This window comes from Lissotriton helveticus, chromosome 2_2, assembly GCF_964261635.1.
Source record: "Lissotriton helveticus chromosome 2_2, aLisHel1.1, whole genome shotgun sequence".
Lineage (NCBI taxonomy): Eukaryota > Metazoa > Chordata > Amphibia > Caudata > Salamandridae > Lissotriton > Lissotriton helveticus.
Window position 1 is genome coordinate 461,448,162 of NC_136060.1, and position 72,089 is coordinate 461,520,250.

Below are 72,089 nucleotides of genomic sequence, written 5' to 3' on the forward strand. Positions count from 1 at the left end.
GGTGCGGAAAAAAATGACACATGCGCGGTTTGGCCATCTGCCGGCCATCCTCTGCACACGCCCACCGTGACGTGGGACGGCCGGTGCCCGTCCGACGCATGGAAAAGGTTAACTGATCTTGTTTCTTTGGATTTTTGTAGTAGATATATTTTGTATAATAGAAATGTCTTATGTTGTGATGTCAATAAACATTCATTATGTTATTGTTGCATGTAGAGACACAGCTTCCTTCACCCCAAACTAGGAGCTTGGAGTTTTTCTCTTAATATAAGGCTAATAAATAGCATTTTGGGATTATGTACCAAACCAGTGACCAATTAATAAGCTTTTTGGTTTAGTTGCTTAACAATTTGTTCCCACAGGTCAAATACACCACTTCTTTTGTTATCTAAGACAGGCAACAGGCACATTAGGCTGAGGGCAGGAAAATGCCAATTTTCTGAAAGTGCCATTTTCAAAATTGTAATGAAGAATCCGACTTTACCATCAACAATGGTTTATCATACAATTTCATAGATACCAAACGTGATATAGGTATCTGCTCCCAATTAGGAATTATAGCGTATTAAATGTAATAAGGAATACTCAATGTAATCCTATGGCAGGGGAGGCCTCACAGTCGTGAAAAATGAATTGAGGGTTTTTCACTACCAGGACATGTAAATCTTAAAAGTAAATATTCATCATTGTAATTACACAGCACCCTGCACTATTGTCTACCTAGGGCCTTACTTAGGGGTGACTTAGATGTAATAAAAGTGATGTTTAAGGCTTGGCAAAGGGGCTTTCTTTCCAAGTCGACATGGCAGTCTAATCAGCCTAGGTCATGTTCTAAGGTGCTACTTGAATGAGTGTTGCAATACGTGCTGCAGGCCCACTGGTAGCATTGGATTTACAGGCCCTGGGTATATGGTATTGGGTATTAGCAAATTCTACCATGTTTAAAGCAGATAGCAACAGAACTTTAGAAGTGGTGAAGGGCACAGAGTCCTATGGCCAACAAAACGAGTTCAGCAAAAAGTGAGGGTAAAAGGCAAAATGTTTGGGAGTGACCCTGCAGCGAGCCTCAGGTCCACGCGGCTGCCATGTCTTAGTATCCTATTAAAGGTAAAGGTTGGATTGTGCACCGTTCTTCTGTTGGTTGTGGCGCTAGAGATTCTCTGAGCATGGGCAATGCTGTCAATCGTGGACCTATAGCCAAGCGGGCAAGGATCTATGGCCCTGCAGGGTGCGCCTTATGGAGCATTGGCCATCATGGTAGACTATTCCATTTCAACGTCTTCTCTTAGCATGGTCCACAGTATCCTACAGGGAATCCGCGCCTCTGAAGTTGTACGCCTGCAGTGAGGTCAGGATTCTGCACAGCCCAGACATCAATCATAGGAACTTTATTCTGTCAAAGAAATGTCTATTCACCCACAGTTCACACTACTGAAGGGAGGCAGGCAAGTGCGGCTTCACCACATCCTCCCAATACCAACATTTTGGATCTAGGTCCATCACACGTCAACCCCTGGTTTCAGGTATGACACATGCCTAGAGCCGGGTCTGGTGGCTCAGTGGACTAATGCGCGCACTTTAGGGGTCTGTGCACGACCTTAAGGTCACAGTTTAAAATCCTGGTGGGTTCACTCAGCCTTTCATCCTCCTGAGGTCAATAAAACGAGTACCATTGAGTTGGGCAACAATAAGCATCTGTTATTCAGCGCCAAGATGCCCAGGGTGAACATGTGCTTACAAACGCACCTTATGTGATGTCATTTCACAGGGCGCGTCCTCTGCCCCCCGACTCCAGAGCAGCCTGATGGTGAGGCATACTTGTGATGGTGATCTCAGGCTCTGAGCTGGTGGGGGCCTGGGTTCCCTAGGGGGCCATGGAGTTCCCCGGGGCTCAACACTTTTGACTTCCCGAGGCCGAGCTCGGGGAAAGGTACGTTGCTCTGTCTGTGCATCGGCACCCGCAGTGACGTGTCATCTATGTCACCAGGGGTGTGGCGGTTGTGTCTGCCTGATCGTTTGCATGCACTGTGCAAAGCACACACCCATTGACTTTGTCACAGTTTGTGTAGAGGTGGAGTTAAGACCCTCGCCTGTTTCTATTTCTCTTTTCGGCCCTTTAGTTCCAGGAGCATGGAGTGTTATTTTTTATTATAATAAATATATATATAATATATAATAAAAAAATAAATATAATAAAAATATTATTATCATGTGTGCTGCATTGTACATAGAAGTTGCAAAACAGCATTTAAAAAATATGATTGTTTATGAAGGGGACCTTCCTGCACATAAAAAATCTCTAATGTACATTCCTCATACTATTTGTATGTGCATTGCCAGTATAGGAAACTATTTACCCAATCCGAGGGCTTCCTGGGTGTTTGCTGCGGGCTGTGGGACGACGGCCTGCCCCATAGATTACACGTACAGATCTGGGTAATCAAGGACCCTACAGTACTCAGCCATTGCACCTTAGATACATTTTGCGCTTAAAATGTTCACAACCTTCATTCTGTGAATACGGACGTGTTATTTCAATAAGATTTTTTCACACACCTAGTGACACAGGAACATGTATGCACGGGGCCCCAAAATGTTCCTGTGTGGATTTTCAGGGAATGGTAATGTGTGACTGTCTGCTGACGCAGGCGTCCTGGGGCACTTCCATTTGTCTAGCAGGGGGGATGAAGACAGTCCTATATGAAGAATAAATAATTCAAAAGGATTTGTTATCGTAAAAGCGGTGGCACGTTTATGAAGACCCGGAGGACACCGGCTGACCCTGAGCATGCCTCTGTGGGGCCCCTGTGCACCTCTGTGGCCCCTTCCTGGGCTCTGGCGGTGATTCTGCACACCTCTGCTGTTCACCTGTCCCAGGGGAGGGGCAGTAATTGCCTTCACTAATGCATCACTTCTCCAGTAATTACCCAGCACTTCTGTGCTCGTTTGATGGAAATGCTGGAAACAATCTCTTTAAGTACAAACAAGGGACCCGGCCTGTGAACAGCACACTAATTCTGTTTTAAACAGATTTATCACTTTAATGTCGCTTCCTCTGGTGTCAAGGAGGGTGTCTTTGCTTCGTCAGCAGATGGGCGGTCCTTCACCCAATGCAGTTTATTTACTCTCTTTTGCTGGGTTTGCAGACTTATTACTGTGGCACATTATAAATGACTCTCGAAAGGACGAGGCTGTCACGCTTCATTTAGTTATCGGCCCAAACCGTGCATACAAAAAGAAACATGCACACATTTAACGCCAGGCGCTATATTTTAACGCCAGCTATATTTTGGGCAGAACTCAGGGGCATATGTACAAGCCCCTATCGTCTCGGGAATGTCACTTTTTACAATGTTTCTCTGGCGATAGAGGCCTCGCCTTACAAGGCAGCCTTTAGCTTCTTAACATGGCTTAACACTGCCTTGTAAATAAGGCCCCTCTCACGCTATGGTTAGTGTGAAGGTGGGGGGGGGGGCAGTGGGTGTTGCTGTGGGAGCTCCACTGAAACAAACATTGATTCTGACGCTGCCCCCTATTTACAAGGGAGGCGTAAATAGGAGGCAGCTCCAGGATTAAGATCAGGGAAAACCTGGTCTTACCCTGGCACAACAAGGAGAAATGCATTATTTCTCCATGTTTTTGCTCTTATTATGTGTGCTGCATTGTACATAGAAGTTGCAAAACAGCATTTAAAAAATATGATTGTTTATGAATGAATGAGCAATTTGTATAGCACAAACTAAGCCCAAGGGCGTCAAGAATCGCCACAAGCCAACTTCGGAGGTAGAACTCAACCTTTACAATTAGGAAACAGCCAGGTCTTCAGGGACTTGCGAAAAGCAGAATATTCTTGTTGCCCTGAAAGGGAAACAGGGAGAGAATTCCACGCCTTGTCAGCAGCAAGTGAGAAAGCTCTCCCCCCCCCCCCTACTTCAATCTTTTAAACCTCGGAACCACGAGGAGATTGCGGTTCGCTGACCTGAGGTTCCTTGAGGGCGTGTACTTTTTGACCTTGGCTTTAAGGCCAGTAGGGCCCCGGCCGTAATATGTGTTATGGGTGAGGCAGAGGGTCTTAAACAGGACTCTACGCTCCACCGGAAGCCAATGCAGTAGACTGAGGGAGGATGAAACGCCGAGACGCCTCCGGGCATTTGTTCGCGCTATACTAAATGTTAAAAAATAAATAAATAAATAAATAAATGATGCCTAGAGATATTCAGAACCAGCCTGGCAGTGGCATTTTGAACCAGCTGCAGGCGGTGAATCTGACCCTTGTTAATGCCCTGATAAAGGGCGTTACAATAGTCTAGCCTGGCCAGGATTAAGGCCACAACCACCTTTTTCCGGGCTTCAAAGGACAGAAACCGGGATAATTTTCTAATTATACGGATAAGCCCGAAGCAGGAGGACACCGTCCTAGAGACCTGCCCAGTCATAGAGAGAGAATTATCAGCAATGACTCCAAGGTTTTTCCCATAGGGAACAGGAGTGGGGCAGGTACCCAAGGAATCAGGCCACCACTCACCCGACCAGATGTCCGGGCCTTCCCCAAAAATCAGGACTTCCGTCTTTTCACCGTTCAACTTCAGATAGTTGTGAACCATCCACGATGACCGCAAAAGGAAAAGATAAACAGACACGCAGTTGGGGGAAAATTAACATGCTAGAACTTAATAAACAATTATTGAGGACACTCCCAAATTCTGACCTACCCATCACTGCACTAAATTGTGCAGTTGATCAGTGGTTAAATAATGCTGTTAATTTCACGCTTCCTCTGACATCTAAGAAATCCATGCCTCATCACCCCCCTGCACCATGGTTTTCCGATAAGCTTAAGTGCCTCCGCACTCAATGTAAGGCTCTAGAAAGAAAGTGGAGGCTCAACTATTCTCCTACTCGTAAAGCAGCTTATAGAGAAGCTCTGAAGGGCTATCACAAAAGCTGTAAAACAGCTAGAGCGGACTTTACTAAAAAAGTAGTTTCAGACGCACAAAATTGCCCCAAGATGCTTTTCTCAGTTGTAAAAAAACTAACTGGTGCAGACTCTACGCCTAGGCCTCCCGCGCTTGACGCGGTCCATTGTCAATCTTTAGCTGTTTTTTTTATCAAGAAAATTGACATGATTTACGACCTCTTTACCTCGCCATCGGTGGCGACTTCCTCTGCATCTGGCCTTAATCAGTTATCTGCTAATGTTGATGCTGTCACCACACTCTCTGTATGGCAACCACTAGACAATGCTTCTTTTTCTTCTTGTCTAAACAGTGTGCGCTCTGGCTCTCTGTGTGATGCACTTCCGGTTAAAATACTGAAACAACTAGATTCCTCTACCCATCAGATCTTTGTCAAATTGCTAAATGCCTCACTTGCTGAGGCACATATCCCCCAGCCATGGAAACACGCGATGGTAGTGCCCTTGTTAAAAAAGACTGGTGCTGATATCTTAAACCCCGCAAATTTTCGCCCTATATCTCTGCTGCCCACTTTTTCTAAAGTGTTAGAGAGACACATTAACACCCAACTTACTGAATTGGTGGAAAGTTCTGGTTTTCTACATCCATCCCAGTCAGGTTTTCGGACTCACTACTCGACCGAGACAGCCCTCCTTGGGGTGACAGAGAGTCTTCGACACGGTGTCGATCAGGGCGAAACTATGGCGCTCATCCTGTTGGATTTGAGCGCAGCTTTCGACACCGTGTCACATTCCATCCTTCTTGACTCTCTGCGGTCTCTTGGTGTGACTGGTATGGCCTTAGCCTGGGTGGCCTCCTTTCTTGGGGAGCGAACCTTTCAAGTATTTTCCTCTAAGGCGGCATCAGCGGTCTGTCCATCAGCGCGGGGTGTCCCCCAGGGGTCAATACTCAGCCCCCTATTGTTCAATATATATGTAAAACCCTTGGCTAACATCGTTGAGCAGGCGGGGCTGACTCTGTTTTCTTACGCAGATGACACCCAGATTGTCGTCTCCCTATCAGGGAGAGACGAGAATAATCCCTCTGCACTAAAATCTGGCCTCATTCTTGTAGCGGACTGGATGCAGAGAAACTGTCTCAAACTGAATGGGGAGAAGACAGAGGTGGTCATTCTGGGGAAAAACAAGAACCTCTGGGGCCCTCAACATTGGCCAAATGAGATGGGCTCACTTCCTGTGCCCACACATGCTGTACGTAATTTGGGTGTCCAAATTGACGACAAGCTAACAATGAAGCAGCAGGCTACTAAGGTCGCGGCAACCTGTTTTTCTACCCTCAGATGGCTACAAAAGATCCTATGGATGCTTCCCATTCCCTCCCGTAGAACGGTTGTCCAGGCATTGATAACATCTCGCCTGGACTATGGGAACATACTATATTTGGGGGCTGATGTAGCCACTGTTAAAACATTACAGGTGGTACAAAATGCTGCTGCGCGACTTTTGAAGAATGTTCCTAGAAGAACATCGGCAGCACCTGCCTTGCATGATCTCCATTGGCTTAAGGTCGCTAGTCGTATAAAGTTCAAGACACTGTGCTACATGTTCAGAATAAAGGAAGGCACTGCACCTACATACCTACAAAAGGTGGTGCAACCTTACAGGCCCAAACGTACTTTGCGATCCTCGGAAATTGGAAATTTCATTGTACCAAGATTTAAGCTGGTAAGGATGGGGGGACGCTCCTTTTCCTATCTTGGTCCTAAATATTGGAATGCCCTTCCTACAGCCATTAAATTAGAGACCAGTCTTCTTCGTTTTCGCAGAACACTGAAAACGCTGTTGTTCACATAAGTAGCTGGTTCCTGTATGATGGCTTATCTGACATCTTCTTCTTCAGTCTATCCCTAGCGCCGGGAAACCCACTGTGGGTAGCTGTGCGCGGTAAAAAGTTCAAATAAATAAATAAATAAATAAAATGAGACATCTAACATACAGTCTTTAAAGTTTTGCGCGGAGTTCCTGACATTGAGCGTAATAGACACCATTATCTGGGTATCGTCTGCGTAAGATAAAACTACAAGCCCCAAGGATTTCATTACCATTGCCAGCGGCGCAACATAGATATTACACAAGGTGGGGTTCAATGAGGAGCCCTGGGGGACTCCGCAGGCAACGGGAGAGGGCTCTGAAGAAAAACTCCCCATTCTAACTAGTTGAGATCGCTCACGCTCACTAAGAAAAGAAGCAAGGAGGTCTAAAGCCAGCAAGGCTTATGAAGGGGACCTTCCTGCACATAAAAAATCTCTAAATACCGTTTTGTAACGCCTATGTGTGCACAGACAGAAGTTGCAAAACGGCTTTTTAAAAAAATGATTGTTTATGAAAGGGACACCTTCCTACACATAAACAATCTTCCCCTGCACGCAGACACCCTTGCACTGTGGTGCAAGGATGCCTGCTTTGTGTCGCTAGGCTGCTAAGTATAGCGCCAGCGCAGGGGTAAACGCAGGGCTGCATCATGTTCTTGTGAATATGGTGCAGCCCTGCGTTTCTGAAGTGATGGAGTGAGGTGTTAAGCCAGGACCGGGCCTGGACAGGGCTGGGACTGGCTACCGGGCGTTTTGGCATTCTGTCGAGCTGGGGGCGGATTTCACTGCAGTGGGGGCTGATTTTGTTGATGGGGACCTGCGTGTGCTTCAAAATAAACAAAGCAAAACAAATGTTTTTTAGCACACGCAGGTCCCAATCGACGAAATCAGCCCCCAGCTCGGCAGCATGCCAAAACGCCCAGTAGCCAGTCCGGCCCTGCTCTGTCACTTCCCTTGTAAATATGCCCCTCAGTTTCTGCCTGTAAATTCTCCATTAGTCGGTCATGGTCGGGACTTTTTGATGTTTCCTTTATAGTATGTCACCTAAATGTTCATGTTTCTAATGTGATTGTTACATTCAGTGGGGTAACGCAAAACCGTGTGGCCCCCATGCAGAATGTGTTGTTGGGACCCGGAGTTTCCCAAACCACACAGAGAATTTTTTGTGTTCGGCTCAACCCCCAACCCCACATGGGTTCAGGTCCCCTGTGAAGGCTTGGAGGGCCCCCTGCGCTGCGTGGAAGAGGGGGGGGGGCTGTCTTATGCCCCTGCCATGCACTTTCGCTGGCCTCTGTCTGCCAGCAATATTTACTTACCAGATTTGTAATTCTGTTTGTTTCTGCTTGGGAAAGCATAGTGGCTTTCCTGAGCTAGTAACTGTTTCATATTCCATGCCATTGCAGGCGTAGTGCTGGCATGCAGTGATAAGGCTTAAGGGCTGAGACAAGGAACCTGAGGGGCCCCCTGCAGCAAGGGGGCTGTGGGGATGGTTTAGGGGGGCCCTCTGGTTACATATCGATATAGTTCCTCTGTTGTTTGCCTGCCACTATTTAGCTTGAACACCAAGGCCTCTGTATAACGAATGCGTCTAAGGAACAGGTCATTTACAGAACGCATTCTTAAACAAGCATTGGCAAATTCTAAAGGTCAGGCATTGGCCGCCAGCTTTTTGGATTTGTCGATACTAGTTCTGTTTTGTTATGGTTTTTGCAAAAATGTATTGCTGGCAAAACTGTCCAGCCCTCACCAATCTTTTTTTGGATGTCTGAAAAGATAGTAGCCCCTGAGACTGAAGGGAACTGCCTTGTGTGTGAATGTGCTCCTTGTGAAAGAGATGAAAAGACTCATTGCCATAGTAGCCCCTGAGACTGAAGGGAACTGCCTTGTGTGTGAATGTGCTCCTTGTGAAAGAGATGAAAAGACTCATTGCCATAGTAGCCCCTGAGACTGAAGGGAACTGCCTTGTGTGTGAATGTGCTCCTTGTGAAAGAGAAAAATGCAGCCGCTCACAGTGAAGTTAGCCAATGACTGCAATGTGCTGGCCCATTGGCCCATGCTGTACACTGTTGTGGGTGGGAGGAAAATGTGAATGACAAAGTAACAGATCAATTGATAAAGAGGGCTTGCTGACAGGCCCTATAAGTCTTACACATATAATTGTAGTAAAATCAAAATGTCTTGGCTAACGCCAGATCAAAAAGATAATGCCATAGCTGCTCTTAATGAGATAATAATAACTAATTCCTATTTGTAAAGTGTGAACATCTCACCCCCTTAAGGGTTTCAAGGCGCTGGGAGCCATTGGCGAGATTAAGTGAGCTATTACCCAGAGTCACATGATGATGATCTGACCTGCGGCCAGCGCTGGGGATCAAATCGTGACTCCCGCACTTTGGAGTCAGTCGCTCTGGCCGCTATGCCACACCTCTCCCCATGAGCACAAGGGCTGAGCACCTACTGTGAAAAACAGAAGTCATTTATACATCTCAGATGGGTTGACAAGCCCCGCATGTGTCTGAAGTTGATATAACCCAGTCTCCAAGTAGACAAGTAAAATTGTGGTCTCCAAACAAAATCGTGAGCAACGTGTCTGTATTTTAATGTTTAACTTTTTATCAAGGATTTCCAGCCTGGCGCTGCAGAAGAGTTCAAACCTGTGAATCTGGGAAAATCCAGTGATGGAGAAGCAATGATTATTTACATCTCAAGCATAAAACCAAAATAGTAGCACTGCCAGGTTTTGAAGGATTGATAATACATGGTAAATACATTCTAAACATATTCTAGAAACTAAAGAGCTCTCAATTATCAATGCCTGAACTATAGTTTGGGGTGTTCTGACCCTGTCTTGCTGTGCTGAGGTTCAGCACCCAGATGGTATGAATGCTAGCCAGTTTCACACAGCCCGAAGACAGGCTCCACGGTCCTAATGTGTATTCTTGTCCCTGTAGGCTCACAATCGGATTACTCATGTGGGTAGGAAGTCATCTTCTCCCTTTCACTACTTCGATCTGTCCTCCATTGAGCCATTGTCCTAGTTACAGGATATCTGCTGTTGAAAATGGTCACCTTTTTGGTGGTATTCCTCCAAATCTTTGCCTTTCTTAACCCCATCGCTGCGGGGCAAATTCTGCCGCGGTGCGAGGGTGGGCAGGGTTGGGCGAGGCGCTCCCGTACTGAGGACCACTCCCAGCCGTCATAAGTCACGGTGGGCGTGTGCTCATGATGGCCGGGAGCCGTCCGAACTCCGCCCACTGATTAATTCCTTGCACAGGCAGGGAATTAATACCGCGTGGGTGGAGCGGCAACGTTCGGACGGCTACCGGCCGTCATGAGCACTCACCTACTGTAACTCATGACGGCCGGGAGCCGTCATGAGCATCCAAGGTGTTAAAGGAACCCATTTACGTTGACCATAGGACTTTGTGCACTCTACTCCTGCTAACCAGTGGTAAAGTGCCTGTGCTATCCCTTCTAACCACTGCAAAAAGAACAGTTGATGGACAGAATGTCGAACAATGTTAAACATTCATCCCAGAGCAGCGAACTGGGCCTAAATCCATCATTTATTTGCACTCCATGCCTTTCCAGGTTAAACCCAGCCATCAGTCTTGACCAGTGCTTAATTTGTCAAATAATAAGTGCCAGGGCTCTAGTCAGGAGGTGCAGCTTGCACCACTCATTGCTCCCAATAGCACTGCCAATAACAGTACCAGCACAGCTACCATCCACCACACACCTAGCAGTGTGACACAACTATTCTAGACCCCCATAGCTATAAGAGTGGCTTGTGCCACAGGTATTAGTCATTTTAATGTATATTGGATCAACAAACAAATGTTGTTGTGCTGTTCTCAAAATTAGGGCAGTATGCCACATGGTGGCGCTGTCTTTCTAAGTGCCGGTGTTGACAATTAAGTGGAGGTGCTCAGCAATGGAAAGCACTGGCTCAAATTAAGCACTGGGAACAGCCCAGCCCAAACTGCCAGACTCAGATCTCTGAATAGTGGGTGAATGCTTGACAGTGTTCCGCATTCCATCCATCATTTGTTCCTTTTGCTTTTGTCGCCTTAAGTGGAAAGGGTATACTCAAATGTGGGCCCTGTGCTCACTACGCCATTGAATTGAAGCTAGCCTGGCTGATGAGGGGTGATGCCCCAAAACCGATTCCAGGATGCTTGTTTCTGGTCCATAGAAGACCTGGCTTGGCAGTTCAGGCTGGACTGTTCTCTTGAGGAGCAAGTTCAAGGCTGATTTGCCTAAGGCTGTATCCAAACTGGTGTGGTGTGGTGAGCAAAAGAACGATGGATTAAATCCCGATCTTTGGGACTTGGGGTGAATGTTTGTATTGTTCAGCATTCCGTCCATCATTTGTTCCTTTTACTTCTGTCGGCCTAAGTGGGAAGGGTATGCCCATACTTGGGCTTCGAGCTCACTGTGCCACTGGATTCAGGCTAGCCTGGCTGATGAGGGGTGATGCCCCGAAACCGGACCCAAGACGCTTGTTTCGGGTCCAGGGAGGAGCTGGCTTGGCAGTCAGGGCTGGATTGTTCCCATGAGGAGCAGCATCAAGACTGATTGCATATGGCTGGGTCCCAACTGAGGTAGCATGGCCCCCAACTTCGGGTGTATGTATGGTACAAAGTTCATTTTGGTGTTGATATTTATATAAAAATAAGCTCTATTTTTATAAATTGGTGTTGGATTTCTTTCGAGTTGTCTCAATTGCTTATGCAAAGCTGAAGATTTCCTAGTCGGGGGTTCTTTTATTTACCAAAGGTAAGGATTCATCCTTTTATAAAAAACCCTCACTCACCAACCTAGTGGTGACATGCTTCATCATCGGGGTCCACCCTGGTGGCCTAGCATCACCAGGGTGTGCTTCAACACCTGTAGTACAGTGGAGCAGGTTGTGAATGTAGGTGCAAAAAAGAATGTTAAAAATTGTCCTGGTTTGAACTTTGTGAAAATATAAGTTTTATTTTAAAGCAACTGGACAATGTTAAAAGAGAGAGGCGAGATACTGGGAGGGAGGTTATGCCCCAAGTGTCTCTATATGTGTAGTGGTGAGTCGGTCAACATGTTTCTACCAAATGGGTTAGTACCCGGTATTCATCAGGACCATATACAAGGAGATGGACGGTGTGCGCCCCGTAAAAGGCGCACCCTATCCTAAATCCTCGTGTACCTCTTGGCAAAAAATGCCAGTGGTGAAATGCTCAATCAAAATTGGATGAGCACGTGTATTAAAAAGAGAAGCAGAAACCTGTGGAGAAGAAAGAGAGTAAACAGTTGTCAGGCATGATCATTCTTACTAGCCTGTTACGTCGTGCTGTGTCTCTGTGCTTTTATACTTCATGCCACGGTGGTCGGAAAACTTCTTGTGATCAATATTGTGATAATCAGGTGTCCGTGGAGGGCTTATTGTAGTGCCAGGACAGGTATACGTATCAATAAGTGCAAATATACATATCATTAAGTGCGTGCTCTATCGCATGCATGCATTATGTTTATTTATGTCGCAGATCCACACTGTCTTGTAAACACAAAAAAGGGCGCAATATCAGTTTTTGTATATCAGACTATGGTGGTCAGGAGAATCACAGTGCAAAATTGCCCGTAATGTGAAAATGACGCACAAGGACTCACAAACATGTAACATAAAGAGGCACACAGATACTGTATGGCGGGGGAGAGGCTTACTTTTTTAAGTGCTATCAAATGCTTCAACGGGCAGGGGGTAGGTTCATCACGCGGTGGAACATATTCTGTAATAATATGGAATATGTGCCAGTAGTGAAAGGCGTGTCCGCTGAAAGTCAAGGAGCGAGCTCGCCTCGGTTAAGTAATCCGCGGTAAAATGCCAGACTAAATTTAATACGATTCTGTGGAGAAAGAAGTCTACTTACAGTTTACCGGTGGAAAGATCGGCCATTAACCTACTTCTACCTTCCGCTGCTCGGCTAGTAGTGCCGTGCAAGTTGGAATCAGTATTGAAGCTTCCGGGCTGGGCGCAGTCACCCTTTGGATAACATTGGGCCTCAACACTCTGTACCCGGCCACCCTAGTCCTGCTGAGGGTGTAACACGAGTTCATCACTGACCCTGGAGGACCCCTGAGTCTAACCCCAGAACCTTAACTCCCACAGTCAATAATTTACCTGTGAACCGATAACCTGTTTTTCCTCCATAGGATGACATTGACAATTTTCTTCCCAAAAGTTTCTAAGTGTGGAGTTTTGAAATCTAAAAATAATCATTAAAAATCGCACAAATAACCAAAGTGTATTTACTTACCTGTTTGCACGAAATGTCCCAGTGCTGAAACTAGGTATCCAGCACTGAGTTAGAAAAGTAACATAAATAGTAACTTACCTGTAATTTACTGAAAAGCCCATTCATTTCAATGTACTGTATTTGCTAAGTATTGCAATCTGCTGCATCCCCTATTGTTCTACAATCAGCAACTTATTACTGTAAAGTATTTAATGCTTACCTGTGCCAGGCTTGCTTGGTTCTAAAATAAAACAACAGTATATCTTTTATACAAAACAATTGGCCTAGAGTTCAGTTCTTGAGTGTGTGAATTCATTTGCTGACTGAGTGTGTACATCAAATTCTTAACACTGTCCTCTGACACTGCCTTACTGCTCGACCACTCTACCACAAATAGGGAGTACGGTTCTATCTAACTTTAAACTCTGCCTACCTCTGGGGTCACTTGGGCTCTATACACACCATACCTCATATTGGTGTAGGATATATAGAGCCAGTTCCCTACAACTGTTGAAAAATGTCTCCTGTTTCGCTTTCAGAAATGTAGATGCAACCCCTGATGAAGGGCCACGTTTGACCCGAAATGCATTGGGATTTATAACAGTGTGTGATTGAATCACTATATCATATGGATATTGTTGGAAGCTGGAGTGCCAGTCCCGCACCACTGTCACCAAATGCGAGACCCGGGACTCCTCACTCAACGTTAGGCTAAGTAAGGACACCATTTGTGATAGCCCTGTTCACCCCCTTAGTAGCTTGGCACGAGCAGCCAGGCCTATCTCAAAGGCACGAGTGTACAATATGTGCAACCACACCCACAGCAACCCACTGGTGACACCACAAATGGACCCCACATGAGTTTGATACAACAAGCATAAACTTTATATAAAAAGATAAACGATCAGACCACAGGATACAAAAGCCAACATATAATAAAGGGTAATATTCGTTCCGGCTGGCTGGTAGGTTCAAATCCTAATCACCGCTTTCAAAATGCTATGCTTGTCGCAATGCTAGAATCACACATGTTGCAATTGACAAACAATAATGCACTGCGTAACGATACAATCCTGTGCTGGGCAAAGGAGAAATAATACAATGCGTAACAATACACCCCGTTACCTTGAAATGGGAGAAATAATGCAATGCGTACTGCTACAATCATGTACTGCGAAATGAAGGAATAATACAATGCGTCACACCCCAATCACATACTTTTCAATGAAGAAATAATGCAATGCGCACCGCTACAATCATGTACTTTGCAATTAAGGAATAATGCAATGCGTAACTACAATCATGTACTTTGTAAAGAAGGAATAATACAATGCGGTCTGCTACAACCGTGTACCTCGGTATGACGAAATAATGTCAGGCATCATAAGAGACTCCGGCAGTCCGTTAGCAGCAATATTGGCAATTTGTATAACGACAATCAGCCTCTTCGATAACAGTTGCCCCCACACGTATCAACTATGACATAAAATACAGCTACTTACTCTGGCCCCCGTACTGCCACTCCTTTGGTCAGTACGGGCCCCCTATCTGAGCTGAAGCAAAGGCTCACGTCGCCAGAAGGACTGAGAGGCCGAGAGAGTGTCCCTCTGAGCCCGCACCCCAACCAGGTAGTGATCCACGTTACCTGGGGGTGCGAACCCACTCTCCTCTCCTCTCCTCCTTCAATGAACTGGGCCTTCCATGCAGAACTTTCTCAATGGGCCTCAGCGGCTCAGCATGGCAACTCAGCTCCTCCGGGGCTGCCGGTCCAGGCCGCGACTGTTAGGAAGATGGCAGACGTTCCCCACGCCTCTAAGATTACTTTACTCCCGGACTTCACGTCAACTCTGAGTGCACGTTCACCAGGCACTCCTTCCTGCGGTCTCAGTTGGCACCAAGACAAGCACACCACGCTGCAGAGACTCACTTTCTTCCGGTGCACACGATGATCAGCCGATCACCTCAACAGTCCCAGGTTGCACCAAAGCACGCACACTGCTTCAGTGAGACTTACTCCAACTCCGGTGCCGCGATATCCAGGCGCTCTTCACCAACGCTTTCCACCACACCATGACACGCTCACCGTGTCCAAGCATCACTTCTCCTCTGGTGCACTTGATGACCAGGCGCTCTTCACCAGCGCCTCCGGTGCACCCTGACACGCACCCTGCACGTCCAAGACTCACTCCACTTCCGATGCACACTTTGACCAGGCGCTCCTCACCAAAGCCTCCTGTGCACTAAGACACACACCCTGCGCGTCCGAGACTCCCTTTACCTCTGATGCACATGCTGACCAGGCGCTCTTCACCAGCGCCTGCGGTGCAACAAGACATGCACTCTGTACGTCTGAGCCTCACTTCATCTCCGATGCACACGTTGACCAGGCCCTCTTCACCAATGCCTCCTGTGCACCACGACACGCACCCTGCGCGTCCGAGACTCCCTTCACCTCTGATGCACACGCCGACCAGGCGCTCTTCACCAGCACCTGCAGTGCATCATGACACGCACCCAGCGCGTCCGAGACTCACTTCACCTTCGATGCACACGTTGACCAGGCGCTCTTCACCAACTCCTCCTGTGCACCACGACACGCACCTAGCACTTCCGAATCTCACTACTCCTCTGTGTGTCCAAGATCACAGGACAGGGCACACCTTCCGAGGGTCTAAAGCTGCCACTACACACGCCCACCGCGTTGCTTGAAACTTCTCCAGAAACGTTTATGTTCCTGTGTTTCCAAACTGGGTGTGTGAGGGCATTACAGTCCAAGGAAATGGCTTCCCATCTCTTTGACTCTGTAGCCTACTGTCCTTTATATATTGCTCAATTCTAGATCATTCAGGAACAGCACATTTTAATTTTCATTTTCCAAACAGGGATCCAGCTCACCTCGGGCCCTTGGGGTAACAAGACACACACAAAGCACAGTCTTCCTCAAGCATGGGGACCCAGCGCACAAAGCACAGTCCCAACAGCCTCTTCCTTGGTTAAAACAGCAAACTGCAGACCAGTCCCAGATCACGAAGCAAGGGTTGGTCCTTCCCAGCAGTCTCTTCAGTTGTTCCTTCCTTAGCAGAGGTTCCTCTTGATCACGAAATGGGTCCAAGCCTTTTCAGTCTCAATCCATTTCTATTTCATTTCCAACCTTCAGGGGTCTCAGCTCTCATAGTTATACCCCTAAATGTCTTTGAAGTTTGTTGTGCTCCCCTAAATCAGTTCTGGGTGTCTCCCTCCCAGTGTCACCGTTCTCCCTTTGATGCTGGGGGATCTGGATCCTTAATCACTCAGCAGGAGACGGCTCAATTGTTTATTAGCAGCAGCCCAGGCCTCTTCACCTCACAGGGCTTCTCCTCGCCTACTCTCCAGGTGCAGGTCAGCCTGGTGCCATCTCAACCCCTCCCTGGGTCAAGACCTCCCCCAGCTCCTCTCACCTCTCTGATCCAGACAGTAAATCCACATTCAGCAGAGACACACAGAAATGCTTAAAGCACAAAACTCAGCCACTTTCTAAAAGAGTGGTTTCAGAACACACAGTGACAAAACCACTTTCATAGAAAGATGTGTTATGACACTTTAGTTCATACATACTAAACTTCACCTCTCCATTTTAAACTTATAGGAAACTAGGCTAACAAAACACAATACCCAGCCTCTCCCATTTTGTCCTATGGGCAGGATGGCCTTTCACCAGTGAAAAATGAAATGGAGTGTTTTCACTGTCAGGACATAGCACACACCTCAGTATATGTCCTGCCTTTTATTTACACTACAGCCTGCCCAGGGGTTACCAGGGACCTACTACAGGGGTGCCCAATGTGTATGCAGAAGGGAAAGTAAGGCCTGACAAGTGGTTGCACTTGTCAGGACAAAATGCTAACTTAGCAAATTGCACCCAGGCCCTACACTGCAGGCCTGAGATCCTTTTCCACGCACCTTTGCATTACTAGACCTGGCACACACAGTGCACATCACTAGGGGCTTTACTAGCAAGGCAAACATACCAACCATGGCCAACCAATTACCATTACAGTTTAAATAGAGAACACTTGTACCTTGACACTAATCAGCAGTGGCAAAGTACCCAAAGCATCTAAATTGGCAACTCAATGTCAGGAAAACGGTCTGGGGAAAAGGAAAAAGTTTAGAGAACTTTAGCCAAAAAGGCCAAGTCCTACGGACACCAAGATAATATTGGTAGATGGATGTCAATTGTTTGAATAAATCAGCAAAGCAATCTGCAACTAAGTATCAAGTGTTTCAATTTTATAAACTTGCTCAAATTCTTCGAGAAACATCACTGTTTCCAGCTAAGTGCTCCCGCCAGCTTGGAGGGAGTCGCCCTCCCAGCATACTTGGTTCACAGCCCCACCCCACCGCACATTGAATAAGGCCACTGTCTGCAATAGGAAAAATAAAATGATAATAACGATACCTTATTTTAATTTTCTTTTTTCTTTCGAGCAGTGGGGCAATGCTCCTCCGCCTCAACGGAGGAGATGCCAAAGCTTTAATTGCTGTTTTTATCTTGTCACGTTTGTCATGCGTTCAACGACAGAGGTCAAATATCAGGCTAGGTCTTTTGACATATTGCTGCTAATTTGTTTAGCTTGGCGATTGGGGTTTTACTTTTTTTTCTCTGACTGCAAAGGGAGAGGGTTTTGTAAAGTAAATTTTCTGACAATCTTGATATGGTAAAGGGAGTGTGAAAGAAAAGGCAGCAAAATGTCAATTTTATTATAATAAAACAGATCATTTATTTACTTTTAAAGAAATGTGTACAAATATTTCAAAATATATCAGCCTGCCATTAGAAGAGCACACACATGGAACATTAATTTGTAATTCTGAATTGTGATGGAAACAAAGCTTTTAGTAGAATCAAAACAAATGAAGACATTTCTCTTGTTGATGGGCATATGATAAATATTGACTGAAATCCTATTTTCACATATGATTATTTGTGCACAATATAGGTTTTTCAGTAAAGCTGACTGCTGTCTGTGCCAATTTAGTGGAAAATGTGCTGTCCGTAAACGGCAGTGGATTATCACACCATGCTTTCAGAGGCGTAGTTTCAGCGGGGGGGACTTGGGATGTGACACCCCCTCAAATGCATTTGTGGCTTCAGAGTTGGGTCTGGGGGCCCTGAGTTGGACCTTCTATGCCTTTGTTGGTTTTTCTCTTCCTCTACCTTCGATTAAAAGGTTTTAACTTTTTTTTTTCAGAAAGAGGGCCACCCAATGCGAATAAGTATTGAAGCTGCTCTTCAAGGGAACAGTGTATCCCAAACCTTGGTCATCCCTCCACACTTCAGTATACTTTTGTTTGGTTGGGAAATTTGCAATTCACATTCCCCTGAATCTCACTGACTAAGATACACCCCTGCATGCTTTAATAATATATTTGTGACATTCTGCTCCAAATTGCACTACAACTTACATACTACACCCTTACTACTCTCCTGCTTTATGGATGTGGATATTGTTTACACTTGTGCCTTATGTCACATGTGGCTTTTTGAAATCTCTGTGACTTCAGTGATGTAACATTGATGGCAGCATCTCCACTTCCCTGAATTTAAAAGGGACGATAAATGAACCCCTTAAGCCAGTTACTCTATAATCTGAATGTTAGCTCTAGTTTAATTCCAGTGTGATGCCCTCCTCTTTAGACAAACCCCGTCAGTCAACCGAAGCTGCAGAACGAGAGCCGTATTCCCTTTGCAAAGACTTGGAGGTTTTGTATCTGAACTTTCTTGCATGAATTGATACACTGAACTACACGGAGGTGAGAAAGTGAAAAGAGACAGTATAGAATCTAAGAAGTCCAAACATGGAGGAATCTGTTTGCATGAAAAGTGATCTTGCTAAAATGAAACAAAATGGTACCAGAATGTCCCACTGTTGACTGCCCCTGATATTCTGCTTTTAATCCACACATGAATGGCTGATCTTGGTTTTGTTGTTCTGTTGATCAGATTGGAAGTCTTACCGCTGGCACCATGGCATGTCAAAGGAAGCTGCTGCTCCTGGTCTTTGTGCTGGCAGCTGTCAGTGCCCACCTATCACATGCTCAGCACTGGTCTCATGGGTGGTATCCGGGAGGCAAGAGGGAGCTGGACTTCTCCCAGTCCCCAGAGGTAAGTCCTTTTTCTCCCATAGCTCATCAGCCTGAATTAGTACATTATGCCTAAAGCATGGCCGTTGTTCATAAATGTCTACCAGAAGGTAGTCTGATGTTAGATTTTGGAGCAAAATGGTAAAACTCAGGCTACTATAACGTCTCTGAGTCTCTGTGTCCCAGTAACGTCTAAACCCGGTTGGGCTGCATTTACTGCAGCTCCACCAGTTGCGTTGTTGTCGTTATTCGACATTTTGTTGAAAGTCTTGCAGAGCAAGTTTCAAAGAAACAAAGATAAGGTGCACAATATTTTGGAACACTGTATCCTTAACATTGAACAAAACCAAAAACTAATACATAGGATTTTTCGTCCTACTCAGTTATAGCGGATTTTATCCTTTAACCCACTCCAGACGTCTATTGGAGTATTTTACAGGAAAAAAGGGTCTCTGTGAAAAGCACGACTGAGTTACTCTAGTATCTAGCGTTAAATTAGTGCCTTACCAAACGTTGGGTGCCATGTAGTGTAGTTCCTATATTTCCCAATAGGCTCTGCGCATTGGAATAATATATCCTATAGATGTGACGTAGGACTTCTGTCTACCAGGTCTCTATCGAATATATTAAACTTAATTGTGAGTGCCAGCTAGCTCAGAGGTCACTAGAATGAACAAGAAGGAATTTAGTTTCTGACAACCGCATAAACATGACAACTTTGTTTCCCCAAGATAAAACGTATCTTCAGAATCGTGGAAACAATAGACAGATATTTTACTCAGTCATTCATGCATGCTTTGTTTCACCAGACGTGCAGAGAAACAGAGAGACAGGCGTTTTCAATAGAAGTATTTATTGAACTGTCTTCTTTCTCATGCAGAAGAAATGAACTGCTACAATCGTAATACTGGCTGTAAAGTATAATGCGTACCGCAGGAAGAGTATTATAAAATAATACTGTAAAAGCATGGTATGGTATCTAAGCCATAAAATACATACATAAATAAATAAAGACTAAAAGTACTCAACTGGTGCTTCTAAAATACGCCTACCCCGATGTACCTAACCTAAGTCTAATACGAGCGAAGAAGTAAGTGTGGTGTAGCATAAGTTTAGTATTCTTTTTGCCAAAAATCTATCCAAGATTTCTCTTAGGGTCTAATCAGCTTTGTACCTTAGTTTAGAATGAAGGAGGTCTGTCTCAGGACTCGATCTCCCAATACCCCGCAAGGGGAGCTAGGAAACACTGGAGCTGGATTTCTCGGAAAGAGAAAAGACAGCGTCTCTCTCAGTGCGTCTGCTGGAGGGTCGGCTTCCTTCGGCACTTGCTGTAGCGAGATGCGTCGGGCAAGTAGATAGTCGAACTGCTCCAAACCACCGTGTGTTTGCTTGGGCAAGTGTGGGCATATTTATACCTTGAAGGTGCCGCGTTTGACGTAAAGGTGGACATAATAACGTCATCAAAGAGTCTCACTTCTTTGAAAACTCCACGAGTTCTTGGACAAATCAATATTCAAGCAAGGGGAAATCCCTAAATGCTGAAGCAGAGTTTTCCAAGAAATCGTTGTGGATTTTCGGAACTAGTGGAAGTAGCTATGCCGTATTTGGACTGCATGGGCTATGTCTAAATATGGTTATGATTTCTATGCCTATATAAGGACAAGGTTCTCTATACCTATATAAGGGCATGAATCGGGAAAATTACACTAGGGTCCTAAAATGCTATAAAACAAGAGCACCACATTTTTAAAGGTATGGCTCTCTCCTCCCCTTATCTTGCACCGGTGCTGATTGCAGCTGCCGTGCGCCACGCACCACCATAGCGCCATAGTGCTAGGGTGTGTGTATGAGTCTAGCATAGGTTTTATACAAGAAGGGTACCCTTTCTGTTCAAAATAACATGTCTTGACTCAAGGGAAAGCTTTTACCACTTTGTATGCATGCAGCATAAACAAGTTTAGCGTTGGAAAGTAAATTAGGAAAAAAAGATTTTGCCCCGTTTTGCGTCACTTTTGTGGCTCAAACACGACGCAAAATCCTAGTAAATCTCCCCCTAAGTATGTGCATTTTTATAAAGGAATATGATTTTTTTGGGGGCTGCTAAAATTCTAAGCTTTTTCTTATAAATATTGGCAGAATCTTAGACACTGCGACTTCTAAATAATTATGATCAACAAATGCAGACATATAATCCTGTTTGGTAACAACAGCTAATACCAACACATATTTAATGACATGACAAGTCAAAAGAAAGTGGAGCATTACATTATCAGCCTTCCCTATGTTGAAAAATGTTTTTATAACACCTACAAACATTGGATACTGTTGAAAGCAAATCAAACACCCATTTCGCATTTGACTCGTTAGTTGTACATACCATTTTTGCCTAAAAAGCCAATGTACTATGATTATAAACAAGTTCTGGATAGAAGGTTAAGATGTTTATTTACCTTGCATACAATTCAATAGTTTCTCTTTAATCTTTGTTGGGAAAGGAGTTGCTTTCTATTTTTTACATGCTGTAATATTTTTTCTACTACCCCACTCCTGAAAGTCTTAACTGTGTTTTAGGTTTCCGAAGAAATCAAACTATGTGATGGGGATGAGTGTGCCTACTTCAGAAATCCAAGGAAAACAATTGTGAAAAATATTTTGGTAAGAGACAAAACATTCTGTTTAGTCATTGAACCCTAATGTTAAGTTTTGTAATTCGGCTCACTGCGCTCTACCAAATTTACAAATAATTAAATCAATCAATAAATAAGCAAATAAAGTGGACCAATAGCCAACAGGACCTATTGTTGCTAAAGAAAAACAAAAACACATGGACATTGATCAACAGGCCCACAAATAGTGTAGAGACAAGTATTGTGATTATGGACCTGGCCACACTTAACAACTTGTTGGAAGGCATGATGGTCACTCCTGTTTTTAATGGAGATGGGGAGGGTATTACAAGATTTTGCTGCCAGTCCTGAGGAGATCTGCCCCCTCAAGCCCACTGTTCTCAATAGTGGATCCACCAATACATGTAGCTAAGCAATACAAAGTACACTTCTTCTTGGGAAGAGGGAATGCATGTAGCTTTGGGAAATCTGGACCTTGAATTCACAATTTCTAAAGTCTTTTGTGCATGAAAGTATCAGATTGTTTTACACGTACAATTCCAGGTTGTCCATGTATAACATTAATCCACAGTTGTGTGATATTCCACATTTGTATATTGTATTCCAAGAAAGGGAGTTCCAGGGTATTGATGCTTTTGAAAACTAAGAACACCAAATAATTTACCAGTTTGTTGGTGTTCAGAAACCTTTTTTCCAACCAATTCTCACTTCTGTCAAATTGATATATTCCCAGGTTTCAAGGAATACTTTGTGAATTCTTAAAATCCAGAAATATGCATTTATGTGAGGTTGCAAACCTCTGTATACACATTTCAGAATGTCTTTGTGAATTGTCCCTGGAAATGTATGTCTAGATGCACAATACAAAATCACCTTGAAAGTACTGTACATTTTGGAAAGGCGGCCATCAAGACCTGGGGTATTCATGCTGGTACTTCAGACCTGGTGGAGTCTTACAAGCTGCATCTGACATCCACTGTAGCCATTGCCTAATGTCGTGTGAAGGCCAAAGTAGACACTATAAGAGTAACCTACCTTAGCATCAGAGCAGCAACTGCCTCTATGATGTAAAAAATATGGAGACTGCATTACCTTTTTAAGAGTTTCTAAGTGAAAGAAACAGATGTTCACCACACTTCCATCTTGGAAGCAATAGATATGTCTGATAGAGACTAGCCGCAGATTCCTTACCTTTGAACACTCTCCAGCTTGAAACTAGATCTGGAAAATCTTCAGCAGTTCTTCTGCAAGCTGGCAGGTGGCGCTGATCATCTCTGCCTCTGCATTGTAGGTGTCGTCTGTAGTGTACCAGATGAGATATGCGCGGTGCCTATGTAGGCACCACCCCAGCATGCTGACACTAGTTCCTTTCTTTCCACACCATCAGCGCCGATCCGGAAAAGCTGCCACAGTCATTATTTGACTACCTTTTTTACTTTTTGTCTAAATTACTTTGAGGTTTCAGCTCCCTGTGTGCCTCAGGGATGTCCCCTTAGAAGCCGGTGGTTTTTAAACCCTGTGAAACCTGTCACAGGCAAATGTTGGTGACAGCCGACTACGTGGTTTGTTTGTGGTACTGGAACAGGAATCTTGCAACCGCACCCGAGCTCATTAACTTCACCGGAATGTATCCCCTGAAGAAGGGCGGTATGCCCAAAATGCATTGGGATGTGTAGAACTCTGAATAATGCAATCCACGCTTGAATTTCAAGTTTCTGGTACAATGCATCATGGAGATTGTAGTCTTCTGGATTAAGACCTCGATTTGATTTTGACAAATGAAGGCATCATTGTGAAGAAAACAATATATCCAGTAGTTAAAAAATGTCAGATTACTGTGGTTATTTCTGAGTTTGTTGAACACTCTTGAAACCCTATCCAGGGTAGGATTGGTGCCTAGGGGGACACACCCCAATCCAAGGGGGTGCAAATCGTGCCTGGAGATGTACCATGACTCCATAGCCTGGCTAGATTGTCGTACTAGAACCCCAAGGTGATCTGGGAGCGTGCCATGAAGCTCCTGGCAGCTTGTCACTGGGCGACTCCGCACTGCTCCAGTTTCTGCTCGTATGGAAGGTCCTGGTCCTGCTGTTGGACTTGGCCCCTTCTGTAGGATCATCCCCAGACTTTTTGCCTTCACCCTCCTCTTTTCCTTACCCATTTATGTTGACTTTTAGGACCCTTCACACTTTACCACTGCTAACCAGTGCTTGCTAATAAAAAATAAAGTCAGAATTGGTTTATACCCAATTGCCATATTTAATTTACTTGTAAGTCCCTCCCTACTAAAATGGCACTGCAGGTGCCCAGGGCCTGTAAAACAAATGCTACTAGTGGGCCTGTGTCACTCATTGTACCACCCACTTAAGCTGCCCTGTGAACATGAATCCGGTCTGCCATTGCAACCTGTGTGTGCTGTTTTAAACTGCCATTTTGACCTGGCCAAAGAAACCTTTTGCCAGGCTAAAACCTCCCTTTTTAATACATATAAGGCACCCCAAGGTAGACCCAGGGCAGGATGCAGTATATTTAAAAGGTTTGACATGCACTGTTAAGTTTTAAATGTCCTGGTAGAGAAAAACTCTTAAACTCAGTTTTCACTACTGAAAGGACCGCCACTCAATCAATCAATCAATCAAAATACTTGTAAATCGCTCTACTTACCCGTGAGGGTCTCAAGGCGCCGAGGGGAGGGTGTGCCGCTACTGCTCGAAGAGCCTGGTCTTGAGGAGTCTTCTGAAGGTGAGCATGTCTTGGGTAAGCCGCAGGTGGGTGAGTAGGGAGTTCCAGGTCTTGGTGTCGAGGAAGGCAAAGGATCTGCCGCCGGAGGTCGTTCGTTGGATGTGGGGGATAGCGGCGAGGGCAAGGCCGGTGGAGCGGAGCTGGTGGGTGGGGGTGTACAAGCTGAGTCTGCTGTTCAGGTAGGCTGGTCCGGTGTTGTGGAGTGGTTTGTGTGCCTGAGGAGCTTGAAGGTGATCCTCTTGTTGACGGGGAGCCAGTGTAGATCTCTCAGGTGGGGGGTGATATGGTTGCGGCGGGGGACGTTGAGGATCAGTCAGGCGGAGGCGTTTTGGATGCGTTGGAGTCGTCACAGACATTTGGCCGGGATTCCTGCATAGAGTGCGTTGCCGTAATCCAGCCTGCTGCTGACGAGGGCCTGTATCCCTGTTTTTCTTGTTTCGGTCGGGATCCACTTGTAGATCCTGCGAAGTCGGGCTGAAGGATGATCCTTGAGGTACGCCGCAGATGATGTCGGTGGCTTCGGATCGGAAGGGCGGGAGGCGGACGCTCTGGGTTCTGCCGGAGAGGAAGGACGTTGTCCAGTCGAGGGCCTTCTCTTGGATTCCGGCTTCTTGGAGGCATGTCATAAGTGTGCGGTGGCAGACCGTGTCGAAAGCGGCTGACAGATCCAGGAGGATGAGGGCTGATGTTTCGCCGTTGTCTAGCTGGCACCTGATTTCGTCTGTGGCGGCGAGGAGGGCTGTCTCAGTGCTGTGGTTTCGTCTGACTCCGGACTGGGACGGATCTAAGATGTTGTCCTCGAGGTGGCGGGCCAGTTGAGTGTTGACGATTTTCTCGATGACCTTCGCCGGAATGTGAGCAGGGAGATGGGCCGGACGTTTTTGAGATCCGTGGGGTCCGCCTTGGGTTTCTTGAGGAGGGTGCTGATCTCGGCGTGCTTCCAGTTTTTCGGGAATTTCGCTGTCTCAGAGGAGATGTTGATGATCTTCCGTAGTTGGGGTGCGATGGCTGCGTCTGCTTTGTTGAATACGTGGTGTGGGCAGGGGTCTGTCGGTGATCCAGAGTGGATGGAGTTCATGATCTTGCGTGTCTCGTCATCGTTGACGATGGACCAGGACTTCAGGTGGTTGGTGCGGGTGGTGTTTGCAGGGGAGGTGGTGTCTGGCGTAGTCTGGGCGGTCGTGGTGTTGAGGCAGTCGTGGATGTCAGCGATTTTGTGGTGGAAGAAGGTGGCCAGTGAGTCGCACAGTTCTTGTGAGGGCGGGATGTCATTTGCGCTGGGGTTGGAGAGTTCCTTCAGGAGGCTGAAGAGCTCTTTGCTGTTGTATGCGTTGTTGTCCAGGCAGTCTTTGAAGGAAGATCTCTTGGCTAATCTGATGAAGTGGTGATGTCTGCGGCTGGCGTCCTTGTGGGCTGTGAGGCTGTTCGGTGTGCATTTGTGGAGCCAGTTTTTCTCCAGTTTCCGGCATTCACGTTTGGAGGTATGAAGCTCTTCGGTGAACTAGGTGGCTTTCTTGCTGGTGTGGTTGTTGGAGGGTTGCTTGAGTGGGGCGAGGGTGTTGGCGCAGTCGTTGATCCACTGTCTGAGGTTGAGGGCGGTGGCATCTGGGTTGGTGGGGTCGTTGGGCAGGCTCTGCGCGAGGGTGGTGGTCAGTTGGTCTTCGGTGACTTTGCTCCAGCAGCAACGGGGCAGCTGTTGGGTGCGGTGGTGCGTGGTAGGTTTCTTGAAGGTGAAATGGATGCAGTGGTGGTCGGTCCAGTGGACTTCTGTGGTGTGGTTGAAGGTGACGTGGGTGCTTGTGGAGAAGACGGGGTCGAGCGTGTGGCCGGCGACATGGGTGGGAGTGGTGACGAGTTGTCTGACGCCGAGGTTGGCGAGGTTGTTGATCAGGGTGGCGGAGTTGGCATTGTTGTTGTTCTCGAGGTGGAAGTTCAGGTCCCCGAGGAGGATGTAGTCCATGGAGGCGAGTGCGTTGGTGCTGGCGAGGTCGGCGATGGAGTCGGTGAACTGTGCCCAGGATCCGGGGGGTCTGTAGACAAGGGTTCCTCTGAGGGTGGTGTGGGGATCGGTGTGGATCTGGAGGTGCAGGTGTTCGGCGGTGTTCAGGGTGTCGTCAGTGTGGGCGGAGACCTTGAGGGTGGACTTGTGGGCGATGGCTATTCCTCCTCCAACTCCGTTGGTGCGATCCCTGTGAGTGATCTTGTAGCTATGGCGATGTCGGGCGCCGAGGAGTCGTTCCACCTAGGTCTCGGTCAGGAAGGCAGCGTCTGGGGTGGAGGTGTCGAGCAGGTCCAAGAGCTCAACGGCCTGTTTGCGTGCGGAGTGGGTGTTGAGGAGTATGCAGCGAAAGTGGTTGGGTCCAGCCCTTGGATGTTTGGTAGCTCTGTCGCAGGTGAAGCTGCAGGTGCGGCAGGAAAAAGGTCCGTGGGTGCGTTTCGGGTGGCCTGGAAGCAGCTGTGGCTAATTCTTGTTATCAAACATTTTCAGAGGCAAAGTGTACTGAGGAATGAAACTGCTGTCGTTTTCCTTTTTCTTTTCTTTAGCTTGAATAACAGATATGCATATACTGCCACCTAGAGACCAGAGGGCTGTATTAGGATCCGCTTACTTGCTTTCATTTACTAAGAAACAAGGCTGCCTTCTCAAATTAATTTTCCAGTTTCACTTTCTCTCTCGCCAATCTAGTGATGGCCCAGTGGGTCATGGACCTAATCTTATTGGTAGTGCAGCGTTTGAGCTATGTGGCTGCCCTTTGATCTCCATCAAATATGTCGAGGAATTTTGATTTACTTTGATGAAATCGAGACCTCTTCTTTTAAGGCATAAAATGTGGCCACTTGTTACTGTATTTTTTTGCTTTACGACTTTCACTGTGCTATTTTTCTCAGCTTCTAATTCTCCAGTAGCATTATCCATTTTGACTTTTAGGGCCTTAATATAAAAAAAAATCTGCGCAAGCAAGATTAGGACCTGACTGATGGTAGATTTACAAATTTTAGAAATTCACAAACAAATGATTTGATGTTTCCTTGTAAACGTGTGACACTCACGAGTGTCAAGCCATATTTTTTTGAATTCTGCCATATTACCATGTAGTGCTGTTTCCACACTAAGGGGGTCATTTGGATAGCGGGCGGATCGCCACCGCCCATATGGCGGTGGTGATCCACCAGCTAAAATCCTCCGCCCGCTTAGGATTTCCCCCGCCACATTACCATGGCAGGGGGGAGGACCCCTGTGGACGGAAAGATCGTCCGCCGGATATCCGACCGGTCGCAGAGTCGACAGGGCGGAAACGCTGCTAACATGGTGGCGGCCATCCATATTAGCATATATGCGGGGTTGTGCCGCGGAAAGGCAGGCGGTTTTTGCCATTGGGGGCACGTAGCTGGCCCCCAGGGATTCTGGGGGGTGCACATGCAGGGCACCTATAGTACCCCCCTGCAGTTCCATGCACATGGCAGGCACCGCGCAGTGCCTGCCACATTGTGCATGGAAGTGCACGACATGCCTTCTTGGCATTGCGGCCCGCCGCAATGTCATGAATGCAGGATGCGCCCACCAGTGTGGCGGTCGCATCCTAATGTCACCAATGGGACCGCCGCAACAATGGCGGGCAGTCCCATTCCACGAAAGGATGGCGGGCTTAATGACCCCCTAATAACCATGGGCAATTGCGGTGTTTTTGTGTGTTGTTCTTTTCTCCACAAGATTATTTTTCCCCCGCACCACCACTAGTTTTGGTGATGTTCACTTCCCATTGCCACCAGAGAATTACAATGTAGCTCTTCCCGAGCTACAATGGGATGGAGGAGGAGAAAAATAGGTGACTCTACAGAAACAGAGATAGAGTTGGGTCTGGTGGCTTAGTGGACTAATGCGCCCATTGCAGGGGACTGTATTCATCCTCATAGTCACAGGTTGAAATCCTGGCGGGTCTACTCAGTCTTTCATCCATCTGAGATTGATAAAATGAGTACTGTTGAGTTGGGTAATAATAAACGTCTGTTATTCAGCACCAAGATACCTTTGGGTGACCTGGACTTCACAAATAACACATGTTGTGTTATTTGGCAGTGTTCCCAAACGGTCACGGTATTCTTGCATGAGAAAACACCTTTTTATTTGTGCGAGAAGATTTTTACATTTGTAAAACACATTTTTGTGTTTTGAAAAATATTTTTACACTTCCAAAACAAATCTATTTTCGGACAAAACAAAATCAATGTCCTGAGAAAAACTTATATATCATTGTCCATAATAAATTCACACAGTGGTCTTCTCCAAAGTTCTTCTTGATTTATTGTGCCAGATCTTGTCAGATGTGTACTTCAGTTCTCATTTTCTTTTTTCAACAATAGATAGCCACAAAGCCAACACGTGTTTCGTCTTATATGGGCATTCACCCAAGACTTCCTCAGGGCGCGTAAGCTTATCTGCCGGAGAAATGAGATTATGATATCTGTATCTGAAGCACTAAGGGACTGTCAACAATGCAAAATAATGCCCAAATGGTTAGCAATTCCTAAACCAACGATATTGGAATTTCTAGAAAGAATATTCATATCAATAAGTTGAAGGTCGCCCCAGCTATTTGAAGAACCGATCGATGCCCCGGAGAGTACTCCGTCTCCCAAGTTGGCGTGTTGTCTATTTTCTGCATGCCGCCAAACTGAATAGTGAAATAGATTTGTGAATCTCTACTACTGAGTCTCTCACAGACCTGTGCTTTAAACCACTCACCATTTTAGGTATCCCATCCCTACACTGTCTACTGCCTCTTTTTCCTGCTACATAATCATGAGATGATGCCTCACAGACAGTGAGCTGCTATGTGTTGGAACTGGGCTGTGTGAGAGACTGAGGGACCTCGGTCTTACCCTTGGTAGCGTGGCACAAGCAGTGCAGTCTTCCTCAGAAAAAAAATCAATATCTCCTAAATCTTAGCTCTTATTATGTAGATGACCTCAAGGTTCCACATAATTAGGGGCCTATTTATGTAGCTTTCACACAGTGCATTGCAGAAAGCCACCTTGGTGCGCTGCGTGAAAGGGGCAGGAATGCGCTGTACTTAACATAATAAGACGCATTCCTGTCTTTTCCCAGGGCTGGCACCCCTTTGGCTGCTTAGCGCCAATGCAGGCACTCTTCCACCACAATGCAAGGGTTGCCTGCATTGTAAGCAGGATTGTTTTTATTTGGGAAGGGATACCTTACTGCACAAAAACAATCCTGAGAGGCATATTCATCCTTTTATATGTGCTGCAGAATGAGGATAACATGAGGAGAAATAAAGCTATTTCTCCTCACTAGGGGCATGTTGACGCAAAAGCATTTTGATGCAAAGGCGATGCAAAACCTTCATAAGTATGTCCCTAACTTCCTGTCTTTTTTGATGTCTGTTGTGCCACTTTCTAGACTCAGTTTTCTTTTCAGCCTTTTTTAATGTATGTCGATGATACCAAGATCATCCATTGCTTAGACAGGAAGGAGGTTCACGGGACTGCTGGAGTGAATGGGCTCTTCCAGTCTGAAGCTCTACGCCTGTGGTGGTGGGCCTCAGCAAGGCCTACCTGTGCTAGGGATTCGCCCTTCTCTGCACAGAGTCCTCATACAAATAGGAAGAAGTTGGCACAGAAGCTTGAAGAGAAAATACAGAGTTTATTAAACCTCATGAGGTGGAACTACATTCACACAGCACCCTTTGGTAATGTATGAAGTAGCACACTGAATGGAAGGAACTTGGTCCTTTTATACTCACACAGGGGCTCAAATGAAGGCGGTACAAGTACAAGTAGAAGGTTTTAGGTACATATAAGGTCATACAGAAAATGCACAGTCAATAAGTGGGAGGAGCTAACAGTTGCTAATTCTGGTGAACACATCCTCACAGTTACAGACTAACAGCAGCTGCATGGACAGCTGCAAGCTCAACTGAGCATGTGCGAAGCAGAAGAGGATAAATATACCTTGTCACTAGGCAGAATACAAGAGCAGGGAACAGAAAGGTAGGACATAGCACATGGCGAGCATGTGGTAGCACATGGCAAACAAAATGGCTGACAGAAATACAAAATGGATTCCACAGAACGGACAAGATAGTCTCTAAATACAGGATGGCTTCTGCTAATGCTAACCTAATCGCTGCCAAATTACAACAGACAACTCTTTTAGCATTAGCTGAAGACAGTCGTTCATCTGGGGTAATCTAGATATGCATCCTGTACATTGATGCTCATGATCTCAATGATCTCTTTATTTAGCATTTGTTGTTCTTTTATTTATGCAATATTTCTCTTGGCAGGTGTACGAGCAGTGATGCACCTGGCGAAAAGCATAGGACCACATTGTATACAAGTACAGCATGTAAATAATATCGCCAACAGTATACATAAAATAGTCAGTAGTTTCCAGCCCCATGTAGAAAATAGTGTCCAGAACCATGTCAAAAAAGTCCATGTACCAGTCTATGGGTGAATCTATGCAGCAATCTTATGCAGTTTTGATATTGCGTCGTATACTGAAGGCGAGTGGTCTGGTATAAACATGCAGCAACTGCTATCGATGATGCGACATGCACCACCTCGATCAGCCAAAATCACATCAAGCACCATTCTGTTTTGGAGTGGTATAATCCTTGCAATTTGCAGTTCTTCTGTAATGTTCCCAAGTGCCATTGCTGTCTGATTGGTAACGGCTTCCACAACACGAGTCAATCTCCTTATTTTCCTACTGTTCAATGCAGCACCCACAAAGAAAAACAAACCCAAATTAAAATCGACATATTGTTGCAGAGTGGTATCAGTCTGATCAACCTCATCTGTACTTATTTTTCTTTTGTATCTGTTCTTGGAGATATCATTATATAGTTTCAAGTCCTGGTGATACGATGGAGGGGCCAAGAACACAGGGGGTAACAGAAAGGACACATAGCAGATCCCTGACCACAAAACAGGTAGTTGATAGTATCCCTTATTTCTGCACACAAAATAAGTATTGAGTGAGGCTGTAAAACTGCTGTTATTAGCACCTTCAATAGTCAGTGTCAAAATACATTCACTCCGTCCCACTGGAATTCTCCCAACACTACTTATACACAAATCTGCTTTAGCTCTGGTCACAGAAATTACAAAAGGTCCATTGTTCTTAATATTTCTCATGTTTGTAAAGACATATGATGTCGAAATATTGTCAGGTTGATACTCTTCCCATTCCCATTTAGTCCCTTTAGCTTGAGGATAACCATCTGTATCTTGATAGCATACTTTATTCAGACGAAAGTTAATCCCACCTACTGAAGGCTTTCCAGAATCAAACAAAAGTGCATACCAACCTTGACATGAACCATTATGGGAAAATGGCAGAGGAATAAAAGGTGTTCCCCCTTTCTTTTGATGTGCAGGTATCATCCCACACACCCAACAGTTCGTGGTATTCGTGGCATTGTGAGTATGATGCAGCATCTGGATGAATGTATTATTTAGGTAGGATTGTCGATGCTTCTGCTCATGGTAGGGAAGCGTGAAGTAATGATTCTCCACTGGCACTGGAGTAGTGGCAACGAAAAGCTGTCAAACAGGAGCCACTTTCTCAATGAATCAGATGATTATTGTCATAACCACCAGAGCAACAACAAACCCTACAGCACAAATGATTCTTTTGTTATGCATTTTAGAAACAGAGATAATTGATCTTTCTACAAACTCGTTGAAACAATCGTTGGAGCTCTTATCCCTGGGCAGCCGCTGATTTCTTCACTACACTACGCAGGACTGATCCCCCCCCTTGCCACATCGGCGTTCCGTTTCACTAACCCAGGGTGGTAGCTCAACCAGTCTTTTTCGGCAAAGCAGATTCTTTCCTTGGTCTCAGCTGATATCGGGATTCTCCAGCGATCGTGTGGTCCGGGAAGACTTCTGCAGATTCGTCAGGTGAGATAGCTTGACCTTTCTCTGTCTCCAGAATCTCTCGATGGTCGGTCAACACAGCAGGTTCCACCAAGGTAGGCGACACACGTTTGCAGTGTGTGCTATGGACCCAGTTCTTCTTGTTCGTCACTCGAACTGCTGTCCTTGTTGCTAGGAGCACCTGATCCGGTCCTCGCCACCTCGGTTCCAAACTATTCGATCTGTCGAAGACCTTGACCATCACGTGGTCACCAGGTTGGAGTTCATGGGCCTCACCTGTTGATCTGTCAGGAAGAGCTTCTCGACCCTGTTGATAAATAGAGATCAAACTGTCGGTTAACTGTGCCAAATAATCAATCATCAGAGCACATGGAATATCATGTATGGGGCGTGGCTTAGGAACTCCCCAAATGTTCATTAGTCTCCCAAAGACCACTTCATATGGGGTAAGGCCAGATCGTGAATGTGGCACCGATCTTATGGACAACAATGCCAAGGGTAGTGCATCTGGCCACTTCAAAGACGTGGAAGCCAGTATTTTCGCCAACTTCAATTTCAAAGTAGCATTGTACCTCTCCACTAATCCTGCTGATTGCGGGTGGAAGACTGCATGGAATTTCTGCTTGATCCCTAATCCTTTCAGGACATGCTCAACAACTTGCCCAATAAAATGAGGTCCGTTGTCACTCCACAAAAGTTTACAAACACCATATCTAGGGAAAAACTCCTTTAGAAGCACCTTCGCTGTGGTGAGAGCAGTATCATCCTTTGTAGGGTATGCCTCTATCCATTTACTGAAGGCACATACCACCACCAGGACGTATTTCAGATTATTGCAGCGTTCAAGTTGGATGTAATCCATCTGCAAAACTTCAAAAGGTGTGGTTAGTGTAGCAAACCCTCCTGTAGGAGTCCGTGTCCCTTTACCAGGATTATACTGCCAACAGATCAAACAGAACTATACCACTCTTTTAGCTGTGCTGGCAATTTCAGGATGCTCCCAAACTTTGCGTAAGCAATTTAGTTATTGCTAGAGCTCCAAAATGTACTAGCCCATGTGCCATTTGAACCATAGGTTGTAAATAAGCAGCAGGCAATTTCCACTTATTCGTTTCTTTCTTACGCCAACAGCCCTCATCATCTAACATTCCTTCTTTAGACCATTGCTCAAGTTCTTTCACGGAGGCAGATCTCTGTATATCCAATACTTCCTCTCTAGCATCATGCCAACGCTCAGCTTGTGATTTCACTATGTACATGGATGTAGTGCTTCGTTGCATTGCAGTCTCACGGGCTACGCGGTCTGCAAAGGCATTGCCTTGTCCTATTTTGTCAAGGATTTTCTTGTGTGCGCTGCACTTCATAATAGCATTTTTCTTTGGGTATGTAAGTGCAGTTAAGAGATTATGTACTAATTCTCCGTGCATTATCTGCATCCCGTCTGATGTAAGAAAGCCTCTTTCCTTCCAGAGTAGGCCAAAATCATGTACCACTCCAAAAGCATAGCGGCTATCCGAGGTTCACACATCAGTCAGTGCTAAGTTCACAGGCTCGTGTCAAAGCTATTAGTTGAGCTGCTTGAGCCGACTTCTGTGGTATGCGAGCTGTTTCCACTACTGTCTGAAGTGTCGTAATTGCATATGCAGCTGAGGTCGTGCCATCTGGTAACTTCAAACAGGAACCATCAACCCACAGTTTCCTATCTACATCTGGAAGGGGCGTATCCTGCAAATCGACGCAACCCTTTGTCTGTTCCTCAGTAAGGAATATACAATCATGAGGCTCTCTTGACTGAGACTGAGTCGCAGGATATGGCAACAAAGGGGCTGGGTTCAGTGTCGCGCATCTCTTCAAGGTAATATGAGGTGCTAACAGTGTCAATTCATATCCTGTCAGGCGAGCACTAGTTAAGTGTTGTGTCTTAGTCTGATTCAAAAGGGCATCTACTGCATTATTATTACTATTATTATAGTTGCATTTATTACGCGCGACAGCTACCCACAAAGGGTTTCCCGGCACGAATTTGTAAAGAAATCATGATTCTGATGGTAAAGAGGAGGACTAGATGTTAAATAACCAGGTTTTTAGGCTTTTGCGAAATCTGCCGTAAATGTCTTCCCTACGGACTGCAATGGCCATTGAATTTCACAGCATGGGGCCTTGATACCGAAAGGACTTGCCTCCCACACGGGATAGTTTAACTTTAGGGATAACAAATTTCCTTTGTGTTGCGGAACGCAATGAGCGAGATGGATGATAAGGGAGGGCCAGTGACAGCAGGTATTTCGGGGCTTTGGCAGAGTTGATTTTATACATAAAGCAAAGTGCCTTAAATCTAATACGATTTTCCACCTTCAACCAGTGCAAATCATGAAGATATTGAGTGGTGGGGGTATATCTTGGTTTACTACATATTAGCCTAGCTGCTGAATTTTGGACTACCTGGAGCTTGCGAATTATTGCTTTGTTTGACCCTAGATACAAAACATTTCCGTAATCTATGCGTGAGGTGATCAAAGCATTCACCACCGTCTTCCTGACTTGCTCCGGTAACATCCAACATATCTTTTTTAACCATTTTAAAATGGTATAGACGTTCCTGCGGTTTTTTCCACCTGTTTGTGCATCTTAAGTGCATCATCTATGATGACCCCTAGATTGCGTCCTTGCGATATTGGGGCCGGGATTCTACCCATCTCTGTGGGCCCCACAGGTTTTTGTTTTTCCCTAAGACGATGACTTAATTTTGTCTCCGTTAAGTTGGAGAAAGTTGTCCTGCATCCAACCTGCTATTTTCTTTAGGCCACTTTTAAGGATAGACTCACCCTTCCTGGTCTCTGATGTCAAAGAGAAGACACGTTGGGAGTCATCTGCATAGGAATACATTACTAATCCTGTTTCTTCAACAATCTTGGCCAAAGGGCTCATATATAAGTTGAATAGCAGGGGACTCGGGATCGACCCTTGAGGCACACCATGCTCAAAAACATGAACGTCTGAGCATGCTGCCTGGGAGAAGACCTGAAACGTCCTTCCCCTCATGAGGTACTAGCACCAACAGTTTGTGTGACAAAACTATCCCTTCACTATACAGGATGGCTTCTGCTAATGCTAATCTAATCGCTGCCAAATTACAACATGCCGAAAAGACAGAGGTAGACAAGTGGGGGTCAGTTCAGTCTGTTATTTTCAGGATATTGGCCTCTAGACATGAGAAATTGTCCAATCTCATCTGCAAATATATACACAGATCTGGGAGCCAAACTTAACTCACAACTGAGCATGAGGGTCTGATCTATGCAATAAAACTGGGCGGTTCTTTGACTTATTAAATACCTAGGACGGTACTACATAAAGTTCACCGGGGGCACAACAGGCGCCAGTGCTATCTTCAAGATGGCTGTCCCTCATTTTAATGGTGCGTGCCCTATGCAAATGACCCGCACCTGTGCCGTAATACCAACGCGGGCGCAGAGGCAAAGTAGCCCTCAGGAGGTGCACTGGCAGTGTGCCACCTAAACGGTGGCAAACTGCCAGTGCGCATCCTGAGAACAGGCCTCTACAGGAGGTAAATGGGGTACTAAAGACCCCCCAGACATACTCTTGCAGGCGCTTGCACCCACCATCAGGATTCAAGCAAGCCGGGCCGACGACGCCTGAAATGGCAGAAACCGGTCCCCGGAAGCTGTCTCCTTTCTGGTGAAGAATTGGCTTGGTAGTTTGGTCTGCCCTGTTCCCATGATGCACTGGGCCAGGGACAGACTAATTTGCATATAGCCAGGTTCTGAGCTGGGATGGGGCAGTGAGCTAAATAACGGTGATGGATCAAGCCCTGATCTTTGGACTGGGTAAGAGTGGTCTGCTTAATTCAGACACTCTGTTCATCACCACCCCCTTTTCTGAATCATTTTGTCCACCATAAGCGTGGAAGGGTATACTCAGACATGAGTCCCTTGCTCACTGCTCCATCAGGATTCAAGCAAGCCGGGCCGACGACGCCTGAAATGGCAGAAACCGGTCCCCGGAAGCTTGTCTCCTTTCTGGTGAAGAATTGGCTTGGTAGTTTGGTCTGCCCTGTTCCCATGATGCACTGGGCCAGGGACAGACTAATTTGCATATAGCCATGTTCTGAGCTGGGATGGGGCAGTGAGCTAAATAACGGTGATGGATCAAGCCCTGATCTTTGGACTGGGTAAGAGTGGTCTGCTTAATTCAGACACTCTGTTCATCACCACCCCCTTTTCTGAATCATTTTGTCCACCATAAGCGTGGAAGGGTATACTCAGACATGAGTCCCTTGCTCACTGCTCCATCAGGATTCAAGCAAGCCGGGCCGACGACGCCTGAAATGGCAGAAACCGGTCCCCGGAAGCTTGTCTCCTTTCTGGTGAAGAATTGGCTTGGTAGTTTGGTCTGCCCTGTTCCCATGATGCACTGGGCCAGGGACAGACTAATTTGCATATAGCCAGGTTCTGAGCTGGGATGGGGCAGTGAGCTAAATAACGGTGATGGATCAAGCCCTGATCTTTGGACTGGGTAAGAGTGGTCTGCTTAATTCAGACACTCTGTTCATCACCACCCCCTTTTCTGAATCATTTTGTCCACCATAAGCGTGGAAGGGTATACTCAGACATGAGTCCCTTGCTCACTGCTCCATCAGGATTCAAGCAAGCCGGGCCGACGACGTCTGAAATGGCAGAAACCGGTCCCCGGAAGCTTGTCTCCTTTCTGGTGAAGAATTGGCTTGGTAGTTTGGTCTGCCCTGTTCCCATGATGCACTGGGCCAGGTACAGACTAATTTGCATATAGCCAGGTTCTGAGCTGGGATGGGGCAGTGAGCTAAATAACGGTGATGGATCAAGCCCTGATCTTTGGACTGGGTAAGAGTGGTCTGCTTAATTCAGACACTCTGTTCATCACCACTCCCTTTTCTGAATCATTTTGTCCACCATAAGCGTGGAAGAGTATACTCAGACATGAGTCCCTTGCTCACTGCTCCATCAGGATTCAAGCAAGCCGGGCTGATGACGCCTGAAATGGCAGAAACCGGTCCCCGGAAGCTTGTCTCCTTTCTGGTGAAGAATTGGCTTGGTAGGTTGGTCTGCCCTGTTCCCATGATGCACTGGGCCAGGGACAGACTAATTTGCATATAGCCAGGTTCTGAGCTGGGATGGGGCAGTGAGCTAAATAACGGTGATGGATCAAGCCCTGATCTTTGGACTGGGTAAGAGTGGTCTGCTTAATTCAGACACTCTGTTCATCACCACCCCCTTTTCTGAATCGTAATACCAACGCGGGCGCAGAGGCAAAGTAGCCCTCAGGAGGTGCACTGGCAGTGTGCCACCTAAACGGTGGCAAACTGCCAGTGCGCATCCTGAGAACAGGCCTCTACAGGAGGTAAATGGGGTACTAAAGACCCCCCAGACATACCCTTGCAGGCGCTTGCACCCACCTGCAAGGGGATCTCTACTCACCTTTAAAAGTGCAGGCGGGTTGCCGACTTGCCCCATGTGAAAGTACACATTGCTGGAGTTGCGTCACTTTTGTGACACACTCCAGCAATGCGTCACTTTTGCGCCATACAGATACGTCAGAAATACTGACGTATCTGTAGCTCCTTGAGACAAGATGCGTCATATAATAAATATGATGCATCAATCATGTCGCAATGAGGGCGCACTGAGAAATGACGCATCGCTGCTTTCACGCAGTGATGCGTCACTTCTCATAAATGAGGCCCTCCGAGTTTAAGTGAGAAGTTCTAAGCAGCAGGGGTTCTCTGTCTGGACAAATTATGACCTCTTTTATCCTTCTGGGGTCAGCAATAGGCTGGATACCATAGCCTTTGGATCAGGCTTTCAGGCCCAGATATTCAGGACAAAGCTGGAGCCGGCTCTTCTGTGTATTTCACCAGGGAGATGGGAATTCTTCCAGGTAAGTACTCTCTCTTCTCAGTTCGGTTGCACTCTCGCTCTTGAGGGTGGTTTGCAACAGATTTTAGCAGATAAACTTAACTGTAATTGGAAAAATTATACAAGTGAACCAAGCTAACGTTCTTGGACATTCTTTGCTTAACATTTAGCACAATATTACCACTTTCCATTATCCAAAAGCTGTTGAACCTTAAAAACAAGCACACAGCGCCCGCCTTCCATTAGGCAGAACAAATCCCTGCTTAGCTCTCTCCATCTCTCCCCCCAAACCCTTCCAAAGCCATCCCACTCCAGCCCACAAATGATCAAAGACGATTGGTAAACAGAGGAACGAGACACTTAGGGGCATATTACCAACAACTAGCGATATTTATCGCTAAATGGGCTTAGCGAGTTTTTTTTATCGCCGCGCATCGCCGGATATTATCGCAGAGATAACGTGCCATTAGCAACGTTTATCTCTAAAGCGATAAAATATCTCACGATAGCAGCTAAATGTGTGAATATCACTGAGAATACAGCGATATTCACGCATTAACGCCAATAGGGTCTAAGCCATATTATCCACCTCTCATTGGATATAATGGCTAAGAACTGGTCTGAGCAGCCGTTAGGTTTTGGAGATATTCGCGCTTAGCGTGAATATTTCCATCGCTACGCCTGCGTTGATAATAGGCGATAGCAATGTTAGGGACTGCTTTCAGTCGATAACAGGTTGGGTACGCCCACTTTGCATGTCATTAGCGATAAATATCGCTGTCATGCAAAGCGGGCCCTAAACCGCTCGCTATCGCCTACAAGCTGTCGCTAACTGCTGTTAGCAACAGCTTGCTAATAGGGCGATAGAATTATCGCCGCTTAGCGGGCGAAAACGGCCGCTAAAGCAGCGATAATCTAATATCGCCAGGCTTGGTAATATGTCCCCAAGAGCCTGGTGGTTTTGCAGTTTCTTTATATAGCGCAAACTCGACCCAAAGGTATTGGAGCGCTTTACATGTGCACCAGTTACATTACACCAGGACACACTCCTATTTGGTAGGTTCGGTGAGCAGCAGCGGCTCCTCCGATATGGCACAGGGGCATCGCCCCACCTGCCAGCAGCCCAAAAAATGAAAAATAAAACGATAATAAACCTTTGTTTATCATAATTTTATTTTTGCTCTTGGAGCTGCGGCTTGGGGGCGGGCCAGGGAAGATGATAGGCTGGTGGAGGAATGGTTACACTGCTATTCAGTGCGTATGAGTGTCTGGTCGACTGTCTCAAGCCAGCCAATCCGTCATTTGCACTGAAGCTCTCTCTAACCCGAGCTGCGTTGCCAGCTTGGGGAGCAGGCACAAGCTCCCAGTCAGGCCAGGCGCCCAGCGGCGATGTGGCAGGTAAGTGTTTTTTTCAAAACAATTGTATTTGTTTTGTCATCCATCCCCCTCCTGCTCCCCACACCCTACCATTCTATCCACACACCAGCTGCTTCTGACCGGGAGATTAAGTGATATGTCCAAGATCACAGGATGTTGATCCGATGCTGAGACTCGATTCCGGTTCCTCAGTTCCAAAGTTGGCAGCTTTGGTTATTACAGCGTGTTCTCATCCTGGTTGGCCTGCCTGCCAGGTAAATGGAGGCTATGGAAGTGCTTCTGCAGTAGAGGGCGCATGCTTTACAGTGACCTGCTCAGCGGCGTAGGAAGGGTGGGGGCGGGCCGCCCAGGGTGTCATCACTGAGGGGGGTGACAAAATGGTGGAGCGCATATGGATAAGGAAGGGGAGGGGGTGTTTCTTTCTGCCGAAGTCTGTCTCTGCAGTTTGTACTCGAGAGGGGCGGGGGGTTGACAAGAAATTTTCCGCACCGGGTACCACTAGACCTTGCTATGCCACTGGAGCTGGTAGCCCTCTGGCAGATGGGCTGTTATATCAAAGGTTTACACCTGTGAAGAAATCTGAGGCTCCGCCTGTACAAACCCACTGCATCCTAAGACCCTGAACAGAGCCCCAAACTCTAAATTATCCCCTTAGGCTCAAAGTATGATCTAAAACTCTGGAGCAATCTTACCTGGACAGTGAGACTCCCGTCATGCCCCTTCACAATACTCTGTCCTGCTTATCCTAGATGATTCCTTGTTCCATTTTTGTCCACTATCATTACCCTGGCTGAAGTATCAATGCTTCTTCAGGAGTCATGACACCTTATGCACCCTCTTAAAAATTAAACCCAACATGTCGAGAAGCCTAAAGTCCAACCAGCGTTTAATGCAAAATAATAGGCAGTGAAGCACAAGATCAAACACATTCAAATTCAAAATATGTTTATACAGCCAATAAGGCCATAAAAGACAGATAAAAACAGTTTACCACATATGATGATTTGTCGATATCAAAATCCACATTTGGTGTGTCGATAAGGATAAAATCATAATACAGCCAAAGTGTAGATCAGTAAAATAAAATCTCTGAAATTCTGATTTACACAATAATATAAGATGAGTGGTAAAGCTTGAAGCTGTTGGAGGAAGGTATAAAAACTTCAGCAAATGTGGTTTTCCTAGGACTGGAGAAGGAGAGCATTTTGGTAACCCCAGTTCGATGCCCCATTCACTGCCCCCAGCATGCATTGAACATTATATATTTTTAACAAAGGCCAAATCATACCTTTAAGGGTGGGGCTGGCAAGGTTAAAAACAGTTCCCACCGTTCTGCTAAGCTTCATGCGACAAGAGGTCACCTGAGGGAGCCACGTACCTAAGGAGTTGAAAGTCATTCTCAGGTAACTAAATTCTCTGACACCTACCAAGGGCTGACCTTTAATAATAAGAATATTTAACGTTTTCTTACCAGGACAGCAAGCCATCAATCAATCAGTCAATCAATCAATCAGAGGATTTATAAAGCGCGCTACTCACTCGTGAGGGTCTCAAGGTGCTGGAAGGGGGGGGGGGTTGCAGCTCCGGTTCAATCGAAGAGCCAGGTCTTGAGGTTCTTCCTGAAGGTGTGGAGGATGGGGAAGCATCTGATGTTCACTGGGAGCTTGTTCCAGGCTTTGGCTGTGATGTAGGAGAAAGCTCTACCACCTGCTCTGGTTCTGCAGATGCGGGGGACCTCTGCCAGGAAGAGGTCTGCAGAGCGAAGGTTCCTCTTGGGTACGTGGAAGGATACTCTCTCATTGAGGTATTTGGATCTGATGTTGTGGAGGGATTTGTAGGTGTGGGTGAGCAGTTTGAAGATAACTCTCTTCTCGACAGGGTGCCAGTGTAGATTGCGAAGGTGTCGGGTCATGTGTTTGTGCCGTGGGGTTCCGAGGATGAGTCTGGCTCCGGCGTTCTGGATGGTCTGTAGCCTGTTTAGGAGGATTCTATTGATTCCGGCATAGAGGGCGTTGCCGTAGTCCAATCTGCTGGTTATGAGTGGGTGGGTGACTGTTTTTCTGCATTCTGGGGATATCCATTCGAATACCTTGCGGAGGATCTGGAGGCAGTTGAATCTGGTGGAGGCGATGGAGTTGATCTGGCGGGTCATGGAGAAGGAGGAGTCGAGGATGATGCTGAGGTTCGGTGCGTGGTCTGTCGGGATGGACTGACTCCCAATGGCAGAGGGCCACCAGGTGTCGTCCCAGGCGGAGGTGGGGGGTCCGAGGATGAGCATGAGGACCTCGGTCTTCTTCGAGTTGAGATTCAGGCAGCTGCTTTTCATCCTTGCGGCTATGTCTCTCAATCCTTCCTGGAAACAGAGTCTGGTGTCTTCAGGGTTCTTTATGAGGGAGAGGATGAGCTGGGTGTTGCCGGCGTAAGATAGTATGCTGAGCCTGTGTTGTCTGACGATGGCGGTGAGGGGATCCATGTAGATGTTGAAGAGCAATGATCCCTCTGCAGTTGATCTGTGTGGGTTCAGAGAGGAAGGGAGGGAGTCTAATCCTCTGGGTTCTGCCGGAGAGAAAGGATTGGATCCAGGAGAGGGCAGTTCCTCGTATCCCCATGTCGTGGAATCTGGCAGCGAGGGTGCGATGTGAGACCGTGTCGAAAGCATCGGAGGGGTCTAAAAGGATGAGGGCTGTGGTGTTCCCCTGGTCTAGTAGCAAACATGATGTCTCAGTGCTGTGATTGCTGAGGAATCCGGAGTGGGAAGCGTCTAGGATGGAGTTTTCTTCGATCAAGGCGGTCAGCTGGGTGTTTACGAGTCTCTCGATGACTTTGGCAGCGAAGGGGAGGAGAGAGATGGGCCGGTAATTTTTCAGGTCTGTCGGGTCGGCCGTGGGCTTCTTGAGGAGAGGTTTGACCTCTGCCCGCTTCCAGTCGTCGTAGAAAGTGCCAGATTCAAAGGAGGCGTTGAGGGTGCGTCCTAGTTCGTGTGCGATGGCGGCGGCAGTCCTGTGGTAGATGTGCATTGGGCAAGTATGCGTGGGGGCTCCTGAGTGGGTGTTCGTCATGGTCACTGTGGTGTGTTTGACTGTGGCAGGATTCCAGGTGGTGATGGTCGGCTCTTTGTCGGAGGTGGTGGTCATGTGGTGGAGTCCGGCGTCTGTTCGCTGAAGTTGTCATGGAGAGCTTTGATTTTCAGATGGAGGTAGGAGCTGAGCTTGTTGCAGAGTTCATGGGATGGTATGATGTACGTGGCTTCACTGGGGGGTTTGATGAATTGCTGTATGACGTTGAAGAGTTCTTTAGAGTTTGTTGCGTTGGTGTGGATTTTGTTCCTGATGAAAGTTCGCTTGGTGTCTCTTAAACACTGGTGGTATCCCTTCACGGTGGTCCGGTAACTGTTAAGGTCTTCTGTGGTTTTCCGGTTTCACCAGGTTTTCTCGAGGCATCTGCAGGAGCGAATGGCTGCTTGGAGGTCGGACGTGCATTGATTGCCGGGGTGGTGGAGTGGTGCAAGGTTGTCGGCGCAGCTGGAGATCCAGCATTGAAGTTCCTGGGCTGTAGAGTTAGCGTCAGTTGTGGCGCTGGGTGGGTCTAGGAGGAGGGTGGCGTTGAGGTGCTTCTCTGTGATCTTGCTCCAGTTCCCTTGAGGTGGGGGTGGTTTGGGTCCGGTGGATGTGTTAAAGTTGAAGTGTATGCAGTGGCGGTCCATCCAGGGGGGCTGCGTGGTATGGCTGAAATGGATGTTTGTCCCTCCTGCGAAGATGGGGTCGAGGGTGTGTTCAGCTCTGTGCGTGGGGTAAAGACGAACTGCTTCTGTCCGAGGTTGGAGAGGTTATCGAGGAGGGTGATGGAGTCGGAGTCGCTGTGGTTGTCGAGGTGGAAATTGAGGTCTCCGAGTAGAATGTAGTCCATGGAAGTGATGGCGTGGGTTGCGTCGAGGTCACGGATGGTGGTTGTGGACTGGGTGTGTGGTCCAGGGAGTCTGTAGGTGAGGGTGCCCCTTAGCGTGGTCCTGGGGTTGGTCTGGATCTGGAAGTGGAGGTGTTCTGTATTGGAGTGGGGGTCGCTCGTGCTGGAGGTGGAGAGTCGAAGAGAGGTCTTGTGAGCGATGGCGAGTCCTCCTCCTGGGCGGTGGGGGTGGTCACCATGATTTGTGACTTGCCATAGTTAGTAGCCCAAAAAGGCTGCTCATAAAGAGAATGAAGTGATACATTAGCATACGCAAGATGTTGGGGGTACGAGCCAGTGGGACCACTTTGATTGCGTAAAACAAAGCAGGTACCTGAACACCGGCGAGTCTAAGAATATCAACAAGGCTGGAAGTCAAATAAGGACAATGACCATTAATGTAATTTCAACTGACCTAGGCTCTTGCTAGAAGAATTTGAGGTGGGATTATGCACCAACAGGTTTCTCACCAGAACCTTATCTAGTGCCCAGTGTGAGAATCTTCCCCGCAAGGAAGCGCAGGACGGCCTGGAAGGGGAGATATTCATGTACACAATTATTAACTCTTCTCACAAGATCCAGCTTCTATTGTCAGCCTTGAAAAGGTGGTTGAAAAGGAGGTTGTGCTTACTGAAAATGTGCAATGTACTACAAGGGGCATTGAAGCTCCTGGGCTTGTTATGGTTGTGAAACATTTTCGACTAATACAATGCTATATGAGGCTTCACACAAATAGAAAACAACATTCATATGTGATTAACAATTAACACATTCATGAATATACATATGGTACCTACCATGCCTCTTCATGAGTAAATATAAACATAATACAACATAATTAAATATCTTTTTACAACTACCACTGATATTCTGTGATATTTGTCATTATTTACATGTTTCTCTTTTCCTATTGTGGGCAGCACTGCATTGCCCAACTCACTGCCAATGGGCAATAAAATCAATACTGAATGATAAACATTCAAAGTCTTCAGATATAATATACTGGTCTCCTCGTTGGTGAACTTATCTTTCTATTTCCCAGGGTTTCCACACAATTTGAGCTAATATGTGTAATAAGATTACAGTGATCGGTGTACCTTTTGCTATATACTATGATGCATCTTATACTTTTTTTCCTCAGGCGGATCTTCTCGCGAGGCGGATGCAGCGATAGAATTGGCAAGATGCTGTGAATTGTAGACTCTTTAAACACGTGCCACAGCATCTCTACTTTACACTCTTTCGGAATCTGCATCTTCTCTTCCAACATGTCCGCCATGGCAGCTGGTCCATACGGAAGCCTCATTGGCTGCCCTTGAAGCTGGATCCTACGCAAGATCTGAAGATTGGGGTAACCTGGACTGCATTTGAAGATCACTCACCCGGCTCCTGGATCAGCTGTTTTTCATTGTGATTTGTAATTCCACTGGATTGAATAAAATACCTTATTTTGGTACATACAGAAGGAGGTTGGTGTCTGTTTCCCAACAAATTTCTTTAATTTGCTTTATGCGTATCAGTGGTATTCTATAAGTTTCATTATTTTCACCTCATTTTAAAAAATATTTTATTTCAGATATGGAGGATATTCTAAAGGGGAGGCTCATCATTTATTTTTGTGTGTTTTGTAAACGTGTGCAGTGGAAACTGGAGGGAAATTCCACATCTATGTGCTTGTCCTCAACATAGAAGACTTATATTTGAAGCAAATACAATTATGTCTATCTATTAAATATTTTCAGTTGTACGTGTTATATTTTAAAACATTACTTTTTTGATGTCACCATATTTCACTTGCATTAACAAGAAATGCTTTGGGGTTTCTAGAGTTGTTGAGCATTTTCTCTTATAAAATCAAACACAAAATCCCTGAAATGTGCATTTAACCTTATAAGGGATTGCCTGCTACATTTCCCATTGTCTTTTGTGCCAAGTAACCCTACTTGGCAGTGCAACTGCTTTCAGCCCAGGGTTTTCCATCTCTGTACTCCATGGCCAAGCTTACCCAACCCGATTCTGTTTGTCGCGGGAGGAAACCCTGTCCCACCTGTGAGGGCTAGGACCAACACTAGTCGACACATATGACCCAGCGGATGCCCGACAGACCCTGCATTTGCCAATTGCAACAGGGAATGCCTTGGAGCCCACATGGGCTCCAAGGCACCTTATCGACAAAGCACAATGGAGACTCCTTGATAAATGTCGGCGGACGGCTTACTCCGTCACAACATCAACAGATATCCTGTCCGCCGAAATATAACTCCCATAATATCCTTTAAGATTTATATTTCGTGAAATGGGTTAGCCGTCACCGTTGCGATGGAGTAGCCCGTGCCCCTAATTCTAAATCAGGCCCATGGTCGTACGGTGCTTAATTTGAGCAGATGCTGTCCTGTCCTCTGCACCGCCACTTAAATGTCAGCACTGGCTTTAGAGACAGTCCACTGCAAGGGGGCGCTCCTTGTCAAATTTTGAGATGAGCACAACAACAGTGTTTAATAAGTTAATATGCACTTAAATGAATGATAACTGCTGCTCACACCATTATTACAGCTTTGGGTTGCCCGGAATAGTCTGAAATGTCACACTTGTAAGAGTGCGATTGTTAGTAGTTGTGTTGGTACTGTCATTAGCAGTGCTAGTAGGAGCGATGGGTGGTGCACGCTGCAGTGGCCTTCCGGGAAGGGCCCGCTGCAAGCCTGGCCAAGGCCACAGTCTTTCGGAAATTTGTGTTGGGAGTTGCAGGAAGGGGAAGCAGGTATTTATTCAGATACCTGGTTTTCAGGGATGATGAGCTTATGCTATCATCCCTGCTATACTCAACACAGAAACACTGAACATGTTAGCACACGTCAAGGGCTGTAATGCATGTTAACGCTGTTGTACAGGTATAAACAGTACTAACATGTTAGTACGCTATATGGCTGTAATGCATGTCAACGCCGTCAAACAGGTATAAACAGTACTAACATATTAGCACGTTTCAAGGCCTGTAATGCATGGTCATACCGTAGGACAGATATAAACAGTACTAACATGTTAGCACGTTTCAAGGACTGTAATGTATGTTAACACCATAGGCCAGGTATACACAGTAGTAAAAGGTTAGCACGCTTCAAGGCCTGTATGCATATTAATGCTGTAGGTCAGATATAAACCCTAGTAACATGTTGGCACGTTTCAAGGACTGCAATGCGTGTTAATGCTGTGGGACCTGTATAAACAGTACTAACATGTTAGCACGCTTCAAGGCCTGTAATGCATGTTAACACCGTAGGGCATGCTTCAAAGACTGTAATGCATGTTAACACCGTAGAGCAGGTTTAAACAATAGTAACATGTTAGCAAGCTTCAAGGCATGTGATGCATGTTGACACTGTAAAATAGGTATAAAAGGTACACCCAAGTGAGAGGAGAAGGGTCTGAATGTTTTTCGCATATGGGCTTTACAGAGGTTCTATGATTCTTGAATACACAGGATCTGTATAGGCTTGTGATAAGGCCGGATTCCACTACCAAAATTTAACAGGAAACCCTAGGGCGATGTATCTTTATTACCAGCTGAGAAGTGTAAAGGGGAGAACCAACTCATTTTAGTCAATTCAAGAGTCAGTAATAACTATGACTCAAAAGATCACAGACTCCGAACTCCAGTTTCGGGGTTTATTACGCAGCCAAAAACAACTGCATATACAAGCACCTCAAAACGAGGTTGTAAAAATACATGGGAACTAATACAAAGCCATATCTACGAGCCTTATCCGATGAATCACGAAGAGAATAAAAAGCTCCAAAAATAAGACGCAAGCAAGGACTTCTCCAATATTTAAATCAGACTTCATCTGTGTCTGAAAAGTGAAAGGCATTAGGCTATCCCTACTCTAACTCTAAGGTGACATCCCTACTTAGCATATCCCAGGAAAAGTCAGTTAAAGGTGTCAGCTCGTGAATACTTCCTAAGTAGTACATTCACGATGTAAATCAGGTAGCCAAGGCTACAGAGCTCATTTTAAGATGCTCTTTCCAGATCGATCTCCTCACCCCTTCCCCTAAGTCAACCCCCGGGACACTGTCCCTAATACAAAATGCAAAGATATAAAACACGCCCACAGATCACCTCATTCTAACGGACACCTCTCCTAGGCAGTTTTCCACCGTCTTCCACACTCCTTCCAGTGTTCAGCTTGATGACCTTGATTCCCAAGCCTCCTCGGTGAGAAAGAACACTGGCTCCCAGTTATCGACATTCCATTTACAAAGTAACTCTTCTCCTCCATGCCTAACTCCTAAAAGTTTTAACTAACAAAGGCAGCTTCTTCCACCTGCAACTGAAAATGTGAGAACAGAACAGCCTTGCATGCACATGAAATTCGCTGACCATCTCTAATGCGAAAGCTTACCAGGGAAATTATATTTCAGGCCTACACAATTTGGCCAACATAAGAATAAACGAATAGGCCTTTCATATGCACAACTTGAACATTTCATTTAGGCCTTTACACATCAAATTTTACACACATGTTAATAATGCTTTGCTTTGCAACCATCTAAATTATTACAAATTAAGCACAACTCGTCATCTCCACATGCAACCTTCAACGTGGGGCACATTTAAATCAAAATGCATTACATTACACATAAGCTTTACGTTAGGCAAATGCAATATACTAAAGGTTACAGTTTTCAAATATAAATGCCATTTTATTTCTCTTGCATGGCACAAAATACTTTTCTATTACACATTTTTATTATTACTACACATTTTTAATGCTCAAAGTTAGTACAACACAAAAATATATGCGGGTGCTGAATATTCATGATTATGATGCACCCCTACAATTTTAGAGCACCATCGGGCTCCATCACTTATTAGGCAGCCTGGCGCCACAGGCAGGCTCCACACTGAAGCATTTTCTGAAGCATATAGTAATCTCTGGGGGTGAAGATGAGAGATTTGGATCCTGTCTATACTGTATGATTATGAGGCAGGAAGTGGTTGATGCAAGGTGGGTCCAACCCCGGTTTCCAGAGATCCTTGCATAGATCCAGCACACAGTCAGGTACTGATCTAGTCATAGGTCTTACCACGTGTACCTCTAATGTGGCAAGACTGATGGAAAAACGAAAGCATGGTAGGCTTTCTGGACAGAATGAACTAGACAATCACACGCGTATGTAAAGAATTGTTAAATACTTTCAATATCCGATGGTACACCTATCTGTCACCTTTCTAGCCCAAACACCAGACAGGGGGAGTGCTGCCTTAAGGAGCAGAAACATAGAGCATCACAAGAGTTTTCACTAGTGAGTCATGATGCCAGCCTTTGATTAAAATTACTTCATGAAGTATCTTTCATTGCTAGTTCAGAAATTGCCATGTGATACCCTATACCACTCACAAAAGATTCCTGCAGAATTACATAAGTATTGCTGTAATTCCTGCATAACACTGATCCAGCGGCGTACCAACAACAGATACTCCGATACCATATACTCACCTGGGCCCATAAACACATTTACAATCGAGTAAACCTTTGGAGTCAAAGTTTATGATTTTCCACACTTCTAGATTGAATATTTCTTACTCTTACCAACCTTTCACTGATCAAAAAGTTCTTTTCTCTGGTCGATGGACCATTAGTTGAACTAGTTGATGGTGAAAATTAACTTAATTCTAACCTTTACCTTAAAGTAAATAACCACAGACTCTGGTAAGTTTTAAGTATTTATCTCAAATTAATTTCATGTGAACCACATCAAAGTACAATGCAGCCACTGTCACTCATAGGAGAGTAGATTCAATTAGTCAAATCATCAACACATACTTCAAACTTGCAATGACTTATGCTCAGAAAGGAGAGAAAAGAGAGAAAACAACATATGCAAATTCACAAATTTATAGCTACCTAGGATGGTGTGAAGACCAACCCCCTGGCCAAAGGCTGGTAGGCGTTACCCAGGATAGTTCAGGAGACAAAGACTTCAGAACAGGATTCAGGACAGGATAGATGAACTCTATAACACCGACGAACACGTCGCACCCCTCTCTGACACTCTCTTCCTCCTCGAGATTCTTCTGTGATCTTCTTTCGAACCTAATTAAGTTAAGGTACTAGGTTCTGCATTCGATTCTTCAGCTGCATCTCTTGCTACTCCGACAGCATCTCGAGCTCTGCATCATTCAGCAAAATCTCCTTCTTCTAACTAACTAAAACAACCTCAATTATACCTTTTCATTCCTCATTTACCACTCATTAATGTTTCATTATCATAAAAATACTAACTCTGATTGGTCAGGCAACGGGGGAAGGTCATCACACCATGCTTACATATCACTCTTTTCAGTTAGCCCTTTGTTAATAAACCCATCCCCTTAATTTTTTATTCAATTTTTATTTTCCCACCCGCATTCACATTTTATTTATTTATTTATTTATTTTAAGAGTTTTCTATAGCGCGAACAAGACCCTTAGGTATCAGAGCGCTTTACATTACATGAGGTAGTTATAGACAAGAATTTGTAGATTTTCTCAATATTAAGAGGTAGGTACATAAAATAGCAATAGATAGACATTATACATTAAACGTTATACAGTAAAATATATACAGGGTATGACACAGTCTGAGATTTTACATTAGTAGTTATACAGAACATATATACAAGATGTGATATATATTTAAGTCTGGATAAATTAAGTGGAATAGAATCAATAAATCCCAAGTGTCTATTATTTGTGTAGCTTTTTGTTTTCAATCCTTTTTCAAGTGACCTATTGACCTGGGCCCAGCCTATGGAAGGAACTTATTTATTAGGAAGCTCTTCCACATTACATCTGTTACAAATGTTCAACTTTAATATGTAGTCTTATTCATTCAGGTCTTGTGCTGCTGGTTCTCAGGCTTCGGGCAGGCTGTGGCCTTGTACTCATCTTGACCCATACGTCATCCTTCCGGGCGAGTTTTCATTTGTCATCCACGAAAACCCATGTGACTCAGCTCCCTCCAGACATAAATGAGAGGCCCAAATGCGCACTAGTGATAAAGTCAGAAAAACATATGTTACTTTCAAGAATAAATGGTTTCACTGTATACAACCCATCTCTACACTATCCCCCTCTATTCATTAATACTTTCCTCGCATTAGCATCAGTAAAAATAGCTCGATTTCGTTAAAGCTAAGCAGGTGCCATGCATGCGAGTCTTCAAGACTCCATATTAGTGCCTTTTGCTCACGCACAAGAATTTCCCTCCAAGCGACAGCTTGTCATATTACATAGAAGTAGTTGACGCATGTGCAGTAAAGATTTCCCTGTTAAAGCGGCTTTATCAATTCGTTCGAGTTTGTTAGTGTTGGTAAACACTTACGCAAGCTTCTCTAACCCTCGTTTTTATGTGGTACACATTAGTTTTACACACTACAAAATTAATTACATGTTAGGAAGTAAAATGAGAGGATTGCTTCCGAGCAAGTCTCTTTTCTACTGTAGTGTAGTTCCTATATTCCCAATAGGCTCTGCGCATTGGAATAATATATTCAGCAGTGTAGACGTAGGACTGAGGTCGACTAAGTCTCTACTGACTATATTAGACTTAAGGTTCGCCAGCTAGCTCAGAGGTCACTAGAAACTTTCTCGAATAAACGAGGAGGAGTTTAACCTCCCTGGATAGACAAGAAGGGATTAGCTTCTGACAACCATAAAACATGACAACTTTGCTCCCTCAGAATAAGAGTGTATCTCTAGAGTCGTGTGAAAACAATAGACAGCTATTTCACTCAGTCAAGTGTGCATACTTAGTTTCACCAGAGTGCAGAGAAAAGAGAGACGGGCGTTTTCAATGAAGGTGTTATTTATTGAGCAGTCTTCTTTCTCATACAAGAGAAATGAATTGCCACAATTGCAATACTCAGTATAAATTAAAGTGTGTACAGTAAAAGGAGTATTATGAAATAATACTGTAAAAGCATTGATATGGGTTCTTAGCCATAGGATACTTTAAAATAGATAAAATATATACATATAAATATACATTGACTAACGTACTCAACTGGTGCTTCTAAATACACCTACCCCGGTGTACCTGACTTAAGCCTAATACGTGGGAAGGAGTAAGTAAGTAGCAGTTTTAGTTAAGTTGGTTTTGCCAAGGAATCTGAATCAAGAATTCTCTTTAAGGGTTTAGTCAGCTCCGTACCTGGGTATTAGAAAGCAGGAGGTCTGGTATCTCTCTCTCAGGACTCGATATCCCAGTAACCGGCGAGGGTATCTGGAAACACCGGAGCTGGATTTCTCGACAGGAGAAAAGACAGCGTCTCTCTCAGTGCATCAAAGGGGAGGGGCGGCGTCCGTGGGCTCTCACATCAGCTGGGCTCTAGGGCAAGTAGATAGCCGCTCTGCTCCAAACCACCTGCTTAAGGCAACTTTTGTATATTTATACCTGAAAGGTGCCGGGTTTGACGTAAGGTTGGGCATAAGACGTCAATAAAGATGTCACTAAGAACTGGCCGTTCTTAGAGTGCTCACAGGAGTTCTAGGACGAAATCAAAACAAAAGCAATGGGGAATTCCCAGGTTGCTGGAGGTTTGGTTTGTTTACAGAACTCGTTGTACTTTCTAGGAGCCTGGGGAAGTAGCCTTGCTTAATTTGGACAGCATGGGCTATGACTAAATATGGATATGATTCTTATGCCTTTATAACGATATTATTTATTATAACCACACAAGGGCATAAATCAGGAATATCGAATTAGGTCCCTAGATAGAACTACAACACCCACTCCACGATCTAATGTCCCTCATTACTTAAAACTAAGCAATAGTAAACATATAATGATGCATGTGTTTTCCAACCCACCCCAAAATACATACATTTGCATATTGAAATGGTATATGATAATACACGAAAATGAGTATTGGTACTGTATGTTTTTCAAGCAGTGTTATCATTCAGAAAAAAGGATTGCATATAATTATCAGCTGAATGATTTGCGAAAATTACACAGGAAATGGCTCTTAATACAGAAGAGAAGGTCGAGACCATTCCATCACATATTAATACAAAATGCTGTACATGTGCTAGAGGCTGAGGTGATATATTGTCTCTAGAGTTCCTAAAATAGAAGCTCTGTTCTCTAAGAATAGTTCTACTTTAAGCAGAGTACATGTGCCTGAAAAAGGTAAATATTTTGGAAGTGGAAAAAAAAGTAATTTCGCTCTCGAGGGGAAAAATAGTTCCAATTGTTTTCAGTAGCTTTTGTTTTTCAAAGCTGAAGGCCGAATTCAGAGTTCAGGGAACGCTGTGTGCTCGCTGCTTAAAAAGTTAGGGGCATATTACCAAGCAATAGCGATAATTATCGCTATTGCTTGGTTAGAGACAAAATTTTACCGCTGAGCTGCGGCGATTTTTATCGCAGATAAACCTTGGTATTACCAAGGTTTATCGCAAATGCGATAAAAAACGGCCGCAATGCATGAATATCGCTGAAAAGTCAGCGATATTCATGCATTAGCGAGCTAATGCTCTTAGCCATGTTATCCACCTCCCATTGGATAACATGGCTAAGAACTGCTCAGGGCAGGTGTTAGCTTTTGGAGATATTCGCGCTTAGCGCAAATATCTCCAAAAGTTGGTAATAGGAGATAGCGATGTTAGCGAATGTTTCCAGTCGCTAACATCTTGGCACGCCCACTTTGCATGTCATTAGTGATAAATATCACTGACGTGCAAAGTGGGGCCCAAGATGGTCGCTATCTCCTACTAGCTGACGCAAACTGGTGTTAGCAACAGCTAGGTAATAGGGAGATAATTTTATCTCCGCTTTCTTGGCTTTTAAAGCCAAAAAAGCGGAGATAAACCCCCTTGATAATATGACCCTAATTCTTTCTGTTCAGGGGAGAACATCATTTCAGACAGACTCTCAAAAAGTTGGTCTACGGCTTCAGGTGAAAGTTCGACCAAGTTTGAAAATGCCGCAATAGTACAGTCGTGAAAATGCTTGCTATCTTCGATGTCAGGATCAGCAATGCTCACAGAAGGTCGTACCTGGGTGATGCTGCTCTCACCTCGTACTTCACTACCCCCTAATCGTGGTGGTGAAGTCTCAACAAATGCCGTCATCAGAATGGGTAGCCGCTGGGGACAACACGATGCATGAGCTGTTACAGGACTTAGCAAAGTATCTGTATCCAATGGTACTGCTGATGATAGTGTAAGACAGACGTCCAACATGCATTCTTCTCCGCATAGCATACATCGAAGCACAGGTAAGATGCAATTCTGCCAGATGGGTCTGAATGAAAGAAACCAGGTCATATTCAGATCTCTTAGCCGGGCTAATCCTAGGACTTTAGTTATGTGGTCCCGATAGCGTATAGCTAGGATCGTTTCTTCCATCGTTGCCGGAGTCTTGTCTGCGACTTGGCTTGCCATATCGGAGCAGAAGGATCAAAAACAAAATTCCTGCTACGAGTCCCAAAAGAAGCGGTAGGCCGCCAAAGACAGAATGGACAAAATTAGGAAAAATGCCCAGAACTGTTTCGAAGAGTGTTAACAGTCCCGAAAAAATTGTCTTAAATATATGTGGGATACCACTGGTATCTGACATATTTAGGATTTGGCTTAGCATTTCTACGAAATGCACGGGGCAATTTGTTGATAAAAGGGTATGTATCTCTGCCGTTGTCCTTGCGACTTGCAGATCATACGTTTCTTTTGACGACGTTAAGGGCACCGTTGTCTGTAAAAGAACAGACTTTATTCCGCTTAAAGTATCAATTCGAATAGAAGAGATATTCAAAGAAGGCCAAATTGTTGCCTCAGTATTTGGAGTGCTGTTTGGATACAATACTTGCATACAGCAAGTGACCATGGAGCTCACGCTGACGAGATAGGCTTTTCCTGGCACCATGCCACAACAGCTGTGGTCATTTATTAGAATATAACTCCCGTTAGAAAGTTGTCTAAAGAATGGCTCTATCTGTGTTGCAGGTGTGCCTTGCTGGTGACATGAAAGGTTATTTGAAGACCCTTCGCAGGCTCCATGCAGGTTAATGCCTTCACAAAGAAGTGTACCGCTCAGTGATCTTTTACATTTGTTACCACTAAGCAATACATTCTTTTTCATTTCACTGTAGCATGTGTGTGTATAAGGTAATTTCCATGTTGACTTGATGTACCCTTTACCCAACCTTTCATACTGGCCCGCTGGTATATACTCTTGGCAGTATTTAAATTGGAAAGTTGTTATCGGAATTGTAATTATTCCGTGTATTATCCATTCAATGACAGGTCTTTCTGACATTGTCAATGGTAATCTTTCAAGTTTTTCAATGCTCAGAATCGTATAGTCTGCTCCTTTTTGTGCCAAACTGATTTGTTTATCAGTAAGGTTAAAGATAGAGAATAAGGACGTTGTGTTGATTAAACGCCATGGTACGTAGCCTGAACGCAGATTTTGCAACGTCCAGCCAAGCTGTACAATAGAACGCAATTGGGACTGACCGTGTTGTAAAATTAGTAAGTCCTGCTCTATTATATCAATAGCAGATGATACAATACTGTCCAGTGAATATATTCTGGAAGACAGAGTCATTAACCCATTGTCCACAACAGAAAGTGATTTTTCCAAATTAATACGATCAATTTCTTGTATTTTTTTTGCTGTTTCAATTTGCATTACTTTCCAAGCTTCGTTGTACGCAGCGTATATACCGGCCGCTATGAAACGTTTTTGACGCTGTTTGCGTGGTCCCAGAATAAAATCACGCAAGTCAGCACCGTCTTTAAATAAAGTCAAGTGTTGCTTAATTTCAACCAGTGTGGATGTTTGTAGCCATTCGAGGCAGAGTTTTCCTACACTGTAAGTTGTTATAATCCCTGGATGTTGTCTCTGGGAGTATCTTGGGTCTGGCCTGGTCAATTTGAACCCCTGTATTTTGTTCAGGAATCTTGACAGTTATTTGTATCTGTGGGCCAGATCAACCATTTTTTCCAATCAGGATGTGTTCTGTTTTGGTTTAAAATATGGGATACTTCTATCTCAGCATCTGTAGTGCTATTACTGTCAGGTGTTGGCTTTGGAACAGACGGTTTATTTAAATCTTTTATCTTGGCTAGGCCAGGACAAGTAGTCTGTTGAATGGTATCATTCAAGAATATTATTTGTTCTGGGATCATGCAGGCTCTAAATAATGCTTCTAAACCTTGGACCTGCCAATCTTTGGTACCCCAGATGTTTTTTGTTTCAATGTTGTTTTTCCAGAATTCAAACAAAATGTAATCATTTTTTCATAAAATGGCTCCGAATAGATCAATTTAGTATTTGTCAGCATTGTTTTTACCCCTGTCTTATTTAACAGTTTGAAATAAAACGTTTCTGCATCACTTGTGTTAAACCCTGAGAAGTATGGAAATTTCTCATAAAATGTTTTCAAACTGCTTTTCGGTGGGGTTGCACAATGTTCCCATTGATTATAATTAAAAACATTTCTAGGCTGAGCAGATTTATGCAAATAGTGATGTGCAAAGTGATTATAACTATACATTTCTTCATAATTTGATGAACCCTGTAAGTAATCATGTTCTGTAAATTTTGCTGACATTACTAAATCTGACATCATATCATTAATACTTTCAAAGTCCCAATCATCAGAGAATGTACTCTGTTTTACAAAGTCACTTAATGAAACCTTGAACTGATGTGGATATTTCAAGAGCTCAACCGGGCCATAGATTTCATAATCCGTTTTGTCCCATGCTACCCCACCGGGTATTGGATTGGCTGTGACATTCACTGATGATAATTCTCTGTTCTCGATGTGAGATGACTTGTGAGGCTTTAGGACCAAGTTGATGTTCTGACTTGCTGTGTCCATTGTACTGTATTTTGCTTCAATGAATTTTCCCAAACAAAGAACCATGATGAGCCAAAGCAGGAGGAAAAGTGCACCTAGCACAATCCAAAATTCAATCCATGGAGAAATCCGATAGGTTTCTTTGAGTTGATGTAAAAGTTCAGTTACTTTGTCTTTAAAAGTTTTTATTGCTGGCGTTTCTTCCGGTTTGCTTGGATCTTCAGAAAAGTTATCGAAATTGATGAAGTAGCCAGATGCAGTTCTGTCAATTGTTGGAATTGCTGCCGAATTTTCATTTGCTTTTGGATTTTTCTTTGTTTCACTAGCATAGTCAGAGGCTACATCGTTGTAGACTGGTGTTTCTTGACGAACTGTTGCAATTTGGGTTTCAAGAGGCACAAGTTCCATTGCATTGTTGCATAGTCCTTTTTCATTCACTGCAGGTTTATCGAATGTGATTAGTCTCTCAGTTTGAACCTCTTGTATTGTAGCAAATTTTTGGTACTCTGCTATTTCTTGGGAGTCCACTGGGCCTACTACTTATTATTGGCCACATGATTGTGGTTTTTACCAGGTCGATGGATACAACTCGGTTCTCCTTTTTACCAGCAAGGGGCGGTAGTACAACTGATCTTGTTCCGCTGACAGCTAAGACAGGTACTGCTTTTCTGTAAGAAGGCCCAAATTCCTTCTTCACCGCGATCTTCTCTCTGACCAGATCCCCAATCTTTGGAATCCAGACAGGCCTTTGCTGGGACAGGTGGTTTATCTTCAGTGGCTGTTGGCTGCTGTTTTAACTTTACGTTGCTCAGGCCTTTTCTTGCTTCATTTAAGTCCTGTAAAATAGCCAAACGATCTTTGATATCAAAGCATTTTTCTTCTACCACTGAAGTCTGACTATCAAGGTCCTGAATATGCATTCTAGTCCCGAACAATAGTTCGTACGGACTGAAACCTTTCAGAGAATTTCTTGGCAGATTATTAAGACTACGTTGGACACTTGTTAAATGTTGGACCCACCCATCACCCGAACCTAATACCCTCGCCGTTATAGATTGCTTTATGTCCCGGTTTTTTCTTTCCACTATCCCATTTCCCTCAGGATGGAAGGGACAAGAGTACCGCAATGCAATGCCCATGCTGGTCATGGCCTCCTTATAAGCTCGTGAGCTAAAAGCAGGACCCTGGTCAGAATGTAGCATGCCAATTGCGTATGTGCCGATAAAGACTCGCAAATCTTTCATAACAGTTCTGGCGTCAGCCGAGCGCTGGGGCAACATCCAAATTAATCTCGTGCAGGAATCCACTGCGACCATGATATATTTATAGTTGCCATCCCTTTGTAAGGGACCACAGTGGTCCAAGTAAACACATGCTAATGGTTTATCTGAGATTAGAAGTGGCGTCTGTGCTGGTCGTTTCACTGTTGATACTTTCATTCTCTGGCATATTTCACATTCTAGAACATACAGCCTGATTCATCAAGCTGATTTGCGCTCGCAAAGGGCCAGATTCTGAGAATCTGGCCCTTTGCGAGTGCGATTTTTGCATTTGGTATTCATCATCCCAAATGCAAAAATCACTATTAGCGAAATCGCATATTTGCGAGGAATTGGATTTGAGGAATCTCTAATAGAGATTCCTCAAATGCAATTCATCAACCAAATAGAAATAGCGAAATCGCAATATTTGGTCTCAATTTACCACCAGGTCTGACTTGGTGGTAAATTGCGTAACTAGTGTAAAAAGCACTTTAGTGCATTTTTTTCTTTTGCCTGTTACACACACACATGTCCTTTGGACATGTGTGTGCGCAACACCTGTTAAAATGTGCATTTTAGGGGTGCTACAGGGTGTCCTTTGGACACCCCTGGCACCCTTAAAATCGCTATCTGATTTGCGAGTAGTAAATTGCTACTCGCAAATAAGGGATACTCCCCATTCATTCCTATGGGCCTTTTGGCCCATAGGAATGAATGGGGAGTTATTTCCTTTTTTTGCGAGTAGCAAATTGATACTCGCAAATAGAGAACATGTAGGAATCGCTATTTAGTTAGCAATTCCTACATGAATACCGTTTTGCGTGTCCTCAATAGCGAGTCGCTATGATTCGCTATTAGGGCCACGCAAAATGGCCCGTTGATGAATCAGGCTGATAGTTCCTAGTTTGTTTTCTCATGCGCGGCCACCAATATCTCTGTTTTAATAACGATATTGTGGCGGAAACACCAGCGTGTGCAGAAGCCAGCCCTTCGTGTGCCGCTGTAATTAGTCCTAACCTGTGTTCCATGTTTGGAATTGCCCTATCCCCCACTCCAGGGATTCGAGCAAATGGAACATTATTCGCATCAGTTATGTATGAGTACTTTACTGGAAAGCCTTTCGGGAGTGATTTTCTATCATCTTTTACCGTAGCACTGACAGCTTGCATTATATCGCTGTCTATTTTTGTTTTTGACCGGGTGATAGCAGCTACGGAAGCCGTTTGTACAGCTGCCTTCGCGGCCTCATCAGCCAATGAATTCCCCGCAACGTGAACGCCATCACGTTGATGACTCAGTGTATGGATCACGTGAGTCTTTTGTAGTTCTTTCTGTAAAAGAACTACTTGTTCCCAAAGCGTTTTACGCTTGATTGTGACACCTTTTGCATCTTTGAAACCGTTTTGAACCCAGTTCTGCAAGTATTCATTATAAGACTGAATGCAGTAATATGAATCGCACACTATTAGTGTGGGGAATTCGCGATCGGTATTTTCAAGCGCCATTTTTAATGCTAGTAGTTCAGCTCGCTGAGCTGTACAGTCTCCTAGAGATTGCGTTTTAGTGACTGACTAAATTTTCCTTCATGCCAACGACCTTTAACAATCGCGCACGCAGCACTGAAAGCGTGTTTACCCCCAACTGCGGGTTGTGCTGATCCGTCTGTATATATTATACAGCCGTAGTGTTCTAGAGGCAGAATCTCAGTTGGCAGAGGACATTCATATTCATATTGTAGAAATTCTTGTGTTTTCAAATTAGGATCAAATTCGTATACTACGTCTGTTGCAGCAAGAGAATTAACCCATTGTATCCATCTCGGATGTAGTGCTTTAGCATTTGGAATGCTTGCTTTTGTTACCGCTTCTAGGGCTGGTACCGGTGTAACGATTATTATTCGTTTACCTTGTGCTAGGGCTCTTTCTTTTGCTACAGCAGACTGGACCGCAGTTAGAATTTTTTCAGTAGAACTGAATTTCATTTCAGCTTGTGTGTACAAGTGTGATTTATATGCTATTGGTACCGTTTCTCCCTCATTAGAGGTTAGGTACGTGAATCCGCATCTTCCTGGGATGACTCAGATTACAAGGTTGCGTATGTTTTTGCGAGTTTGTAATTTTGTTTTAGCTAACATGTCTGTTTGCAATGATCTTAAAATTTCTGTGTGTTTCTGAGTCCAATTGATTGATTTGAAATCAGGTTTCATTAATTCATAGAGAGGTTTAACCCTCTCCGCATAATTTAGAATGTATGTTCTACCGAAATTCAGGAAACCTAGTATTGATTGTAAATTCTTCAGCGTTTTAGGTGCTTGGAGTACAGCGCACTTCTCTAAGAAGTTGTCTGCTAGGCTTTTGCCTTCACTTGCTAATTCATATCCTAAAAACAGGACAGTTAGATGGGCAATTCGTGACTTTTTAAAGTTGAATTTGTAACCCTCAGCTGCAAACCCAAGTATTATGGTGTTTACTCTTTTCAAGTGAGTCTCCAGGTCATCATCTGTTAGGTAGATGTCATCGACATATGATAATGCTTAATCATCATATATTTGTAGTAACTCTGTTCCTCTTGCTGAGAATAATCCTGGGCTATTCTTGAATCCCTGTGGGAGTCGACAGAAATTTGCTGTGACCCCATTATTGAGAAAGCAGTCAAATACCTGCTCTAAGGTGCAATGTTTTGACAAAAGAATCCATTAGAGATGTCTAATGTCGTTTTGTATTTTTGCGCACGATGTTATTCATTAGTGCTGCACTGTGTGAGTTTTGTACTGCAAATGTTTTGCAACATGAGTTAAGGTGTCTGTAGTCCAAAACTAGACGATATGAATCGTCTGGCTTGGAGACAGGAAACAAAGGATTGTTCATCTGAGAGGTGCATGTTTCAATCACCCCTTGGTATTCAAGTTGATCTAAGATCTCCCTGACTTGCTTTTTAGCTTCTTGTTTAATTGGGTACTGCCTTTGTGCAGTGGGTTGACATTTTAACTGGATTTTGTGAGGAGGAGAGTCCTCATCCCATCCTACATGATTTTTGTATAATGCAGGAGCTTGGGCCACTGCCCATTTTCTTGCATATGTATATTTTCTATGAATTGGAATATGATTTGAGAAGGCAGGCATAATCATTTCTTCGCCATCAGGGCACTCCCTGACAAACTCTGGTGGCCAGTCTTTCTCAGCTAAAAGGATATCATAGCCTTTCGAAAGAGTATCCCAAAAGAGACCTCTTACTTTCCTGGTCTTATCTCCCTCTATACGTAAAGTTATCTCGTATATTTTATGAGGTTTGCTAACTCTGGTATCTGCAGTTTCCACTTGAATGTATTCATTCGTGTCCACTGTCTCCAGAAGATTCATCAAGATCTTGCGATCTATGGTCACTTCTGCTGCGCTGTCTAGCATTGTCTGGGCCCACTCTCCGTTTTTCAGTTGTGTCCTCAGTATCCTCGGCATGTTTAATTATTTTAATACTGGCTACCTTCTTCCTTGGAATTGTAATTTTTTACTTTGATTAGCAGGTTCCTTGTCTTTGGACTTGACGTGCTATTCCTTGTGTTCAGACCGTCCTCTTCTTTCCGATTTCTGTGAAGAAGTCTGAAAAGATCGAGAGGGACATGTATCAATATCTTGATATCTATCAGGTTTTCTTAAATTATCCCTATTTCTAAGGTTGTATCTTTTCTCAGAGGGCTCCCTCTGGGGAGACTTGTTTCCTCGGTCAGGAGATCTTTCTCTTCGTTGAGGAGACCTTCCTCTGGACTGGAATCTTTTTTCTTTGGGAGTGGATTGTTTATTTCCATCCCAACTCTTTTTTGGAGTATTTAGATTTTTTTTAATAAAGATTTTTTCAGGATTTTCAGTAAGTTGGGGTTTCACTGGTTTCCCACCCAAACTATCTCTACCTAGTTCTTCATAGGATTTTTCTATGATTCTGGCAAGTTCAAATGGCTGTTCTGCTATATCTGTTTCTTTCAATTTCTGGCGGATCGCCACAGATGCTGCTTCTCCTTTTATGTTGGCTAATAATATAGCCGAGACCTGCTTGAAGTCTTTCAGTAATTTCATACCCAGAGTTAAAGTAGGTTCTGGACCGTATTCATTTTGAATCTGTCTTAGCACATCTGGTATTACCGCCATGGACGGAACACCATGTGTTTTTGTGTAAATCGAAGCAAAGACTGTGCCCCAAGTGTCACAGTCCTCCACATGTGGTGCGATCCCCATTGGAAGACAGATAGTCAGAATTCTGTGTTTCTCAGTAGGTGTAGTATCAGGAAATACTGCCTCTATTTGAGTGATTTTTTGTGCTAACCAGAATGGAATTTGTTCCCGTTTTGCGGGTGTTTTACCAAGACAGGATTGTATGTTCTGTGGTGTTATTTTGTTTGTGTTCCCCTGATGAGGGGTCAGCTGTGGAATGTTAATTGCTGGTTGGACCGTTGTAGTCCGCATTACATATTGGACTAATTGTCTATGTATTTTAATCAGTTGTTTTAGCTGGGCTAAAAGTTCTGGTACTGACATTTTATCAATGTCTGGATGTGGTGTGTAGCTGGCTAGAACCGGCCACGTTGCTCCTGGTCTACCTAGTGGACCGAGCCTGGTGATGTGATTGTTATGTTTTAGGGCGCCTTTAAACCAGAGCAGGTGCTCTTGGTAATTTAATGGGATTTCAATCTCCTCGAAAGGAGTGTATACATCCGGAGGTTCCTCTATTTTGTAATAGTGGAATTCGTGTGTTACAGCGTTTGCTGCTGGAAAGTTTATCCATGAATAGAATACCTCTGGCTGCCGATATTCATGGGCCTCTATCACGAATATGACTATACCACCTCGTGATGTCAGTCCATTTTCTATAAGTTTAAGAGTTATAGTTTTTCTTATGTTGACCGGAATGATTATAACACTCGGGTCATTTTCTTGGAGACTTGTGTCATCCGCTAGGAGTCGAGCTGCTATTGTAGCTGCCTCCCTTTCTTCTTCACTTTCCTTCATTTTTACTAACAGAAAGGTTTTTGTTGTAGATTAAGTTTCAAGGAAACAAAGATTAGGTGCACAATATTTTGGAACACTGTATCCTTCAACGTTGACTAAACCAAAAACTTTACATAGGAATCTCTTCCTACTAAGTTCCGGCGGATTTTAACCTTTTACCCACTCCAGACGTCTTTTGGAGTATTTACGGGAAAAAGGGGTCTGTGTGAAAAAGCACTACTGAGTTATTCTAACGTCTTGCGTTAGATTTATCGCCTTACCAAACGTTGGGCGCCATGTAGTGTAGTTCCTATATTCCCAATAGGCTCTGCGCATTGGAATAATATATTCAGCAGTGTAGACGTAGGACTGAGGTCGACTAGGTCTCTACTGACTATATTAGACTTAAGGTTTGCCAGCTAGCTCAGAGGTCACTAGAAACTTTCTCGAATAAACGAGGAGGAGTTTAACCTCCCTGGATAGACAAGACCATAAAACATGACAACTTTGCTCCCTCAGAATAAGAGTGTATCTCTAGAGTCGTGTGAAAACAATAGACAGCTATTTTACTCAGTCAAGTGTGCATACTTAGTTTCACCAGAGTGCAGAGAAAAGAGAGACGGGCGTTTTCAATAAAGGTGTTATTTATTGAGCAGTCTTCTTTCTCATACAAGAGAAATGAATTGCCACAATTGCAATACTCAGTATAAAGTAAAGTGCGTACTGTAAAAGGAGTATTATGAAATAATACTGTAAAAGCATTGATATGGTTTCTTAGCCATAGGATACTTTAAAATAGATAAAATATATACATATAAATATACATTGACTAACGTACTCAACTGGTGCTTCTAAATACACCTACCCCGGTGTACCTGACCTAAGCCTAATACGTGGGAAGGAGTAAGTAAGTAGCATTTTAAGTTAAGTTGGTTTTGCCAAGGAATCTGAACCAAGAATTCTCTTTAAGGATTTAGTCAGCTCCGTACCTGGGTATTAGAAAGCAGGAGGTCTGGTATCTCTCTCTCAGGACTCGATATCACGGTAACCCGCGAGGGTATCTGGAAACACCGGAGCTGGATTTCTCGGCAGGAGAAAAGACAGCGTCTCTCTCAGTGCGTCAAAGGGGAGAGGCGGAGTCCGTGGGCTCTCGCATCAGCTGGGCTCTAGGGCAAGTAGATAGCCGCTCTGCTCCAAACAACTGTGTGTTTGCTTAAGGCAACATTGGTATATTTATACCTGAAAGGCGCCGGGTTTGACGTAAGGTTGGACATAAGACGTCAATAAAGATGTCACTAAGAACTGGCCGTTCTTAGAGTGCTCACAGGAGTTCTACGACAAAATCAAAACAAAAGCAATGGGGAATTCCCAGGTTGCTGGAGGTTTGTTTTGTTTACAAAACTCGTTGTACTTTCTAGGAGCCTGGGGAAGTAGCCTTGCTTAATTTGGACAGCATGGGCTATGACTAAATATGGATATGATTCTTATGCCTTTATAAGGATATTATTTATTATAACCACACAAGGGCATAAATTAGGAATATCAAATTAGGGTCCTAGATAGAACTACAACACTACGAGTCCTTTCTCCATCAATCCCCTCTCATGGCATTTTGAGCCATCACAAAATTACCCATCCCAATCAGATGCCAACTTTAGCATATCTCAGTTTCTTTTCCTCCCTTTTTGTTCTTAATTTCATCTTTAATCTTTTTATACAGTTTGCTGAATCTCTTCATACTTCCTTTTCCATTTACTTCATATCTTCCCTATCCTTTGTTTCTGCAACATTTACACCATATTGCTATTGATAAAACTATTATTGTTACACCAACTAACGGAAGAACTAGTTGACCTAAAATACTTTTCTCTAAATCAGAAAACCAAGTCCCTATTGAAGAAATACTCTTTGTAACTTTTTCCCATACACTGTCAACCTCCAGAGGTTTCAAATCTTCATGAAGTTTTGTAATATTCTTAATATACCCTCTTATTTCCCTACTTTTATCAGGTATGTAATTTTACATTCCGTCCACAAATCAGTAGGTAGCACTATGTCAAACAAACCATCCAAATCCTTTAGCAACACCTTCAAATTGTTCACAAATCTTTCAACTTGTTTGTACCATTCAACTGGGTCCTCTCTTAATCTAGGAAAATAGTTTGTAAATGACAAAATATCCTGTCTGCTCCATGGAACATGAACATATCCACCACCAGGTACCTCTCTCATCGGACACAATCTTTCTGCCTTTTCTGATTCTTTTAACAAAAATGCAGACAACGCTTCCTTCGCCTGAGGTTCCTCCTTCTTTCTTGTCCACCTAGTTCTCCATTTGTCAATGCTTACCCATTTTTTGCAACATATTCATTAACTCCTTGACCTGAAGTTTCTTACCAGACACATTCATATTCTCCAAATCCTTATCAGTAAACTCCACTCAATATGGTTTCTGTAATACTTTTGATCTCCCTATATCTATTCCCGTCTCTGAAGCAAGCTATGTCAATTTCTCATGAAACAGTTTTGCATTTCTGGTTATACTCCTACATACAAACAACAATTCTTCTTCATTGTAATGGTTCAACCTGTCTATTCCCACCTTTCCAGTTATCATCTCTTCCAATTCTACTTTCAACTTGTAAATATCTAAAATCTTTGGGGTGTGCTTTGCTTTTTTATTCCCTGTGCCCATCTCTCCAAATCTTCTGGTGTTACCTTTGCTGAGCCTCTAGTTCCTGAGGGTACCAAAGACTTTCTTTCCTTCGAACTACTAGGTGTAACTCTTTTGGGGGTTTAATTTACAAATTCCCTTATCGGAAGGTCCATTCTTGAAATGACTGAATCATACTCACTGGCTTGGTCATCAGATATTACTACCTCTTTTCTAGGATTACTTAAAGGAGTTGTTACAACTTGTGTTTTAGGGCAATTTATTTTATCTCCATATAATGGAACAACAGGACCTATAGTCACTGGTACAGTCAATTCTCCAGGGCTTAAACTTAATTTTCCTATATTCTGTATTAATTCCTCTCTATTTCTATCTAACGCTTCTTTTTCTCTGTCTTGAAGCACTCTATTAACTGATGTATCATGTAAAATTTGTGGAATTAAGGGTGGTCCCATTACTGGTGCCCTCTGGTGACTCTACAGGGTCCTTCTTGATACGGTGAAGGGTTTTTAGTTAAGATGTCTCCCAACAAAGCATCATTTGACTCACCATATCCTGTCACATTCATGTGTTTTGTTTTCTCCTTACACTTGTTCCCTGACTGTTCCTCAGCCATTAACACTGGGTATAGACCTTATGATACCATTGCTCTCCTCCATTGTTTCATCTGACTGTCACATGACTCTCGTAAATATCGGGGAAAAGGTCTCAAATATCTCCCACTTCTATTTCTCTCTCCCTCAAACGATTCAGTCTCCCACTCTTCTAAAGCCACATAATGAGTTAGTCTAGGTCTTGGTTCCAACTCATTCATTCTCCATCTCAAATTCTGAAGAATTCTTCCATTAAATGTACCATTTTCTGGGAAAGCTAGAACTCCATCACCTTTGGTATATTCTATCCAATTCTCCAACCACACACAAGTATGATATCCTCTTTCCATCTTCATAAAAGAAGCAGGCGCTTTTGGCGGCGGAATAGGTATTCCCTCTCTAGTCAATACAGGTTTATCGTTCTTAAGGAAATTCTTAATTTTCTTAATTAATGACATCTCTCTCCTTCCTCCATACATTTTGGATACACAATGTTTTATAGGATACTCCACAAACTCTTGAAGTCTTCTGTCAGTGTGACTCACACCCGTGGTCAAATCGGAATCTGGCATACAATTTACTTCAGAACTAATGTTAACAAAGCTTATTTCTAATGACCAATTAAACTCAGACTTTCACTGTTTATTTTAGATAATAAGAGTGCTGCTTCGATCTAACAACCAACCAAAACTCAGGCTCACACTCGTGGTCGGACCAATGCTAGCGCAGCCTTTTATTGACGTCAGTTTTACTCCTTACTACTGACCCCTTCTTTACAATCTGCTTCTGTCTCACGCCCGCTGCTGCAACCAATGCCAGCGCGTCTCCCTGTGACGTCAGTACTACTCCGGCGACTGACCCTCCCTTCACAAGGTAATACAAAACGTATTTCTTTATTTTTCTTAAAATAAAATTTGTTAGTAACAACATAAAAAGATTCGCTACTCTGCCTGTTCCACTAAAACAAAGGATAGATTTTCGATTTATTCTGGAGTCTGAGAATTGCTCCTTCTCTTACTGTGAGTAAAAACCTCTGTTTACCCTTTATTCCAGCTCTAGAGAACCTGTTACTCCTTCAGTGTTACCCTTATTAGGTGATATAAGACCAATGTTTCTCCAGCGAACCTTCCGCTATCACTCACACTCCACTCTTATGCGAAATAGTCCCTAAATTAACACTACCAGCCCTTTGTAGCTTCTCAGTGCTATTCCAACAGACGAGTCACCTCACTGCAGTATGGCTTCCGTTATCACCAACCTATTCATTCCCCGGGATTTTCCAGACAACATAAAACAGGACAGTAACTCTTTTTGTTAAACATAAATCAATAACCAAAAATCAATATTTATCACCAAACTAGTCAATAAACCATAGCTCTGCATCAGAAAACTGATCCAGCTGTGTACTAACAACAGATACTCCAATACAATATACTCATCTGGGCCCATAAACACACTTACAATCGAGTAAACCGCTGGAGTCAACGTTCATGATTTTCCACACTTCTTGATTTATTATTTCTTACTCTTACCCAACCTTTCAATGATCAAAAAGTTCTTTCCTCTGGTCAATGGACCATTAGTTGAACTAGTTGATGGTGAAAATTAACTTAATTCTAACCTTTATACCTTAAAGTAAATACCCACAGACTCGGGTAAGTTGTAAGGGCCCGATTCACAGAACTAACGTAAGACAAAATCCTAAACTTACTACCATTTTGGTATTCACAGAAGGCACTTACTCATTTCGGTATTCAAAGAAGTTAGGAATCCTAACTTTATTACTCCTAAATGCCTTTTGTGAATACCGAAAGTCTTAAAGTTAGGATTTTTCTCAGTTTAGGAGTAGTAAAGTTAGGACTCCTAACTTTAGGACTCCTAAATGCCTTCTGTGGATACCGAAAGTCTTAAAGTTAGGATTTCTCTCAGTTTAGGAGTAGTAAAGTTAGAACTCCTAACTTTAGGACTCCTAAACTGAGAAAAATCCTAACTTTAAGACTTCCAGTATTCACAGAAGGCATTTAGGAGTCCTAAAATTAGGAGTCCTAACTTCTGTGAATACCGAAAAGAGTAAGTGCCTTCTGTGAATACCAACTTTACTAAACCTAAACTGAGAAAAATCTGAGTAAGTGCCTTCTGTGAATACCAAAATGGTAGTAAGTTTAGGATTTTGTCTTAAGTTAGTTCTGTGAATCGGGCCCTAAGTCTTTATCTAATATTAATTTCATGTGAACAACTTCAAAGTACAGTACAGCCACTGTCACTCATAGGAGAGAAGGTTCAATTAATCAAATTATCAACACATACTTCAAACTTGAAATGACTAAGAGAAAAGAACATCTGCAAATTTACGAATTTATAGTTACCTAGGATGGTGTGAAGACCAACCCCCTGGCCAAAGGGCTGGTAGGGGTCCCTTGGGATGATTCAGGAGACAAAGACTTCAGGACAGGATTTATGACAGGATAGATGACCTCTCTAACACCGACGAACATGTCACACCCCTTTCTGACACTCTCTTCCTCCTCGAGATTCTTCCGCGATCTTCTCTCTAACTTAATTAAGTTAATAGGTTCTGCATTAGATTCTTCATCCGCATCTCTCACCACTCTGACAGCACCTCGAGCTCTGCAGCATTCAGCAAAATCTCCTTCTTCTAACTTACTAAAACTACCTCAATTATACCTTTTCGTTCCTCATGTACCACCCTTTAATGTTTCATTATCGTAAAAAATACTAACTCTGATTGGTCTGGCAAGGGGGGTAAATCATCCCACCATGCTTACATATCACTCTTTTCAGTTAGCCCCGTTGTTAATAAACCCATCCCCTTGATTTTTTATTCATATTTTATTTTCCGACTCGCATTCACATTACATATGTTATAATGGTTTAAATTTAATATGTAGTCTTATTCATTCAGGTCTTGTGCTGCTGGTTGTCAGGCGTCGGGCAGGCTGTGGCCTTGTACTCTTCTTGACCCATAAATCATTCTTCCGGGCGAGTTTTCATTTGTCATGCGCGAAAACTTATGTGACTCAGCTCACTCCAGACATAAATGAGAGGCCCAAATGCGCAGTAGTGATAAAGTCAGAAAAACAGATGTTACTTTCAGGAATAAATGGTTTCACTGTATACCACCCATCTCTACACTAACTCCCTTTATTCATTAATACTTTCCCCGCATTAGCATTAGTAAAAATAGCTCAATTTTGTTAAAGCTAAGCAGGTGCCATGCCTGCGAGTCTTTAAGACTCCATATTAGTGCCTTTTTCTCATGCGCAAGAATTTCCCTCCAAGCGACAGCTCGTCATATTACGTAGCAGTAGTTGACGCATGCGCAGTAAGGATTTTCCTGTTAAAGCAGATTTATCAATTCGTTTGAGTTTGTTAGAGTTAGTAAACACATAAGCAAGCTTCTCTAACCCTCGTTTTTATGTGGTGCGCATTAGTTTTACACAATATGTAATTAATTACATGTTAGGAAGTTAAATGAGAGGATTGCTTCCGAGCAAGTCTCTTTTCTACGAGTCCTTACCATCAACACAGCAGAGACTTATGCAGTATTCAAGAAATATCTGTGCCCAAGCATAATACATAGATGTATGAGTATTTGCAGAAATAATTCCGTGACCCTGCACCGAACATGCAGGGTATTTTTGCAGTGTTCCAGGAATACCTATGTAACAATGCATCAAGCATATGGGACCTAAGCAGTATTGCACAAATTGCTGTGTAACTACTGCAAACACGCCTTGGGTCTATGCAGTATGGGGTTTAAGCAGGAATCACACCCACATAAAACATGGGGTTTAAGGCTGCATATATAAATGCCTGGGTGGCACCTGCAATACATGCCAGGAATGCATGCGGGAAATAGCTATAGGTCACCTGCGTAGGAGGCCGGGGAACTATGCAGCTATTGGTCAAAGAACACTGAAGGAAGGGGTTCGCCAATAAACGTGTTGCCGCTCAGGCTACTTTCGGATACCCCTGACTCAGACAGGGAAGAGAATGGAAGCTCTGGAAGTCTGGGCAGTGGAGCATGGGAAAGCTAGACCGCTAACCGCCTCAGGGAAATGTGCTCCTGAGTCACAAGCGGTAGAGCATATTTCACAGCACTTCACACAGGCCTCTTTACATAACAGCCGTTTTACATTATTGTTGTTGGAGCCCTTCAGCCTGCTGCTGCTAATTGGTTTCATATCTCTGGTCACTGTGGGGTGTGACACTGGTAGCCGGGTATCCTCTATTTCATGATTGCCCAACCGTCCAGAATGTGCCCCCCCCCCCCCCCTCCATACACCATCTAAGAATGAGCCCGTGCTGCCAACCCACAGCTTGTCCTCCCTGGGATTTGCCAACACCAACCCGCGGCATCAGGTGCTGCTGTCCAGTCTCATCGCTCTCCCTTCCTCATTTTCCTTCTCTCTGTTGTGGGGTATTTGAGTAGCCGATTCCTCCAGAGAGATTCGGAGACAGCAGGACTCTCAGCAGATATACGTCATCAACTAAATCAGCTTGACAGAAGTATTCCAGAAAAAAACTTCATAATAGCAACATTGCATGCAGGGGTCTCATACAGTAATCCACAGCTACATAATCCCTGTCCAACACATTCAGAATTGTATGTGTTATAAAGAAGCAGGTAACACAGGATAACTTGTAGACTCTTCTTTATTCGTACCTTTCACCACCACAGGTTCCAGTCAGCTGGAGTCAGCTGCGGAATGTTCAGTACAGCATAGTTTGGCAAGGACCAACAGGGGAGGAGGGAGAGGGGTGGTGGGACGTACCAAGTGCAGATTATAACAGTATGCATATGAGACAAATAGCTATGTTTTACCCTTACATTACATGCATCAGTTTTATTAAGTATTGAGAAATAGTTATGTCACACTTAAGTGACACTATTTGGTATTCCAGATATCATTATGTTTCCCATGCATAACAGGTACAGGATTTATGCCGCATTCCAGAAATAGCTATGTGACACTTGCACTGCATGCTAGTATTTATATAGCTCTTCATACATAGTTGTGTTACTCCTCCATAACACACAACACCACCTTTCTTGGAAGACTTGCTATAAAACTGTAGATGTTCCACATGTTCACATGCTACTGTTCAAGCCAAACATTATGATCAGAAGAACAACTTTCAAATACATCCCAGTGTGGAATGTCTGGGGAGAAGTATCTCCAAGGCATTGGTACTCACACCAGACACAGTCTGCTGCAGTTTTGGACTTTAGCTGAGCACAGGCTTGGCATTTAGGTATGAAGGCTCTGTATTTCTTTCCTCGCTATGGAAGTGTATCTAAAGATTGCTGATTAGCACTATGCTTTGTAGGAAGATACATATATACCAACTAAATATGGTAACTTCATTTTGTATTGTATTTGTAGTCAGGTCAGGGGGTAGATCTTTTGAGGTGGCAGCGGCAAAATTGTGGAACAGACTCCCTTGGGAGATCAGGCAAATCAGGGAGCTCCTTCCCTTCAGGAAAAGTGTAAAAACCTGGCTGTTACCCAAGAATTAGTTGCCTGACCTTGTTTCTGAGCCACCCTCGTCTTTGAGTCGCTTAGTGCCAGGATGCCTGCAAGGTCTGCTTTATAAGCTGAATAAACAAAAACAAACAAGTATACTGTAAGAGGGTTGAGCAAGTGGATGTGTGGGGGGGGTCTATGGCCAAAGTAAACCAAAAGTCTGTCTGCTTCTGGAAGGTCTGATAGCTCAACCCATAAGGACACTCCATCAGAGAAGACTGATGGAGAGGTTATGGGACATCTGTCTGTTTCCTCTACTCTGGAGTTAAGTAGGTAGATTTCACTGCCTTAGGGCAAAAGTGGCATCCACCAGGTGTAGCTGAAAGCCTCAGCACCAACGTAGGTGTTTGCAAAAAGAGTCTGACACTCATTTGCCAAAATGATCCCATGGGCTAAATAGCTTTTACTTATATTCCATTAGATAGCACAAAGGAAAAAAACTTACAAGAAGAAATGAGAAAGTTAAAATTAACTAAAGTAGAATTAGAATATT

At 44.2% G+C, this 72,089-nt stretch overlaps 1 protein-coding gene across 1 annotated transcript; it reads left to right on the forward strand.

Annotated features, from left to right (window-relative positions):
* The first annotated feature begins 19,068 nt into the window (after positions 1-19,068).
* On the forward strand, positions 19,069-45,113 carry LOC144821885 (progonadoliberin-2). Its single transcript, XM_078679041.1, has 3 exons — positions 19,069-19,206; positions 21,756-21,839; positions 44,834-45,113. Exons 1-3 carry the CDS (start codon positions 19,069-19,071, stop codon positions 44,864-44,866), a joined length of 255 nt encoding a protein of 84 aa, XP_078535167.1. The 3' UTR covers positions 44,867-45,113.
* The last annotated feature ends 26,976 nt before the right edge of the window (positions 45,114-72,089 follow it).

Coding starts and splice junctions, on each gene's coding strand:
- LOC144821885 (XM_078679041.1), top strand. CDS start 19,069: ATGGCATGTCAAAGGAAGCTGCTGCTCCTGGTCTTTGTGCTGGCAGCT. Junction 19,207..21,755: donor ACTTCTCCCAGTCCCCAGAG/GTAAGTCCTTTT, acceptor ACTGTGTTTTAG/GTTTCCGAAGAAATCAAACT. Junction 21,840..44,833: donor CAATTGTGAAAAATATTTTG/GTAAGAGACAAA, acceptor TTTTTTCCTCAG/GCGGATCTTCTCGCGAGGCG.